Source organism: Myotis yumanensis, unplaced genomic scaffold (assembly GCF_028538775.1).
Source record: "Myotis yumanensis isolate MYYU_CA2020_CCGP unplaced genomic scaffold, mMyoYum1.0.hap1 SCAF_11, whole genome shotgun sequence".
NCBI lineage: Eukaryota > Metazoa > Chordata > Mammalia > Chiroptera > Vespertilionidae > Myotis > Myotis yumanensis.
In genome coordinates, this window is record NW_027223762.1 from 69,402,300 (window position 1) to 69,472,823 (window position 70,524).

The window sequence follows — 70,524 nt, forward strand, 5'->3', positions numbered from 1 at the left end:
TGTGGCTGCTGGAAGCCTGGAGGCAGCGTGGGCTCTGGGGCGGCTAAGGCCATGGTGAGGAGGAGTCCCTGCTGGGACCGCGGAGGTCCAGCCCCCACAGCGCTCATTGAGGGTAGTCTCTTCCCTTCCCCCAGAAGGTGGCCAGGACAGAGCAGGGCAGGGGCAGGCCGGGCTATGGGTCCTCCTGGCGCAGAGGATCCCACTCTGCAGGCACCAGCTGCTTAGAGAGCCTTCTGAAGTGAGGGTTTTCTTTCATCCTCACCACAGCCAGGCCTGCTCCTCCCTGCAGAGTGTGATTGAGCCGGGTGCCTATCTCGTGCCCTGTGCTGCCAGGACTCGGGGCTGTGCCAGGGCTTCCTAGTGCCCCCACCCCCACCTCCCGTGCCTGTGTCAGACTGGGATGCTCCACAACCAAATGGTTCTGGCTGGGACAGAGTTTCAGGGACTTGTAGTTAAAGCCACAGATCCAATGTAGTGACTTTACTTACACTTTGTGTTTGCAAAATCTTTTACAGTTTATAGAGCTTTCCCATCTGCCCTCTTTCCCGGCCTTCACAACAGCCTTGTGATTTCCCCCATTTTGGGAAAAGGAAACAGAAGCCTAAAAAGATGCAGTGGCTTACACAATAACCCAGCACCTCTGGGTTCCATTCAACAAGTATTTGTGAGCAGCTATAATGTCCACAGTACCAGCCTAGACACAGGAGACCGAGAGATAAGAAATGGCTCCCACCCTCAGGGAGCCTTCAGTCCTGTAAGACAGGAAGGCCACATGCACAAAGGACTGCCACTGGGCAGTAGATGGTGGGTGCTTGCTGCACGTCCCACTTCCCTCCCACTCACATTTACTGCTAGCTTGTTCTTGTCACTTTATACTCTCTGTGGGACAGCAGCTCTTCTGTAGTTCCAGCCCCTCTACCCTCTCAGGATGCTCAGATCGCACCACCCTCCCCGGGGGAAGGTTGACATAACCAGCTTCCTGCTACCACATAGGACATGTTCAGTGAGGCCAGCCCCGCTTCCATCTCCACTAGTCTATTGCCTGCCCAGTCACTCACGTCAGGTGCCTGACCTTCCGCTTCTTCCCTCATCTTCAAGACATCTCACCAGAGGTGATGGCAGAGGAATGGCAGCGTGAGAGTGCATCTTTTCCTCTCAGGAACTTCAACAAGTTAATCAGCTATAATTCAACAAAGAAATCCCTGCTCAACACAGATGCATGCCTGAGAGATCCACACAGTAAAACATATAAAGGTGGGCAACGGGAATAAATGGGTAGATGGCCCTTAGATGCAGCCCTGCAGCCAGGAACTTGTGGCTTAGCCCTTTGGCTGGGAAGAACAGAGAGCCACAGGGTGGTAGGAGTGGGGGGGGGGCACCTCAAAGAGAGAGTGTCAAGGAAGCGAACTGATTGTGCCAGCAGACGCCTGACAGAGCACTTTCATGGGGTTCTGCTGTGCAGCTCTCCACTGTTGGGCCGAGGGTGGTGTGTCAGACAAAGAAACAGAACCACAGAGCCCTGCACCCCCTTGGACTCCTGAAACTTGCCTCTTGCCCTTGGAGTCGGATCCAGGAGCATGTTATCTGTAAACCTAGAGCTGTTGCAGTAGAATCGCTGTTTCCTTCTGTGACTGATCTCCAGGAGGGGTGGTTGGGGTGGAACCCCACGGAGGTCAGAGGTCAAGGTAAGAGCAAAACAAACTGCACCCACAAGCAGCCCAGCTGTCTTACAGAAGCAACAGAAGTTCAAGATTGGGAGACCACAGAGGTATAAAGTCTTACGATTCAGGGCCTTCTACTGGAAAATAATAGGAAGACCTCTTCAGAGATAAATGCGTAAGCAAAAAGGACAGCAAATACCATGGAAAGCCACAGCAATGAGGATGACAAGAAAGACAATGAAAAATCCCCAGAAAGCAAGCTGGAACACATGGAAATATCCTATTTAATAAAAGACAAAAAGTGTAATTAACTGTACCTCTGCTATGCTTCCCATGGGCTAATCAGGGTGATATGCAAATTAACTGCCAACAAAGATGGCGGTTAATTTGCATATGCAGCCTCCAAGCAGTGGAGCGAAGCCAAACAGCCCTGAAGCCGCTGAGCAGCGAGGCCTCACCGCCCTGGGATTAACGAGTCACGAGGCCTCAAGGCCCCGGGATCAGCGGAGCCAACAAGGCTTTAGGGTCCTGGGATCAGCGGAGCTGAGAGGCCTCCCTGCCCCTGGAGCAGCATGACAGGGGGCAGCACCACAACCCCCAGATTGGCCCTGCTTTGTGCCTGACAGGGGGCAGCATCCCAACCCCCTGATCGGCCCTGCTCTGTGCCTGACAGGAGGCAGCACCCCAACTCCTGGATCAGCCCTGCCCTGAGTGTGTCAGGGGGCAGTGCCCCAACTCGCGGATCTCCGTGTGACAGCGGGGAGCTCCCCAACCCCCTGATCGGCCCTTCTCTGTGCATGACAGGAGGCAGCACCCCAACTCCGGGATGGGCCCTGCTCTGTGCGTGACAGGGGGTGGCACCACAACCTCCTGCTTGGCCCTGCTCTGAGTGTGACAGGTGGCTGCACCCCAACCCCCCCAATCAGCCCTACCCTTAGTGTGACCGGGGGTGACATCGCGACCTCCCTATCCGCCCTGCTCTGTGCATGACTGTGAGCGGCACCCCAACTCCCCAATTGGCCCTGCTCTGAACCTGACCAGAGGCTGAGGAGCAGGCACCTAGGGATTGGGCTTGCCCTCTGCCATCCAGGAGCGGGCCTAAGCCAGCAGGTCATCATCCCCCCAGGGGTCCCAGACTGTGAGAGGGCACAAGTGGGGGTGAGGGACATCCCCCCCCCGCCCCCCCCCCCCCCCCCCCCCCGCCGGCCAGTGCACAAATTTTTGTGCACCGGGCCTCTAGTGTGATATAAATGGCAGAGATTTCACGATTGCAGTTCTGAAAATACTCCACAAGATATGAGGAAATACTAACAGGAAATGCAGAGCACTCCGAAAACAAATGTCTGAACAAAACAAGAACTTTACTGAAGAGATTGAAACTCTAAAAAAGAACTGATCAGAAATTTTGGAAATGAAGAATGCAGTTAAAGAGATTAAACACGAACTATTGAGCATAGAATACAGAACCAACCAGGAGGAGGAAAGAACTGGTGATATCCAAGATAGGAATCAAGAAATGATGCAGAAGGAAGAAGAGAGAGACCCGAGCAAAAGGAAAATGAAAGCTCTAGAAGACCTATCTGACTCCATCAGAAAAAGCAATATTTGAATTTTAGGCATTCTAGAGGAGGAAGAGAGGAATCAGGGTACAGAGAGTCTATTCAAAAACATAGTGGATGAGAACTTCCCAAATCTAGGGGAAGAACTAGATCAGCCGTGGGCAAACTACGGCCCTCGGGCCGGATCCGGCCCGTTTGAAATGAATAAAACTAAAAAAAAAAAAAGACCGTACCCTTTTGTGTAATGATATTTACTTTGAATTTATATTAGTTCACACAAACACTCCATCCATGCTTTTGTTCCGGCCCTCCAGTCCAGTTTAAGAACCCATTGTGGCCCTCGAGTCAAAAAGGTTGCCCACTCCTGAACTGGATCCTCCCATCCAATATCTAATCTCAGGTATCTTTGTGGGTTATTTTGCTTAAAATCCCATGTATGCCTGGCCATGCATAGATTGTGCAGTGAGTCTCAGCCTCATCTGGATAACCCCAAGGGTTCAGATTCAATTCCAGGTGAGGGCAGTTACAAGAATCAACCAAGGAATGTTTAAAATCAGTGGAAGAACAAATAAATGTTTCTCTCTCCCCATTTTTCTCACTCTCTAAAATCCATATACTTGTTTCATTCACCCTGTCAATCCATGCACATGAGAACACTAGCACAGCTCAGGGATCCCATGGTGACCAGAAGCCAGGGTTTCATGAGGGCAGAGCACGAGCAGGAAATGACTGAGGGAACACGAGCGAGGTGCCTCTGCTTTCAGTGTAGCAGGTAGGGAACTGGGGTGAGCTACACAGTTACCCACAAGAAATGATGACGCCAGTGTGCTCCCTGAAACTAAAACCGAAGCGGCCAGGAGGAGCTCTGGGCCTGGACAAGCCCCTTGTGCTCTCTGTACCCTCCAGCCAGGTGTTGAAGTGGGGCTATGTCAGATTCAGGTGGTTGAGGAACCCAGATTGCTCTCAGGTGTCAAGGCTGGAAGCCACAGTGGCAGCAGGGCAGGAGGATGTGGGCAGGCAAAAGCCCTGAGCAGTTGTCTGGGAGAGTTGGTGCTGGGTCCTCGTGTGTGGTTCTGAGGCCCTCTCTAGTCCAAATCCAGGCTGGTGGCCACTCTGTCCCATGGTTAGTGGGAAATGGACTAAGCTCTGCTGCATGAGTTACTAACGGACCTGACCTAGGAGCCGGCATGAGCTCCAAGAGAATTTGTGATCCAGGAAGGCCCCACCTATTCCACTGTAATAAATCGCTTCCAACATTGACCTGCACAGGCTGATCGTCTGCCCAGCAGGAGGGTTGCTGGCTGCTGAGCCAAGTGAGCCTCTGGTGTAATGGAAGTGTGTTGAAGTTTAGCGACTAAAGGAGGTGATCGATCTTTATCAAACTACTAAGAGAAAATGGCCCTGATCTTTCCTTACGGGGTAAACATCCACCCCAACTCGGCCAGTGTGGTTCAATGGTAAGAGGGTCATCCCGCACACCTGAGGGTGGCGAATTAGATTCCCAGTCTTGGGCATGTACCTGGGTTGCAGGTTGGATCCCCAGCCCCACTTGGGGTGCATGTGCAAGGCATCCAGTCAATGGGTCTCTCTCACATCAATGTTTTTCTCTCTCTCTTTCCCTACCTAACCCCTACCTTCCACTCTCTGTAAAAACCATGAAAAAATATCCTAAGTTGAGGATTAACCAAAGAAACGAGAGAGAGAGAGAGAGAACCATTCACCCACGGCCCTGAGATGGGTCATCTGCCTGCACAGCGCCCCCTCCTCACTCCATCCTGCCTTTGCCGGGATGTTCCTACTGCAGTTGGGGCATTGTCTGTCCCTCCCAGGGGTTGGCAGAATGAAGCCCAAGATATGGCCTGGTAAGAATTTGGGTTCTGTGTCTGCCTAAGAGGAGCTGGCCAGGCATCGTCTGTCTCGGCTCAGTGCTCCCTCCAGCCTGCTCTTCCCCATCCCCAAGTCACCTGACCCACTGCATCTGCACCTCTTTCTGTATGGGGGGCACCTCCTGATTCTTTGGTCTCCTGATGGGTTCATCTTTGGTAAGTCATGTCTACAGCCATCCCACACACAGCCCTGAGCACCACTGGAGTCACTTGAGTCTCTGTTTTTGCATTTTTGGGGTCATTTTCCACTTTGATTTAATTAAAAATGAAGCCCTGTCCTTAAAGGGTCCTGGAGGTACCATGGATTTTCCAGGAAATGGTGCTGTGTTTTTTTAATGGCGGGAACATTCTGCAATACAAGGGTTTCTAGAAGGAGGGGCTTGGCCTTTACATCATAGCACATTGTAGGGATGTGCTGTGGCTAGTGTCCCCCCTCCCTAGGTTGGCCTGTGCAGAGCACACCCCTGATGCTGTGTTGAGGTGATGAGCCCTGAGCTCTAGGGGACAGTGCGCCGCTGGGCTGTGGGTTGAACATGGTTGGTGAGGGCGTTTACTGCCAGTCCATGGGCCTGGGTTCTTAAGTGGGTGCGTGGAAGGAAGGCTCTAGAGACCAGAACTTGAATCAGGATGGATGGAGGGATACCAGCCAAGGGCAGGCACACATGAGATCTGTAGTGTCTGAGGGCATGGATGTTGTTGAGCCCGTCTCTTTCAGACTCTGGAAGTACGTAGTCTCCTTCCTTTGAGAACTGGGGTTCTAGTGGAGGACAGCCCACAAACCATAGGCAGGAGAGCTGGCACAGATGGCGGGAGCTCGGGGGAAGGTGGAGCCAGGGGTAGTCGGTGGGGATCTTCCTGAGCAAGTCTAGGAAGGGGTGGCAGAGTCCAGGTGGAGGGCCTTCAGGGAGCATGCCAGGCCCATTTGGTAGCTGAAGGGTGGCCCTGTGGCTGCTTTGAACAACCAGGATCAGAAAGTGGGGTCCTGGCTGGGCTGTGAGTGCTGGGTGAGCACTTCACTTTTCCCTCGGGAAGACTCACAGTTTATCTCAGCCCCGGGCTGCCTTCAGAAGGGCTGCTGTGGGCACCTCCAGCAAACTCTGTGTCCAGAGGAAACCTTGCAGGACTGAGTGCAAAGGGAAGGTCCGGGGGCTGAAACAACTTGCTTTTTTATTATTAAAGTGTGTCTGTAAGGTACTTCGTATACTCACCGCAAGCACAGTGCTCCAGAGGAAAATGACAACTACAGAACTTTCCAAGGAGGCAGCAATGATGGTAACTTCCCACAGAATTTCAGAAGGTCAGGCCACAGGTCACAAATATAGGGCAGGATGTGCAACCAACCAATGAAACCTTATCTGAGATAATGCGGAGCCTTAGACATTTCAACACGTTTTTTTCAAGAAACCATCTCTAGAAACCCAACATCGGCTTCCAAGTGGTCTCCAGGGGTCGCTCTGCTTTATGAAAGGCTGCAAGCTGGCTGGCTCCTGCTTCCTGTGCTGCTGGCAGTGTTTTCACACATTAGAAACCTGTGTTTCTCTATGTAACGCACACTTTCTAGCTGACCATGGGATCTACCCACCCCACTATCTCCCTAAAGCCATGTTGGAATCTCTCAGAACTGCCTTCTCCCAGGGGTAAGTTCATTTTTATCTCTCAAAGATTAACTTACGTTAAAAAAATTAAGTGATGACTTTATTCAGAAATCATGAGAATTTAATGCTTAAATGTAAGCAGGAAGAGGATTATGACAATGACCCTAATAGTGTGGGATCTTCCTGAGATCCATGGTATTGATGGTCTTAGCCTCTTAGGTCAAAGGAGACAGACTACCCCTGGGTTCAGATGATTCTGATGACAGTTTTAGAGGAATTGCTCTGGATTTAATGGGATGTTCTTGAAAACTCAAGTTAATACATTTTGCATCTTAATCTGAGGATATGGTCATTGATTTCAGAGAGAGAGAAAGGGAGAGAAAAAAATTGAAACATCAAAATGAGAGGAGACATTGATCAGTTGCCTCCCTTATGAGCCCCGAGCAGGTATGGATTCCTCAACCGAGGTATAGCCCCTTACCAAGATTGAACCCTCAATTTTTCTGAGGGTCCGGGAAGTAAATTAAATGATGCTCCAACCAACTGAGCCATCTGGCCAGGGCAGCACCTTAATTCTTAATGTTTCCTTCAAGTCAGTGAATTAGTATGACTCGGGATTTGAGGAGTGTTTATTTGCATGTGGGCGTGTTGGCTGTATGTGTAAATTTGCTACCCCTTTAGGTGTTTCTGATGTGTGTGTGTGTGTGTGTGTGTGTGTGTCCTCTTTGTGTCCTTGTTCTGTTTCCACGTATGTCGGTTCTGGTGTGTGTATTTGTGTCTGTTGTGTTTGTGGGATTGCCCTGTTGCACTGTCTGGGTGGCCGAGTGTGTTCTTATTTGTGTGTTGGTGTGTGTGTTCCCCTCAAGTTGCTGCCTGTGTCTACAGTGTTGGTCTCGGTGAGCCTTGCCATAAGTCCTGCACCTGAGTGCCCATCTTAGGCGGGGGTGTTCTGTGTGTTTCTGTACCTGAGGTGTCTGTGTGTTTCCCTGTGAGTCTGTGCTCCCTGGCCAGAGGCAGCTGCGTAGGCAATCTGCCAAGGGGTGATGGAAAAGACAATGTGTTCTTCCCTGCCCCTGCCCACCCCAGGCTGAGCCACACCTGCCCCTGCTCTTCCAACCCTCCGATGTCCCCTTGGGGGTACCATCTCTCACCCCAGGAATTGGTGTGGGTGCCCGGCAGCATGCCCTCTGGTCAGATCCAGTCACTGGCCACCTGGGAGGCTGCACAGGATGACATTGGCAGCAGAAGGGGCTCTTGGAACATCTGCATAAGGCAGTGACCAGAACAGGGGCCCTGCCAGCCCACTTGGAGGGGAAACAATTTGATAGTCACCAGCAGGCTGGTGTGCCTTAGTCCCTCTCAAATGGATTTTTGTGGGAGGAGCCATCCTGGACCTCTGAGAAGGTCCTAGACACATTTGGGGGCTGGGACTTTAAAAGCAAGTGAGTATTAACAGGACACCTCACGAATCATTATATCTTTTTCTGTCTCCCTCTCTTTTTTTTTTTTCAAATTGAATTAACTGGGGAGACCGTCAGTTAATAAAACCATACAGGTTTTAAAATAAAATAGATAAATCAAATAAATGAATAAGAATCATTGTGTGGAACCCCATTCACACACAGACTAAAGCTACAGGTTTGGCAAGCGTACATGTCAGTGGCAGAAATAGAATGTTTGGGACTACTTATTATGTATGAGAAATAATTATAAGAAACATTACTCATGCTCTGTTATACATAATTGTTTGTTCTGATTTAAGAAAGCACATTCTAACCTGGCTGGGAGTTACATGCGGGACCTGGGAGCTCACCCGGAAATGCTGCCATCCTCCCCATGTGGGAGCTGCCCACTATCATGGAAAGGTTAACAACCTTGTTGAGGAAAGGAAACAATGGAGTCCCGGATGCCCCCTGCCCTTTGTAACCCCCAGCCCACACTGCCCACATTGCCTGTAATCTGTGACCATTATACCCATCCTTACTCCTTTTGCCCACTGCCCCATGGAAACTTTGTCCTTGTTCCCTGTACAGCCCGCTGGCTTATGGGAGAGTGGGGTACAGAGCAGATCTTCCTGTGTGACCTGCTGCTCTCCCATACCGCTGGCATTATTGGAATAAACGCTCATATATGATTCCACCCTGTCTGTGCTTTATTGGCTCAAGTAGGACAGGCAGCCTGGACACCTCCGTTGTCTGGCTTCATATGTACATCTCAAGGAAACATCATGAACACGCAGTGTACCATCATCTCAATGCATACTGCATCGAGATCAAAGGATAAAGTCTCCTTCTGTTCACATTTATTCCTTCCCTCCTCTTTTCTCCCTTTTCTTTTGACTTCACCCCAACACTAACCCCTACCCTGCTCACCAGTTCCACAACTGCACCCAAAATCAACACAGGGATGAGGTCTTTCCAAGGACTGTAAACAAAGCCTGGGAGCGATACAGGCAATGGGTGAGAAACTCAACCTCTAAAATGTAAGAGAAATCTGGTTCTGCACAAAGACACACGCTGCTGGGGTGGGGAAATGCTGGTGCTATGTGAGTAGGTTACAGATCAGCAGGACTCACCTGGGGTGGGGTCACGGTCGGGGAGAAGGGAGGAGCAGAGTATGTGCCTTTGAGAGGAGATAAATAAGGAGGACACTGGGAACTCATTCAAGCCCTGGTCCCGTAGCTCTGTGGCTAGAGGGTCATCCAGATAGGTCCATGTTGTGTGTCCGATCCTCAGTCAGGGCACATCCAAGAAGCAGCTAATGAAGGCACGCAATAAGGGCAAGAGGCTCTAAAAATGGTGAACCTCATAGTGACGGAGGATCAGAGCATCCATGGCACCTCCCTCCATATCTGGTGAAGATCATTCGGACTCGAATCTATGAGTCCCGCACTGGAGAGAGGAGTGCTTTGGACTGACCCCCAGACTTGTGGTCCATAAAGTCATGGCATTAAGGTTTGTGGGTAGTGTCTCCCTTTTTGTGATTGACCTTGAAATGGCTTCAGATTCAGGCGGAGAAGGACATCATTGTTGAGTTTATAAAAAATGAAGACTTCCGTTTGCCTGCATGTTGGGAGCACTTTCCATGAGGCTGAGAGGCAATGCAATTGATTCCTAAAAGTACTTGGAGCCTCTGTAAATGTCAACAGAAAAATTAGGAGCCAGAACTGAAATGCAAAGTTTGAACTGATGCATGTAGATGAGTTCATTGATAAACTTCTTCAAAGTGAGAGAATCTGTGATGTCATTCTGGCCTGGCAACAGAAAGACTATGTGTTCGAGGGAGCTGAGCAATTGCAGCTAGTGCTCTGGACCAGGACATGGATGATGTCAAGTCCACTGAACAGCAGGAAGAAAAGGATGTGAGGTTGGAGAGGATACCATCACTCCATCACCAAGGGAGAAGCTACCGGAACTTGGACTAGCCCCATCGCTCTCCCACCCTGCGGTACAGAAGAAGTGGGAACTGGGATCCCAGTAGGCAGAGACCCAGTCTCAAGACAAGGAGCCCTTCCCCTCGTGTCCCAGAGAGGTATCAGCGTAGGAGTCTAAGAAGTCACCACTGCAGGTCCTGAGACAGACCACACACCTCCTGCTCCAAGTCCCCAGGTCATCACCATAGTCACAGATGCAGGTGCCACTCCAATCGATCTAAGAAGGGCCACAGGAAGAGCCACAGAGGGAAGGAGTAATGGGCCCAGGTGGGGTTTAGTCCAAATGGCCTCCTGCAGATGTGAAGTCATCTCTCTCTGTGGAAGGATTCACATCTTCTCCTGAGGCAGCCTTGAGAATACTTTAGGGATGAGGTCTTTCTGTTGTTGTTGTTGTTATTGTTTTAACCTAAAAGATTCTCCATATGTTTTTCTTTTTAAATAAAAGAGGTTTTGAGTTTTGTGTCTCTTTTTGAGAACCACACAATAGCCCACCCACTGGGCAGCAAATAGCCAGCAGATGTATCCACACGCAGGTCATTAACACTGCAACGTGGCCAACCTGACAACATGCTCAGCGAGAGAAGCCAGGCTCAAACCCACAACACGTGACTCAGGGTCTCCTGGGTGGTGGGCCTGCCCTAGCAGAGTCTCTCCATGGCTCCTAGTCCCCAGAATGGGGCCGTGTTCTTGTCCTGCCAGGTGAACCCCACCCCCATTTCCCATCTTCTCTACGCCTGCGGTTTTCAAGTGACATGACAGAGACCCTATGGAGCAGCCTCAGGTCTTTTAAAGCAATTCAGTCACCTGTTCTCCCTGAGTGCACCTTCCGTCAGAGACCGAGCACCTCCATGTAGGGAAGTGCCAACTTAACAGCACGTGCACCACGTGGAAGGTTCCAGTTCTTCCTCTCACCCCAGGTCTCGGTCCCAACAGTGCTTCTCAATGACTGAGACCCAGGTGTCCCTGTGCTTGTAACTGTCACAGCCTCATTCATAACTTCGCACACTGTTCTGAGGCTAAGGAGCGGGGCTTTATTTTTAATTAAATCAACGTGGAAAATTATCCCAAAACAGAGACTCAAACAATTCTAGTAGGGCTCAGGGGTGTGTGTGGGATGGCTGTAGGCAGGACTTCCCAAAGATGAACCGATCCGGGGAACCAAAGAATCAAGAGGCGCCCCCAGATACAGAAGGAGGTGCAGCTGCAGTGGGTCAGGTGACTTGGGGATAGGGAAGAGCAGCCTGGAGAGACCTCTGGGTGGAGACAGAAGAGCCCTGGCCAGCTCCTCTCAGGCAGACACAGAACCCAAATTCCTACCAGGGCCTTTTCTTGGGTTCTGCTTTGCCAACCCCTGGAAAGGACAGACCATGCCCCAAAGGCAGTGGGAATATCCTAGGCAAAGACAGAGAAGAATGAGTAAGGGTGGGCTGTACAGGCAGATGACCTATCTCAGGGCATTGGGGGGTGGGGGTTCCCTTTTACTGTTAACTAGAGGCCGAGTGCACATGAAATCATGTACAAGTAGCTCGCTTCCTCCAGCCTCTGCTGGCCACCCCGCCCATTGCTGCTCTTAGCTCTCTAAGGCTGGTAGCTCTTGCCCTTCCCCGCCCACCACGAGAGCTGCTGCTTATTTGGTCGTGACGCCATTACAGCATCATGACCACAGGCCTTTTATGATATAGATCCTCATATTTGGATATTTTTCTATGATTTTCACAGAGAAAGTAGGGGATGGGTAGGGAAAGAGAGAGAAACATTGATGTGAGAGAGACACATCAACTGCATGCTTCCACCATGTACCCCAATGGGGGCCAGGGATCCAACCTGCAACCCAGGTACATGCCCAAGACTTGGAATCTAACGCACCCCCTTCAGGTGTGTGGGATGATACTCTTACCATTGTGCACACAGGCCACGTCTGGGTGGATGTTTACCTATTAAGGACAGATCAGGGTCATTTTCTCTTAGCAGTTTTATAAATATCTACCACTTCCTTTAGTCTCTAAACTTGAAGACACCCCAACCCACCAGAGGCTCACTTGGCTCAGCAGCCAGCAACCCTCCTGCTGGGCAGATAATCAGCCTGTGCAGAGGTCGCCCACTCCCTCCCTGGGCAGCTCAATGGTGGAAGCACTTATTACAGGTAATAGTTTGCACCTTCCTTGATCATCAATTTTCTTGGAGGAAATGCCGACTCCTAGTCAGATCCCACAGTCACCCGTGCAGCAGAGCTTAGTCCATTTTGCACTAACCATGGGACAGAGTGGCCACCAGCCTGGGTTTGGACTAGAGAGGGCCTCAGATCCACACAAAAGGACCCAGCACCAGCTCTGCCTGGCAACTGCTCTGGGCTTTTGCCTGCCCACACCCACCTGCCCAGCTGCCACCATGGCCCCCAGTCTTGACACCTGAGAGCAATTTGGGCTCCTCAACCACCTGAATCTAAAAGAGCCCCACCTCAACACCTGGCTGGAGGGTGCAGAGTCCACAGGGGCTTGTCCAGGCCCAGAGCTTCTCCTGGTCACTTCGGTTTTAGTTTCAGGGAGCACACTGACGTCATCATTCCTTGTGGGTGATTGTGTAGCTCACCACAGTTCCGCACCAGTTACACTGACAGCAGCACCTCCCCTGTGTCACCTCAGTCATGTTGTGCTCTGCCCTCATGAGAACCCTGGCTTCTGGTCAGCACGGGGCCCCTGGGCTGTGCTGGTGTTCACATCTGTGTGCACTGATTGGGTGAATAAATCAAACATACTGACTTTAGAGACTGAGAAAAATGGGGAGAGAGGGTGAAAGATCAATTTGTTGTCCCACTAATTTTTTAAAATATATTTTATTGATTTTTTACAGAGAGGAAGGGAGAGAGATAGAGAGTTAGATGCATCGATGAGAGAGAAACATCAATCAGCTGCCTCTTGCACATCTCCCACTGAAAGGTCCCAGGTTCGATTCCGGTCAAGGGCATGTACCTGGGTTGCAGGCAGGACTTCCCAAAGATGAACCGATCCGGGGAACCAAAGAATCAGGAGGCGCCCCCAGATACAGAAGGAGGTGCAGCTGCAGTGGGTCAGGTGACTTGGGGATGGGGAAGAGCAGCCTGGAGAGACCTCTGGGTGGAGACAGAAGAGCCCTGGCCAGCTCCTCTCAGGCAGACACAGAGCCCAAATTCCTACCAGGGCCTTTTCTTGGGTTCTGCTCTATCCACTGAGCCAAACCGGTTTCCGCGAATTTTATACATTCTTTGGTTGAATCTTTTTATTGTCCTGACCTGGGATGGAACATGCAACGTTGGCATTACTAAGATGAGGCTCTGACCCACTGTGCTATCCATGCATGGCCACATATACCTGGGATTTTAAGTAAAATAACCCACTAATGTACCGGGAAATGGAGAGATACAAGAATCTCCATGATTAATTAAGACCATTACAAACTTTTGAACAATAATAAATACAGTGGCAGAGCTGCCTCAAACCGATTGTCGGACTGCAGTGGGAAGGCCAGGGAGGGTTGGGGGACAGGAGGGAGGGGAGTAAGAGATCAACCGAAGGACTTGTATGCATCCATATAACCATAACTAATGGACATAAGACACTGGGGGGTAAGGGAGGGCAGGGGCTTGTCAAGGGTGGGGGGGAAAAAAGGTCACATATGTAATACCCTTTGTAATGCTTTAAGCAATAAAAAAAAAAAAAAGAATCTCCATGATAATAGGTAATGGTGTATGGCAAGAATAGGATTCATGGGGTTTTATATGTGTTTCCTTTATATGGATACTAGTGGCCCAGTGCACAAAATTTGTGCAAATTAAAAGGGAATTAATTGGAGGAAATATTTTAATATTGCTATTTGCCCTTTCTCTATAATAGAAGTGTCAGAGATGACAGAAAATTAGTAAAATGTATATGAAAAATATTCCTCCTGTCAGAGTCTGGGGCGCACTGCAGGACCCAGAGTCAAGTCCCCATCCACCCGTGGCACCTCAAAATTGCTTGAGACCCAGACCCATCTTGTCCCACTCCCATTGGACAAGATCCAGACCTGGCTGGCCCAACCTTCTTCTGTTAAGCCCCTCTGGGCGGGGGGGGGGGGGGTGGGGGGCATAACCTGAGGTCCCGTGTCTAGCCCTTCTGGGCAGGGGGCACAGCCTGAGGTCCCCCAGCCTGGCGCTGGGGCAGGGGGTGCAGCCTGAGGTCCCCTGTGAAGCCCCACTGGGTCGGGGGAACAGTCTCAGGTCCCTGCCCCGGCCAGATGCCATGCAGCCTCAAGTTCCTGCTGATTGCTTGTTAAGGCTCATTACAGAACATGGCCTCCACTGTGGGCACAGCCATCTCTGTGATGGTGTGACAGTCAATTTGTATATTCTCTCTTTATTGGGGAGGATATTTCAAATAACTGATTACAAAGGTGGAATATGTCCTTGCAGCAGTTATTCCATATGCCGAGGAAGAAGCACTGAGGAGGGCAGGAGGAAGTTGGGTTCAGGGATGCAGGCATGTATGGAACCACCAAAAGTGAATGTTTCAAAAAATTTACAGTTAAATCAATTGTACTTAAACAAACTTTTAGTAATGTATAAAACTTGCCACATCCCAATTATTTTTCTCTGTAATTATGAAAGGTCTTGTCTTGAGCATATTTGTTGCTACTGTATCAGTATGTTGGAAATAAAATATATGATGTTCTACTGAAATATCTTATCATGTCCATGTTCAGTGCTATCATTTTAGCAGTTTGACACTGATGATGATGAGAACATTTACACCAGGGAAGATGACAAGTACTACAAACCTAGACTTCACTTAATGTATTATTGAATGCTTAAACTTAAAAAGAGTGATGGGCAATGTAAGCAATGCAGATTAAACCTGTGTTAATATGGTACCAGTTTATTTCAATTGTACAGAAGATAAAAATTGAGAAAAACAATTTTGCTTCCAGTATTCAAAACCAATAGTTCCATATGGCAAAGAAGTCACTTGAGTCATTGAGGAATGAGTGAAATTCAAACATATGTGTTAGATGCAGCTCTGCCCTCCTATTGGTTCAAATAGTAAACCCATTTAAAAATATAAAAACCATTCTGAACAGACAGAATGACCAAAATACAATGTAACTGCAATGCTTTATGTGTTCGTGCAATTATATAGTTTTTCATAGATTGACCTGTACGGTTTCCACCAATGAGATCGCTTCATTCGATGTGGACAAGACAGTGTGTTGACATCTAAGGTCTATAACAGATGGCACGTGAAAAACGAGAAAACTCATGAGCGGTCCTTAACAGATGGCCCGCGAAACACAAGAAAGCTCGTGAGCTGTACAAAAGATGTTAAAAGCAGCAAGAGGAAAACAGTCAGTTACTTACAAGGGAGTAACCATAGGACTGTCAGCTGGTTTCTCAAGAGAAACTATGAAGGCCAGAAGGAAGTGGCCAGAAATATTCAAAGTGATGAATACCAAGAACCTACAACCAAGTTTATTTTACCCAGCAAAGCTATCATTCAGAATTGAAGGTCAGATAAAGAGCTTCACAGATAAGAAAAAGCTAAAGGAGTTCATCACCACCAAACCAGTACTATATGAAATGCTGAAAGGTATCCTTTAAGAAGAGGAAGAAGAAGAAAAAGGTAAAGATACAAATTATGAACAACAAATACAAATCTATCAACAAGTGAATCTAAAAATCAAGTGAATAAATAATCTGATGAACAGAATAAACTGGTGAATATAATAGAATCAGGGGCATAGAAAGGGAGTGGACTGACTATTCTCAGGGGAAAAGCGGTGTGGGGGTGCAGGAAGAGAATGGACAAAAATCATATACCTATGGATGAGGAGAGTGGGAAAGAGAGGTAAGGGCAGAGGGTGGGGTGGGAACTGGGTGGAGGGGAGCTATTTGGGGAAAAAAGAGGAACAACTGTAGTCATCTGAACAATAAAGATTTAATTAAAAACATAAAATAAAATGTACAATTCAGTGGTTTTTTATTATATTCAGAGTTGTACAATCTAACAATTACCACTATCTAATTTTAGGCTCTTTCCTTTTTCTTTCTTTCTTTTTAAAAGGACATGCTCAGCCCTAGCTGATTTGGCTCAGTGGATAGAGCCTGGACCTGTGGATGGGAAGACCTAAGACCATGGGAAAACACATATTGTTTTTGTGATTAATCACTATGCTTTAATTATGTTCAACTGGTAACAATGAAATTGGGGGTCGCCACAACATGAGGAACTGTATTAAAGCGTTCACGGCATTAGGAAGGTTGAGACCACTGGTCTAAGGTTTATTTCTACCTCAGTTGCTGGCTCATACCCAGCCTGGCCCAGGTCCCGGCTTGGGCAGGAGGCAAACAACTGATGTGTTTCTTTCACATGGATTATTTCTGTCTTTCCCTCTCTCCCCCACTCTCTCTAAACATCAATGGGAAAATATCCTCGGGTGAGGATTTAAAAAACAAACAAAGGTGGGTAACCTGGTCAGAAGGCCAAATCTTCAAAGTGCATGGAAGCTGCTCATCACAGGGTGTCTGGACTGAATGTTCGAGAGCAGCTCCAGGAAGGCCTGCGGGGATGGCGCCTCCACATTCTGGAAGGTGTTCTGGACTCTGCCAAGCAGGATGAAGTATTTCTCCTCCAGCGAGATGAACCCGAGGTGGTTCTCATCGAACAGGATGACGACTCCAGGGAGGCGCATGAGGTTGTGGAAGCCACTTAAGATAACATTGTGCACGCCATAGAAACACATCCTGCAGGTTCAGGGGTAGTTCTGGTCTCTTGAGCTCACGCCCACAGGCAGAACAAACGGAGCAGGCTGCTCCTCCGAAGCTGCAGCCCCGGACTCCCTGATGCTGGGCTGGGCAGGGCTCTGCCAGCCATGGCCCTGGCTTTCCTCAGTCCCGTCTTCTTGCTGCTGCTGCTTCCGGATCACCTGCTCTTCAATCTCCCGGACCACGCAGGAGAGCTCATTGAAGTTGCGGAAGATCTGGCCATCTCGCGCCTGAGGTGGATCTCAAACGTCCAGATTAACCCTCCCCTGATCTCCGTGACCCTGGCATACTTCCCATGGAAGCTGAGTATGGCAATCTTCTTTGGTCTGAAGCTCTTGTCTTTGAATTGGAAGAGGCCTGGCCTGATGAGGTCGCCCGGGTGGCTTGGCGGGAGGTAGAGACGGCGGTAGGTCACCCAGTCATACTGCTGTCTGTCCTCCCGCACCAGCTCCAGCCCCCGTTCTCTCCTAATCTGCGGTGGTAAATCCATTCGGTGGTCTCTTTGGATCCACTGGATGCTGAACCTGTCCTTCTGAATCTGCAGGTGGCGGCTGTGGGAAAAGCTGTAGAAGTCATCCAGGTACTCCAGCGTGGCTGATTTTCTCTCTGTCAGGTGAATTCTAAAGGAGGGCTTGAATTGCATTGGGTCATCCACATGGGTGTTATGGGAAGGCCTGCACGTCCCACCAGTAATGCATAAGCCATCTACCACTACATTCAGCAGTGTTCCATAGTCTTTATCTAGCTGCCACAATCCCAAAATGTTTCTGTATGGGTGGAGCAGCTTCGCATAGACTTCTCGATAAGACATACCGATCATCTTCAGGTTCTGCAAGGTTTCACAAACGCCATACTCTTCCCGGCAGCGCCATCTCCAGATGCTGTCGGTGTGCAGGATGTGGTGGAATTTGGTGCAGGCCTGGGCCAGGCTGGGCGGGGGTGCCCGGGAGCAAGGCGAAGATTTTCACTAGCATCTCCACTGGCAGGTCCTGCAGCGAGCAGTACAGGGGCGGCATGGGGCTCGAGATTCCTCCACTCCCCGCACAGCACTGCGCTCCCGTGTCCGCCTCGAGGTGCTTTTTTGCCAGAGCTGGCTTGCCCTAGGCCGCTGCCATCTCAGCTGGGCCCTTGTACTCCTGTTGACACTGCTTGCCCTTGGCCGCTGCCCTCTCAGCTGGGCCCTGACACTCCTGATGACACCGACATCCCAGCAAAGAGCCCACTCCCCAGAGGCAAACGCACTCCTCCATGCCTCCACGCTTAACAGCCACCACAGTGTGGGCAGCTGCCCCTCAGCAGGGTTTTAAGCTGGCTGGGCCCGCCCTAGAGTCCAGCCACGCCCCCTAGGGCCTAGCTACACCCTCTCAGAGAGGAGCCAATTGTAGGACTTTAAACCCATACCATTAACAGTTGCCTCCCTTACCCAGTGCCCCGCCCTGTTCTCCCACCCTAACCCCAGGCAGTCACTAATCTGTTTTCTGTAGGGAGGTGCCTCCAGGGAAATGCCTATGGGGGGGGGACATTTCCCAGAAATGCAGTAAAAAATAAACACAACTGTGGTACATCTACACAATGGAATACTACACTGTGGTAAAAAAGAAAGAATTCTTGCCATTTGCAACAGCATGGATGGAACTGGAGAGCATTATGCTAAGGTGAAATTAGCCAGTCAGAGAAAGATAAATACCACATGATCTCACTCCTTTGTGGAATATAGAGAACAACATAGACTGATGAACAGGGACAGATCCAAAGAGAGAGAAACAGTGATCAGACTATCAATCCCCAGAGGGAAAGTAGGGGAGGGTGGGGGTAAGGGGAAGAGATCAATCAAAGGACTTGTATGCATGCATTATAAGTCAAACCAATGGACATGGACAACAGGGGGATGAGAACATGAGTGGGTGGGGAGGTTGCGGGTTATTGGGGGGATGAGGACACATTTGTAATACCTTAACCAATAAAGAAATTAAAGATTAAAAATAAAATAAAATAAAAAACATTCATGAGAATGTTTAAAAATCGGACCCCTCGTACATTGCTGGTGAAAATGTAAAATAGCGGGGCCACGTTGGAAAACGAGAGTCACCCGATGGCCCAGAAGTTTCACATCTAAGTACATACCCAAAAGAAATGGAAACATGTTCACACAAAAAACTTGTACACAATGTTCACAGCGGCGTTATTCATAAGAGCCTCAAACCGGAAACAACCGAAATACTCATCAACTGATAAATGGGTAAACAACATGTGGTATAACCATACACTAGAATATAGCATACATAAAACTTCAAAATGTTATGCTAAGTGAAAAAAGCCAGTCACAACTAAGATATCTTTAAATAGAGACACATATAAAACAAGATAATGTACTAACTGATGGATGGGCAAGCTATGATCAGAGGCTGAAAGGAGACTAGCTCTGCCTTTTTGCAAACAATAATGTTTTAGTACTTGCTAGTATGTAGAGTGTTTCTGCTATATTATAGAACATGAAGGGAATTTACTATAAGCATGGAATATCTGTCATTTTAGTCAGAAAGTAATTTGTTTTTAGAGTGCAATGAAAAATCTATACTTGCAGAAAATAAAATTAATGGATTATGAAATAGAAACATGAACAATTTTAGGAAGAGCTTATTTATGATGTAAACACCCCAAAAGGTAAGTAAAACACTGCCCACAATCAAAGGAGATGGAGGTAAATAAAAGTGGGAAAGAGGCTTTTAAAAATATAGATTCTTATAGAGGCACTCTTCTTGAAAATCTTGTCCACAGCCTTTATAAAATTATATTAAGTCCTCACTTAACAATGTCATTAGGTTCTTGGAACTGCAGCAAAATGATGCATAATAATTACAGTTTTACCACAGCCTTATTGATATATAAAAAAAAAACGAGTTAAATCCCTGGGGCAATTCATTAGTGTTATAACAAAATGTTTAGTGTTAAACAAAACATTATGCGACGACCTGCTATATGTGTCAAGAACAAACAAAAACCTTAAAAATCTCCTTCACAAATATTAGCAAAAAGCTTCAGCCATCTGTCACTTGACCAAGTAACCTTAACTTACCCATCTGCCAGAAACACAGTTTTGATCCAACTGTTACTTTTTAAACTAGTGAGCTGTGCATTGTTGTACCTGTCTCATAGTTAAGATTTTAAAATGAAAGCTACAAGATCTCTGGTAGCATTGGTCTATATATTTTTGCATGTCTATGCATACTTATATGTTAAACATGGGTCATTTTTTTCTTTCTCTGAATGGTATAGCCAAAATTCATTTTTAAAGAGCTCTATTGAAATCAAGTATATACCCTCAAAAATATAGAGACTACTAAAAACACATAATGAAAGAAAATTAAGTTTTTGTTTTACGTAAGTCTACTGTTTTCATCAGCTAGGAGGACAAAGTGTTCCTGGACTATTGGTCTGCTCTTGATAATAGATTATAAAAGGTTTTATTTATTTTGTTTTAAATGTTTAACCTTTATTCGACCTAAAAAGCAAAGACTTTGAGTCTTACCAAATATTTGTCAAGGTCACTTGATCTAAGATAAACTTCTAGTTTAAGTTTGTTAGTTTAAATAAAGCAGGCATGTCTTTAGAGTTATTAGAATTAAATATAATACTTTATTCCACCTAGGTTCACTAAAAGTCAAATAAGCTCATGTTATCTCTATTACAAAATGCGTGAGCAAGAAAGGTAACCTCATATGTTGGATTGCCACTTCTGAGGAAGTTGAGACTCAGCTACATAAGAAGAAGCCAGTTGGCTTAAGAAAGTCACTCCTTAAAACTGGGTCTTTTTAAAACTTACTTTATCCTAATTGGTTTGGCTCTGAAATGAATTTCAGACGTTGAGAATTATCCAATATAATAAAAGGCTAATATGCAAATTGGCCCCTCTACTGGGAGTTTGACCCAGGGGGCGGAGCCAGCCGGCCAAACTCTCTCATCCCCTCCCCCTGGCCCATTGAGATGGCCCCAATCAGGGTAGGCAGGCTGGACCCTTTATGTGTACAAATTCGTGCACTTGACCTCTAGTCATGCTTATAATCATTAGTCTCCTTGGTACCTCAAAAGCTGTAAACGCGTGTTCACAGCCAGTAACCACCAAGAAGATGATCTCCCTAAGATTAGAACATCAAAAAAAGAGCAAGGAGAATGACTGATTTAAAAATGTGAACCCGACAGCATTACCTGTGAATACCCCACAGACTCAGCAAAAAAAATAATGGAGGACTCCAAATCAGTAGCACGAATCATGCCAATGCCTTAAATATTGACCACATCTCTCTGTGTGGCTGATAATCTGATCAGAAGGAGGGGAATTGTTAAAAACAAGACAACAGGCCAAAAATGGAGTTGCTTTTACTAAGTCCCACATCACCAAAGCCAAGACTTAACCAGAAATGTACTCTTAAACCAGTCAATCAGAAATCACCTGATCAGCACTAGATAGACCCGCACCACCCCCTAGACTAGAGAAATGTAACTTTGCCTCCAGCAGCCTACTTCTCTGCTTACTATAACATTCTTTCCCCATTCTATTCTGGCTATAAAAATGTTTCATTTTGTACAGCTTCACAGAACTCCTTTTTATCTACTAGATTGCATGCTGCCTGATTTAAATTGATCTTTGCTCAAATATGCACTTCACATGCCCTAAGTGCCAGTCACCATAGGAGAAGCCAGATCCGCCTGACTTGAAGTGAGAGCCTAGGTCTGATCTCACCACATCAGTGGACCAGGCTTCTGAGAGGAGACTCACTGTGACCGGGTTTCCAGGACTGCTGCCCTCTGGCCAGAAGGGGGCGTCATCCCGCCCCTCGCTGCTCTCTGCCCTCCACCAGGAAGTCCTGCCACTCCCTGCTCCCTGCTCTCCCCAGGAAGTCCCGCCCCTGCCGGAAGTTAGAGTCCCTGCCTCTGGAAGATGGTGGCTTTCCAGTGCTCATGGCCTCAGGAAGCGCGAGGCAGGCATGGGCCCTTGGGATGGAGCGAAGCAGGCGGCAGGCGGGGCCCTGGAGCAGCTAAGCCCGCGGTGAGGAGTCCCTGCTGGGGCCTCCTAGGCCAGCCCCTTGGCAGAGCAGTGCCCATTGCAGGTGGTCCATTCCCTCCCCCAGAAGGAGGCCAGGCCAGGCCAGGGCAGGGCAGGCCCGGTGAGGTCCTCCCGGCGAAGTCCCCGCTCTGCGGGCACCAGCTGCGTAGGGAGCCGCCTTCTGAGGTCGGGGTTCCCTCCATCCTCACCTTGCCAGGCCCGCTGGTCCCTGCAGAGTGTGACGGAGACCGGGCCTTCCTTGTGCCCGTGTGGATCCAGAGTTTCCCAGCGCCCCCCCCCCCCCCCCCACCTCCTGTGTCAGACTGGGACCCCCCCACAGCCACGTGGTTCTGGCCGGGACAGGATTGCAGGGAGATGCGGGGACAGCTGTGGGCCTGAGGTTATGGCCACTTCTCACTTCACCTTCACTGGTGGCGTGAAGGGCACCAGCAATGACAGTTCCAGGGAAGCCATTGCGGGGACTCAGCCCATGGCAGCCCCTGAAGCCTGTGCCCAGCGAGGAGCTCTCCCGACGCTGTGCCCAGGGAACCCCGGTTCTGTGGGGCCAGGAAGGTCCTCCCGGGATGAGAGGAGCATGAAGCCCTTGGCGTGAGTCACTGAATGGCGCTTGAGTCACTTAAAAATAAAACCAGGTCTCTGCTGACTTGTGTTAAAATCCCATCGAATGAATGTAAGAGCTTAAATAACCTCAGTAACATGAACGGTATTGCTATTTTTAAATGCTATATTAAGTTTTATTTTGAAGACATCAATTAAATTTAAAATTTGAGAAAATTTGATATAATTAAATAATCCCATTCACTTGTTTAAAACATCCAACTTGAGTGGCTGTTATGCATGAGTTTTTCTTGATATCTAAAGAATTCTAATTTCTTTTTTAAGTTATATTTGAACATAATATAGTGCCTCTTCAGGCTTATCTTTAAAAGGGGCTCGAATGGGGAGTTTACAGGTTACATTTATGTGGTAACTAAAGAATATTCCAAGTCTATAGGATCTGGCCTCTGTGAAGTCATTGTCCCATCCTGCCCATCGGTGCCTTTCTCTGGGGTCTTCTAGCATTTAGTGTTTACAGTCTAACCTGTTGAGCTCACCTGCACCTAAAATTTAACTAGCCCCCACTAACCTGCTCTCCCCCCAGTTTCGTTTTCCGGCTTTTGTTCCCCAATGTTTAAATCTTTCCCATCCAGTGTCTGAGTGGCTGGTCATACCTGCTAGTTGTCCGGCACAGCTGTGTTCCTCCAGGCCTAGGTCTCACTTCCTGACTGGACAGTTGACATCCATCCAAGCCGTCCTACTTCTCCCTCCTCCTCCTCCAGTCTCAGCCTGCAGTTCAGAATGAGTGCTGTTAGATATGCACCTTGTGCAGCGTTATGGACAGAGATGCATTTGAACACTTCTAACAGTGCTGTTTTTCCAGGGAACCAGATGGCTGGTGATCAAAGCACACCACCTTGTAGGAGATGAGATGGTGTACTTACAGGGGAGGTTTGAGTGCTGTGGCAGATTGCTCTGTGCTTCATTCACCAGTCCGTGCTGTTGTGCATCAATACTGTATGATTGTGCCCTGTGGTAGTGTACACACTATCATATGTATATCTATGTGTTAATTTTTAATATGTTTTTGTTAACTTCAGAGAGAAAGGGAGAGGGGGAGAGAGAGAGAGACATCAATGATGAGAAAGAATAACTGATGGGTTGCCTCCTGCATGCCCCCTATTGGGAAATGAGCCAGAAACGCTGGGCTTGTGCCCTGACTGGAATTGAACTGTGACCTCCTGGTTCATAGTTCAATGTTCAACCACTGAGCGACACTGGCCCGACTTATGCATTAATTTTTAAAGTACTGACTCTTTCAACATAAACATCTAATTTTGTTGAAAAGAAGGATCCCTGAGAGTACCTTGCCAGCATGATTGTCAAGTGTGTGCTCGCAAGGTTCATTGTTCCTGTGCTGGGACCTCCCCAGTCACAAAGCTGACTGGCAGCCATATCAGACTTTCCGTCAGCGTGGCTCTCCCTGTTTTCTCCACCCTGGTTATTCCCTGAGACAACACTCCATCCAATTGGCAGCCCTACCCAAGCTGTTTGTAGCCAATTTTCCATGTGAGTGGCCTATCTTGGCTCAGGCTTTAGACTTTACTAAAATCTCAAACAAGCAGCAGCTGGCATCGAACCTATCAATAAAAGGCCCAAGACTCTGCACTAGCACCAGCCTGTTTTGCTTCACAGCTGGGTCTTGCCTGGGCACTTCCTAGCCCAAAACAAATAGCAGCCATCTGCAGATCTCTCTCTAGCTCCTGCTAGGTGGCCCCAGGCAGTGGCTGACTTTACACCTCTTGGAGGCCCCAAAGCCAATGAAACTGGTGGACAGCTTCATATCATAACAGATTACAGCTCTGCACATCCACAAGCAGCACACTCAAGGAGCTGACTCAGTGAGCACCAAAGCCCCACTGAAACAAGTCCTGTTCCATAGGGGTGTCTCCTGCACAGCAGCTCTTCCATTTTGGATGCAACTGGTCCTCACAGCCCATCAGCCTGGAAATCAGTTCCTCCCAGTGATGCCAATGGCAGTCAAGTCTCAACTACAACAAGACTGTGCACAGCACACAGCACACACAGGAACTAGAGTGCCCTGCTCAGGTGACTGGGGAGTCTGAGCCACTAGGCCCTACAGGAAACCTAATACACAAGTTCTCTCTACCAATTCCAGGAGACGTAGTAGTTCTACCTAATACATAGAAACAAATATAGATACAGGGAAGCTGCCAAAATGCAGAGACAATGAAACATGTCACAAATGAAAGAAATGGAAGTAAGCAAACTACTGGAGACAGTGTTCAAAACAATGGTTCTAAGGTTACTCAAGGATCTTCACGAGAGTTTCAAGGGACTTAATGAGAGCTTCAAAGGAATTAATGAGAGATTCAAGGGTCTTAGTGAGACTTTCAAGGATCTTGGTGAGAATGCCAAAGACATAAAAATAGGACCAGTCAGAAATTAAGTATATACTAAGTGAAATAAAGAATAATTTATGGGAATTCAACAGTAGAGTAGAGGATTCTGAGAATCAAATAAATGATTTGGAATATGAGGAAGCAAACGACACCTAATAAGAAGAACAAAAGGGAAAAGAATAAAAAGGTATGAAGATAATGCAAGGAGCCTCTGAGACAACTTCCAGTGTACCAACATTCCCATTATGGGGGTGCTAGAAGGAGAAGAAAGAGAGAGAAAGATCTTGAAAACCTATTTGAATTAATAAAGACAGAAAACTTGCCCCACATGGTGAAAGAAAGAGTCTTGCAAGTTCAGGAAACACAGTAAGTCCCAAACAAGATGAATCCAAAGAAGTCCACATCATAACTAAAATGCCAAGCGTTAAAGAAAAACAGAGGCCGAAACCGGTTTGGCTCAGTGGATAGAGCGTCGGCTTGCGGACTGAAAGGTCCCAGGTTCGATTCCGGTCAAGGGCATGTACCTGGGTTGCGGGCACATCCCCAGTAGGGGGTGTGCACGAGGCAGCTGATCGATGTTTCTCTCTCATCGATGTTTCTAACTCTCTATCTCTCTCCCTTCCTCTCTGTAAAAAATTAATAAAATATATTTTAAAAAAAAAGAAAAACAGAGGATTTTAAAAGCAGCAAGAGAAAAGCAATCAGTTACCTACAAGGGAGCACTCGTATGACTGTCAGCTGAATTCTCAACAGAAACTCTGCAGGCCAGAAGGGAGTGGCAAGAAATAGTGAAAGTGATGAATAGCAAGCACCTATAACCAAGATTACTCTACCCAGCAAAGCTATCATTGAGAATTGAACATCATATAAAGAGCTGCACAGACAAGGAAAAGCTAAAGGAGTTTATCTCCACCAAGCCAGCATTACATGAAATGTTGAAGGTATTCTTTAAGAAGAAGAAGAGGCAGAAGAAAAAAAGATAAAAAAATATGAACAACAAAATGGCAATAAATACATATCTATCAGCAACTGAATTTAAAAATTAAAAAAAATGAACAAGAAATCTAATGAACAAAATAAACTGATGAATAAAATAGAATCAGAGGCATGGAAACAGAACAGACAGACAAATCTCAAAGGAAAGGAGAATAGGAAGATATTAAGGAAAATCTTATATGCATATATGCATTACCTATGGACACAGACAATAGGGTGGTGAAGGCCTGGAGTGGGGTGGGATCTGGGTGGATGGGGGCCCTGGAGGGCAAAGGGGGCATCTATAATGCTCTCAGCAATAAAGATTTTCCTAAAAAACAAAACAAAACAGGATATTTAGATGTGCCCTGACTCTAATCAAACTGTGACCTCCTGGTGTCATAGGTCGATGCTAATAAATATATTAAAACTACTTAATTATGATATATACATATATAAATAAAAATAAAATATGGTCTGTGTTTCATTTATTTCTTCTTAGGTGCTACAATAAACAGTAATCACAATAGAATTTAGCTATGTTTTCCTAGCCTTTTTATATCATCCTATCTAATAAAAGGCTAATATGCAAATCAACCTAATGGCAGAAAGACCAAGCAATGACACTGTGACACGCACTGACCACCTGGGGGCAAATGCTCAACACAGGAGCTGCCCTCTGGTGGTCAGTATGCTCCCACAGGGGGAGCAGCTCAGCCAGAAGCTGGGCTCACAGCTGGCGAGTGCAGGGGCAGTGGCAGTGGCAGGAGCCTGCCTTTGCAGCAAAGCTAAGGATGTCCAACTGCCCACAGGGAGCCCCAGATTGTGAGAGGGTGCAAGCCCGGCTCAGGCCTCTAGTAGTTCGTAAAATATGACCTACAACATTCCCTGCCTCCCACCAGAAACTGTCGCCTGTCGTACCTCCTCGATTTGTTGTGTTTGTTCTGTGGCACTATTGAACACATGGCACCAGATACTGTCAGAGGGGGAGATTCAGGACATGACAAGGTATGTTCTATTTTTGACACATCTTTATATATCACTATAAACTGTATAATAAGAATCCTAGCTTAGGTAGAGTTTCCAACAGAGTCCTCTTTCTGGTGTTGCCTTACCTTTACTTTTTCTCTCTTTTGCTTTGTATACATGAACACATTATGGTATCTAGGGTTGTAGAGGGAAAAAATAATAGAAAGGTTGGGACATTCTGGATTTCCCTTTTTTCAAGGTTTACGCCTGAGGATCATCTTTGGTTTTATAGAGTAACACTTTGTTAAAGGAAACTTCAAAAGCAACTGATTCTTCATATAATAATTTTTACGTTATTTGCATGAAAAGGATTTGTATCTTGAGCAAAGCACCAGTGGTAACTCTATATAAAACCAAAATCACTCATTTTCTGTTGCATGGGACCTGCTCTTTTAGGACTCAGCTGAGCCACAGCACAGTGCAGAGGTGTCACTGAATGCGCAGACTGTCCACTGCTCCTGTGTGAGTCGCGCTTGATGATTTTGGACAGCGCTGGCATTATTGATTTTTGTTAGAAAAATACATGGGACATATAGTTGGCTGTGTCACCTTAGGTTGATATTTGCTTTCTAAGAGGGCATTGAAAAGGGAATCTTTCCTATTTTTTATTTCCAATTGTGCTTTTAACTTTGTAGACATACTGGAGACTTTGTTGATTATCTCTCCCACAGGAATAATCATTGTAACACTCCTTGGAGAAAGAAAATCCAAGATAGTCTCTGTTTTCGTAATCCGTCTAAAGCAGCAATCACCAACCGGTGGCCCGCAGACCACTGGTGGTCCGTGAGGTCCGAAAGGTGGGTGACCGCTGCTCTAAAGAGCTCAATTTTTTCCTTCCCACTTTCTTTGTATTTGCAAAATGAAGGCTGGGAAGAGGCTTTCTAAGTCATTATGTTACAAAATCTAGGTCACATATTTTTATTTCATGAATGAAAGGGTACACACCTGTCCAGTTCTTTATCTTTTTTAAAAAATATATATTTTATGGATATTACAAAGAGGAAGGGAAAGGGACAGAGAGTTAGAAACATCGATGAGAGAAAAACATCAACCAGCTGCCTCCTCACGTCCCCTACTGGGGATTGAGCCTGCGTCCAAGGTACATGCCCTTGACTGGAATTGAACCTGGGAGGGATCCTTCAGTCTGCAGGCTGACTTTTTATCCACTAAGCCAAACCGGTTAGGGCTGTCCAGTTGTGAGCACTTTTGCTTTATTAATAACTTTCTCCAAGTAAGGGATTCTGACTATTTTTTGTTTCTCACCTTCCCCTCTTCCTCATTCCCTTGCAAAATCCCACATGTACTTTCCACATATCTTAAGTGTAGAGATGTGTGCTAATGACCCATTATATGTTTAAAGACTATTATTCAACTTTTCACAACTAGGAATCTGATTGTAGAGCTGTATCTATTGATTTCCAATCCAACAGCAGAGCATTCTGAGGGTCTGACTCAGATGGCAGTAAAACTGCTTGTATAAATAAAATAATTGAATTGTTGGTTTAGTTCAAGTCAAGGTATTCTCTGAAACTATTGGGATTTTTGGTAGGAATTTATAACTATTAAAATTTGAAAATTACTTTCTAAGTTTTCTAAGATCTAATAGAACCAATTTTCTTTTCATCCTAACCTGAGGATATGCTTATTGATTTTAGAGAGGGGCGGGGGGAGATAGAGAGACAGAGATTGAGAGAGAGAGAGAGAGAGAAAGAGAGAATGAGAATGAATCATTTAGGTAAGAGAGAAACATTGATTGGTTGCCTCCCATATGCAGCCTGACTGGGGATTGAACCCACAACCTAGGTATATGGCCTGACTGGAATCAAACCCACAACCTTTCAGTGTATGGAATGATGCTCCAGCCAACATTGAGCCACAGCAGCCAGGGCATGGAACCGGATTTCAGGAAAGAAAACCTTATATTCCTCCTAGAATTTCTGCATACCTGAGGTCCAAAGTTCAGCTAAGTCATTGAGAGTAGATGGGACACCTTGAGGCCTTTGAGTTGATTGAATGAGCTATAATGTGTGCAACGTGCTCATCACTGTGCCTGGCTTGCACGCACTCTTGTGGTTTCAGTCTGCCTGACCCTGTTTTCTATGTCACTGTTACGTGTTTTCTTTACAACAATCCTAGTCCCATAAATTTGGCTGCATTTCTCTGAAACCTTGGCCCTGAAATTTGGAAGCAGAGAGTTTAAAATTTTAGCATCCAGTTAATATCTCATTGGCATAAGCTCATATAGGCAACCATTATTCAAATCCTGATTTGCATAATCATAATGGAAGTAATTTTCCATATATCAAGAATCTCTAAGTTATGTGTAATTTGCTGTGTTCTCAGTTCAGGTAACTACATTTATAAATTTGTTTCCCATTTAGATCACATTTTGTTTTGCATTATTTTAAATCTCATCATGCTTCCCACAAATGAAGGCTATTAGATTTTTGGAATGTTCTATAAGAGGAATTGATTTAGGTGCTTATGAAAAAATAACATCTGTAGGTGGGCTTTTTTTTCATTTTTGTTCTTTGACTTTAAGGAATTTGTAATATTTATTGGAGCTGGATAGTTACTAAAAATGCTAATTGGTACTTTGTCCCCCCCCTCTATCATAAGTCCAAAGATTTCATTTACTTAAAAAAATTAAATTTATTTTAAATCAAAATAAATTTTTTAGTTAACCAAAATAAAACCATTACTAGTTTAGAAAATAATTAAAACACTTTTAGTTCATTGATTGACAGCCTAGATGTTTAAATTTGTTCTGACATAACTGCATATCTGTTCTCTAAATGTCTTTCTTGCATGTGCTAGTTTAATGCTCCTTGCACAGAAAGCTATGCACAGGCTCTTTTTGTTCAAATATTTCCCAAATATGCAGCTTTATTTTGTTCATTTTTCTTTCCTCTAAATGACTTACTAGTTACTATTCTATCAAATTGTTTTGTAGGCAGCTGACTGGTGGGTTTAGGTGTTGTAATGTGTCAACTACTAACTGGAGGGTCTCCGTTCACTGTGATGGGAAAGAGAACTCCCAAGCTGAGCTACTAGGTCAGACTTAACAAAATAAAATGAATGGTTACTTCAAAGGAACTGATCAAATTTCTGCAATTTGGCTGATGGAAAAATAATTAAAAATGGAGATTGGCAAAATTATGTTGAAGTGGTTAATTTACATTTATAAGTACATAGGATGTAGACATAGACCTTTTATATTTCCTCCTATTTCATGTGCCCAGAAAGATTTTAAATTTCATAGGGAGTGTGTCATAATTTTTGTGTATTCCAAAGCACTGAGCATTGACAGGGAGCTGCCACAGCCCCTGACAGAGCTGTGTTCCCTGCTAGAGCCCTTTGGAGTACGGGGCCCAGAGCAGTTAGGAATACAGGCTCAAGAGCCGTTTAGAATGTGGGGCAAAGAGCCTTTTTCGAATGTGGAGCAAATAGCAGTTTAGAATGTGGTGCAAATAGCAGTTTAGAATGTGGGGTGAGGAGCCATTTGGAATGTGGGACGAGTAGCCGTTGGCAGTGCTTGCCACAGAGCTGGTGGGCACAGAGACGGTGGGCCCAGAGCCTGTGTGCATAGCAATGGACGGTAGACACAGCCTCAGGATGGACGTTACTGTCCGCGAGTTCATGGAGCTCTTTCTACAGAGCCCGTTGGTAGCAGGGGTGAGTACACCTGCCTCCCTGTCCCATTGCGGGTGCCCTGGCTCCTCTCCCGCCCCCCGAGGTCTCCACAGACCCCACCGGCCTGGGCCCTGGCAGTCCTGGGACTCAGGGGTCTTCACAGGTTTCCAAACTGGGGCAGGGGTCCTGGCTTGGGGGCCTGAGGGGTTTCCTACTCTGGAACCCATGCACCAGGTGCAGAACCCCCTGGCGCTTCCAGCCCTGGACTGAGATGAGTTCACCTGCTCCTGCCAGGGGGCTAGGCTGCGGGTCCAGGCTCTAGATGGTTTGACTCAGTGGTTAGAGTGTTGACTGCCGGCCAAAGGGTCGCAGGTTTGATTCCCCGTCAAGGGCATGTCCCTGGGTTGAAGGAGGTGATGTCGGCAGTTGGAAGAGAGGCTGCCCAGTGAGGATGAGGCTGTGGGCCTGCGCTCACACCCGGCAGAAAGGGGAACCAGGTGGTCTGGTGTGGCCTGTGGGGATGAGATCCAGGCTCACCGGGAAAGGATTTCAGGTTATGAAAGGTTTCCTCAAAAAATAAGATTATCATGGACCCAACCTTCTAACATTAGCGCTCTAATATTTTGCCATCTTCGCATTAGATTTTATTTGAAGAATAAGATGCTATCCCTCCTGACCCTCCCCTCCCAAGGCTTACCCTCTTTGTTTGACACATGGATGGTGTGTGACTGAAATCCCTGGGACAGTTGAGGGAGCTCCCACACTGGGAGAAGTGCTGTCTGGTGGGAAGTCAGTGTCCTCCTTGAGCTAGTGTGACAGCAGCAGTGGTGTGTGAGGACAGGGCTTGGCTGCAGAGTGTGGCTGCACTTGCTGAGGAGCCTGCCCGCCCCCCACAGGAACTTGGTGGCTGAGGGTTAATAATGTCAGTGAGGTGGGTCAGCTGTGGGAGAGTGGGCCTAGGTCCGAGGGGGCGTGGCCTTGGGAGGCGGGTGCTCTCAGGGACCCTCCACTGCTCCCTGCCCTGCCTCCGCAGCACCTTACCCTTGTGTGCCCTCAGGTGACGCGCCACCAGGAGAGCCTGTTGGACCTGCAGTGGTTGGAGGTCCCAGACATGGCCCTGGAGGACGTGGAGTACGTCACCAACAACATGACGTTTCGCCTCAGGAGGCTCTTAATTGAACATGACAGATGCAGGGAGGTGTGTTTGCCGGTGGCCCAACAGCCTGGGGGACGGTGGAGAGGGGCCTGGGTCTGGGGCCCTAGTTATGGCCCCGCTCCTCATCCTGACTTCCTCTCAAGCTGCACACTGTCTGTCCTCCTGGCCCATTTCTGAGGGGGCAGGACGTGGGCACTTTCCCTGCAGGGCGTAGTCCCCTGAGACACCTGTGTGACGACAGAGGTTGAGCTCGGGGAGCCTGCTCCATTCACTCGGCCCTTCTGTCTCACTAAATATATCCTCGCTTCTTAAAAACTCCCCCACTTTCTCCTGCCTCCCTCCTGGCTTTGCAGTCTCAGCTGCCATCTTCTCTTTTACTTTCTTCCGTCTTTTGGTCATTCTTCACCACGTTCTAGTGCGGGCACTGTGCCGGGCACAGGAGCACGCCGGTGAGACCCCTCTGTCTGCCCTGCTGTAGCTGGTCGTGACCATGACCCAGGAGTGGAACACCAGCATCCGCCCCAGCGAGGACACACAGCACCTGGCCATGGAGCTGGCAGACACCAAGGCCACGCTGCGAGGCGTCAGCCAGGAGCTGTGAGTCCCCCAGTGACCCCGGTCTTTCTGCTCTTGTGCCGTGTGTCACCACCCATTGCTCGCACATGTGGTTCACTGCCATGGGGTGCAGCAAACGGGGCAGCTCTCACAGTGCCCTGGAGTGACAGGGCTCTGCTTTGAGCTGGGTCCCTGTTGGGCCCTGGGCTAGCCCGCTCCCTCGTCTCCCCGGGCTTGGGTTCTGCTGGGCCTTTAGGGCTCCTGCCAGTCCAGACATGGCAGACTCAGAGCAGCAGCCTACCGCTCAGCCTCGGGCCCAGTGTGAGTGCTCTTGGCTGGAGGGAGGATGTGTCTCTCATGTCCAGTCCTGTGGGCCTGCTCCCCCTTTCCTGTAGCTGGTGATGGCACCATGCCCGGTATCTGGGAAGCTGCCTGCCTTCACCTCCCTGCCAGGGGCCTCCCTGCCTGCCTGGCTGTGGAGGGAGGAGTGGCTCTGGGGGCTCCTTCCCTGCCTGCACCCTCAGAGGAAAGCTCAGGTCTGTGGTGAAGTCTGAGAGCAGCAGTGACAACTTAAAGCTCACCTTGGACTCCAGAGCATTTTTGCAGCCCCACGTGTAGACGCCCTCCTCACGCCTAGAAGCCAGGACCCTCTCCTTCCCCGCTGTGGTCTCCCAGGTGGTGGGCTTTCTGGGTGCTTCTGAGGAACCCTCACCACATGTTCTCATCGCCCTCAGGGAGGAGAAGACGAAGCAGCTGGCGGACGCCAGGCATCAGTTGTACCAGCTGGTGCGGGAGCTGCAGGAGTTCCGGCACAATGTGAGCAGGAGGCCTATCGTGTGGGCCTGGGGTGGGGGGCTAGGACGCCCCAGTCACCGGGGCCCCAGGTCCAGGAATGTGACCTGGGACACCTCTCCTTCCCACTCAAAGCAGCGCTGCCTGAGAGCCAGTTTTCCTGGGAGCTGCTGGGGGGTGACATGCTGCAGTGACAGCATGTGGGGCCCACACACAGGGGCCTGCACATGGACCAGCTTGGCCGCCTCTGGCTTCTCCTGGGGCTGCAGGGACTTGGGCCTTCCCCAGCCCCGAGGGTGCCCTGAGCCACATCCCCTGCCTTTGCCCACCTCCCAGAACATGGAGCTGGCGGCCAGCGCCCAGGCTGCTCGTGCCCCCCTCCCTGAGCTGGACTCCCTGAGGGAGAAGGTTAACCGCATGGAGAGGCTGGAGATGGAGGCGATGGGCCTCAGGCAGAAGGAGAAAGACATAGACTTCTATGCAGCCACATGGAAGTGAGCCCAGCAGGGGCAGGCGGCCCTCGGACACTTTTGTCCTGGAAGAGGGGAGACGGGCCACAATGCCTCCCCAGCTGGCCCTCTCCCTGCACCACAGACTGACTGCCAGACCCCTGGGCTCCCTCTGGTAGTGGAAGGAACAGGGTTGGGAATGTGGTTGAAGGGCCCTGATTCTTCTAGGACTTTTCCTCCTCCTCCTTCATGCCACAATGATGACCTTCTATTCACTAATCTTTTTCTTTAAGACTCCTTGTAATTTCTATGTCTAAATCTTACCAGGACTGTTTCCTCATCTATAAAACAGAGATAACTGTACTAGTCCGTGAGGTTTATACAAGGAAAGAGGTAAAATACCTGGTATTTGGGCAAGTCCCATATGAAGCTCTCCGTGGTATAGCCTACTTGGATTCCAAGGTTATGGGTCTGTTCAGAGGAGGGTGTCAGGGCTGAGGGGGGATGGAGACCAAGGCCCAGGCAGTGTAACTGACGCTCGGACCATGCTCCCAACTGCCTCACGTGAGCAGTGAGTTCAGGACCCTCTCTTCCAGGCTTGTTTGCTCCTCCCACCTACTCAGGGAGTGGCTGTTCCCGCTGGAATGTTGGTGGCTCACTGCTCTGTCCCCTGGGGAGAAGGCACCCTGGGTGCTGTGCCCTAGCAGCCTGGCCCAGGAGGGGTGGGGTGGGGGCCAGCTCTCGGCTTTGTCCTGGAAATGGCCCCCTGGCCCTGCTGGTGACCAAGGGCATCAATCTGCAGCACAGACAGGTGTGGGGCACGGGCACCCTCACTCACAGGTAGGAGGGTTGCGGAAGGTCATGTGCAACTTCCCCAGGCTGTGGCCTCCACTGCCTCCTGCACACTGGGGACCTAAGGCAGCCCCCACATCTCAGCCGGCACTCTGCCCCGTGGATGGGGGTGGGTTACAGGGCTCAGCCCCTGTCTCCGTGTCTTTTCCGGGCCTGTCCAAGCAGCCTCGCTCAGTCATGCAGACGCAGTGACTGAAGGCCTGTGTGGCACCAAGCCCTGTGCCAGGAGCAGGGGATCTAACACAAAGCAAGACTCGCTCCTGGCACTGGGGAGCTTCTGGGCTTTTGCGGGGTTTCCGGTGGGAACCCTGTTCCATGTTCTCAAGGTGTGTGCCTCTGGATAGCAGCAGCAACATTTTTAATATCCTATTTAATAAGAGCCTAATATGCAAATTGTCCCCTTGGATGGGAGTTCCACAGGGAGGCCAGGGGTTCGATTGCTTGCTATGACATGCGCTGGCCACCAGGGGGCAGCGCAGAACATTGCTGGCATTGGCAATGCACTGTTACCTCTCGCTGGCTAACTGGGAGCTGGGGTGACAGGGATGGAGGTGCTGTAAGAATGCAAGCTCGTTCTCACTCCCCCTGCAACTATCCCCCGGGACGCCAGGGCTCGCCCGCCAGGGAATCCCCTGAGCTCAGGTGCTGGGTGCCCAGGAGGAGCCCACCCTGCACCTGCACAAACTTGTTAAGGTGAGCCAGGCCACAGCAGCCAGGACCACAGGGGCCTGTTGGGCTCCTGGTGGGTTTGAGCAGGAGCTGGTCTGCAAGGCCAGCCAGGAGAGAGCATGCTGCCCTCCCTCCTTCCGGGGGACACCACTGGGTGGCTCAGAGGCCTACACTGCTCTCCGGCCCGCAATGTCTGTCCATGCTCACCGCATCTCCATGTGGAGACTTGGGCACCATGACTCAGGTGCGGGGATGAGGGGGGTGTGCGGGGGCCAGGGGCCCAGATACTGCCCTGGGCCCAGAGGTCAGCTGGCCTCCACGCCAGATGCTCACACTTTGATCTCCGGCCAGGCCTAGGGACCGCACCCAGCAGGAATTTCATGCACCGGGCCTCTAGTTGATTAATAATTTTGCTGTGAAATTAGTAATGCTTTACACTTTGCATTAGTAAATGAAGTACAAGAGAAATAGAGTGGTCCATGGAGGCCAGGCCACAAAGAGGATGAGTCACACTGTTCTCCAAGGCCCGTGTGCCGGGGTCCAGGGAGCTGCGAGGACAGAGCTTGTGCCCGCACGCTTACATCACAGTGGTGCCAACAGCCCTGCAGGCTGTGCGCAGCCTCCCGTCAGCCCTGCTGGGCCAGGTTTACTGTGTGCAGCTCGAGCCCCTGAGGGCAGGGGCAAGGGCCTGTCTGACTGCATGCCTGGGGCTGGCACACAGAAGGCACTTGGTAGTGACCACACACGTCAAGTAAAAACCCATCTCAGCATGAAAAGACTTGCTACCGGGGGAGAAGGACGGGGGAATCAGAGGTGTTGTCTCCTTCGGACAGTGACAGTGTCGGGTGTGATGGGCAGCGGAGCAGAGAGCCGAGCATGACTGTCACGTGGACAACCACCATGTGGGGCCCTCCTATGGGTACAGGGGGAGCCACAGATGGCCCGGGTGCCCCTCCCCAATAGCCCGTCCAGTGTCGCCACTGAGAAACATATAAAAGGGGAGGGTGGCAGTGCCACAACCCGAGGAGACAGGCCTGGGCGCCCTAGGCACACCTGGGAAGTGGGGGTGCACTGGGTGATCCTTGACTCTCTCTGCAAACACTCATCCCACCTCTGCTGCCAGGGCCCGGGGTGGAGGACAGAGGCAGAGAGAGAGTGCCTGGGAGGTCCCTCTAGTCCCATGCTTTGTCCTTGGCTGAAATTCCCGCCACCAGGGGCAGACATGTGGGTGCCTTGAGGGTCCTGAGCTGCTGAGGGCAAGCTGGGCCTGTCTCTGCCCCTCAGAGAGGGATGGACACTTAGCTTCCTGGGCAGGGCTTGCTCCCAGAGGCGGCGGCGGAGGCTCCGCAGGCGAGTCCCAGCTCTCACTCCACTTGCTGGGTGTGGAGTAAGCCTTGTCCAGTCCCTCACAGGAGAGGTGGTCCAGGTGCCTCTCATCCCCTCGTGCCCTGGCACCGGGTGGCGTCGATAGGAACACATTTCTAGTGAGCTTATTATGAGAAGTTCTGTCCACAGATGGGGCCCCTGGTTGCGATCATGCAGGGAGGGGCAGGGTGGGTGGTGGCAAGGCAGGTAGGAGCTGGGTTTAAGATCAGACCGTGGGTCTGGTGGCCTCACACTCTCTGCCTCCTCCAGGCCCAGCCTTTGCCACTTTAGGACTCGGGCACAGCTTCTCGGGGTCTTGTCTCTCACTTCTGCGGTGGTGGGTGTGCAAAGCAGGTTTAGATGTTTCTGCTGCCTGATACATGGGAAGGTTGACACCCCCAGAAAACTGAGGCCCATTGGAAGAGTAGCTATAAATCATTTAGTTCCACACTGTACTCTGCTTCTGGACACTTGTCCATCCCTGCCTTTCCCCAGGTCCTTCAGGGCCCAACTCACATGGTGCCTCTGACTCCCCCTCATGGTGTGATTCAGCTGACAAGTGCCTTTGAACATTTCTGAGGGCCCCACGAGAAGAGCAGTGGCATAGTCCTGCACTGCAGGAGGAGCCTTCGGCGGGTGGGGGGCGGGGGAGGGCGGCCCAGACAGGCCAGTTCAGTGTTGCCTCATAGTGGGCACTCTGGTGCCCCAGCATCTGACTCAGTGGGTGGGATAGAGTGGAGTTGAAGTCCTTTTCAGAGCAGGCAATTCTGGCTGGGTTTTGAAGGCTGAGTAGGAGTTGGTTATAAGGATGTCCAGGCAGGCTTTGCTATGGGATCTCAGGGCCTGGGATTATGGTGATACTGGTGAGTACTGGTGGGTAGACACAAGATGAGAATGCTGGGGGCAGTGGCCAAGGGGGGAGAGCTGGGCCTCCTTCCTGTTGAAGCCCCTCCATGTGCTCCGGCTCACATCGCTGATAGTATTCAGGGCTTCTTACCGAGGCGGGCTCCTTAAGGATAAGGTGCAGGCTGCTGAGGGCAGTGAAGAGACAGGTCTGGAGCTCTGCAGCTTGAGTTCAAGCCCAGCTTCACCCCTGGCTGACTTTGTGACTTGGGGCTCATTCCTTAATTGACTCAAGTCAGCCTCTTCGTGTGTAGGAAGGGACTGTCCCTGCCTCCTTCTGGGGGCTGTTGTGAAAGTGAATGTGGCAGAGACTGCGAGAACCTAGTGCAGGGCTGGGAACCGGCAGGGAGAGGGCCGTCTGGTGAAGCCAGAGTCAGTGACCAAACCCTTCCGGATGCCAGGCTTTGACCAGAACCATGTCCACTGGCGATAGGTGCACGGTTTCCCCTCTACCGAGAATCCGGGGTTCTGGCCCGTGCGAGGAAATGAACAAGTGATGGATAAGCAGGAGCTACCGGCCCGCTCCCAGGTGTTAGAACCCGTGAGTGGGGCAAGCCTTGGAAAACAGCCCGCCAGGAGAAATGGGCATGTCCCCGTGTATGCGTGCTCACAGACTGAGGGCATTCAGGGGAGACTCAGTCCTCCTGAGACTGAGTGGCGCTGGGAGTTCTCCGGGGGGTGGGAGCAGGGATGAGGGAATGAGCTGAACAGCTCCCCGGTGTGTGCTGAGCGCTGGGACGGGAGTAAGTGCAGTGGACGCCTCCCAGGAGGGGGCCTGTGAGGGCCCAACCATTGTGTCCACCCCCAGCATGTGCCTGGCACACAGAGGCCATAGAACTTGTTTGCTTGTTGTGTCTTACAGACCCCTCATTTCCGGGAAACTGCCCAGAGCTGTTGTTTTTCTAAGAGTAGGTGTGTGACATGTTCAAATAGGAACTGCGTATTGAACAAAAGCTCGTCTGAATTTTGTTCCTGGACCCAGACCAGTGGAGTGACTGTGAGAGGCCTGGACCCGGCCCTCAAAGCCAGGACAGACTCTCAGCCTCACCCCTTCCTTGTTTAAGAAAGTGGCTCAGCCAAGTCCCACACCTGTCAGCAGGTGCACTCGTCCAACCACCGAGGCTGTACATGTAAGACACTCTGACAGTGTTCCCTTCTGAATTTTTTATTGATTTTTTACAGAGAGGAAGGGAGAGAGATAGAGAGTTAGAAACATCGATGAAAGAGAAACATCGGTCAGCTGCCCCCTGCACATCTCCCACTGGGGATATGCCCGCAACCCAGGTACATGCCCTTGACCAGAATCGAACCTTGGACCCTTCAGTCCACAGGCCGACGCTCTATCCACTGAGCCTAACCGGTTTCAGCTTCCCTTCCGAATTTAAATAGTGTCTTGCTCCTGGGATTTTTCCATCTGGACTGGCCTAATGGAGAAGCGCAGGGGCTCAAAAGTGGAGAGAGCCCCAACCGGTTTGGCTCAGTGGATAGAGCGTCGGCCTGCGGACTGAAGGGCCCCAGGTTCAATTCCGGTCAAGGGCATGTACCTGGGTTGCGGGCACATCCCCAGTGGGGGGTGTGCAGGAGGCACCTGGTCGATGTTTCTCTCCCATCGATGTTTCTAACTCTCTATCCCTCTCCCTTCCTCTCTGTAAAAAATCAATAAAATATATTTTTTTAAAAAAAGAGGAGACAGAACTTTCCACATCAGCAGAGACATCCCTAGGTTGTTGGTTTGGGTCCAGTGACTGGAAGAGCTGTTGTCATGACCAGGGGCCTTAACCTGATGGCTCTCATGTGTGTTCTTGCTGACCAGATGCGGACTGGAGACGATTATTCAATGGACACCAAGGGCCACCTCCAGGAGCATTGGATTTGGTATTGGATTGATAAGCTATTCGAGCGGGAGGAGGAGAATGTGCAGCTGAAATCGAAGCTGCACCACCTACAATTGGTAGGACAAGCTGTGGTCACCACGTGTAACACAGATGGGGGCAGTTTTAGGTTCATATTGTGCCCTTCTCTGATGTTCACCTACTGGATCGGTGCTGCTGCCACCACAGTGACCCTCTGAGGGCAGAGAGTCACTTGCTAAGCCCAGTGGCTTGAGTGGGCACCACTGAAGCCTCCAACTCAGAGAGGGCCTGATGCTGTGTTGCTTTCCTGTGAGGATGGAGGGATTGGGCCTCTGTTGCAAAAAGGGTCTCCTCGGGTGTTTATGATGTGGGTTGAGCTGTGATGTGTGAGTCCCTACAGCCTTTCCACGGCATTAGGCCTGCTAAGGGGCCACAGAGCTGCAGTCACCATAGCACTTGCTCTAAAGCCCTGAGCTGTAGGTCACTTTGTTCAGACACCGCTCAGAGACCTCGGGTATCTCCATCCCCTAGGGGCATGGAGGCCCTTCATCCTGCGGGAATGAGGACAGATGCACTGGGCCGGGGCTTGTCCAGAGTGTGCCCCAGTCCACATCCTCACTGCCCCCCCCCCCACTTCCTGCACTAGGTCCGGGACACAGACCAGAAATGCCTTGAGGAGCTGCGGGAAGAGAACATGGCCCTCAAGACTGCACAGGGGCAGAGTGTGGAGGAGTCAGCCCACCTGCGCTGGGAGCTGGAGCAGCTGTCAGAGGGTAAAGCAGGTGCCTGGGGGCCAGCCTGGCTGTGGATTCTCTCTTACCCGGGGAGCTGAGCCCTTGGCTCTGAAACTCATGTGTCAGCCCTTCCTCTACCCAAGTAAATAGGGTTTTATTCACGGGCCATTTGGAACTGTTTCATTGCAATTCTCCCCAAGAACATGAAGGGCCTGGCCACCTTGAGTCAGGAAGCCAAATGCGAAGGAAGTGTTGCCAGATTTCTCAGCTTCCATTCAGCCAGTGCCAGGAGCTTCCAGTTGACAGCACACTCATGCCCAGAGGGTGTCTTAGATCTATCGGTGGAGGATTGGAAGCTCTGGATGCAGGAGATATCCCCAGTGGTCACTCACCTCCATTATAGTTGTACCCGGGGTATGGTTTCCTCCGTTGATTTCATAATCGGACAGATGGGTATAGTCTGCTCTCCGTCTTCCTGGGCTGGGGCTGCTCAGTGGCTGCTGTTCAGGGGACCCAGGCCTCTTCCTCTCCCTCTGGTGTTGCCCCCTCCCAGCCCCCAGAGGAGGTGAGGGCTTGGCCAGGGAAGGTGGGTGTGGTGGCCGGTCGTACAGGAGGAGCCTCAGCACCCAGCAAACAACAAGCCAGTTCCTGTGTCCAATAATAGCACACGTGCACCTGAGAGTGCAGGTTAGGGTTTGCTTAGAGCTCTGCTGAGGCAGGAGGGCCTTAGGCTGGTTTGGGGAGGGGCTGCTTTTTTAATTCTGAGCAACATTCCTCAGCGTCATGGAAAGGCTGTTGGAAGCAGCTGGGTATTCATTCTCTTCAAGGCGGCCCATCCGCTCAAACCTAAAATCAGTTCATTGAACTACGAGCCTGTGTGAGAAGTTAGTTCTTTCTGTGGTTTGGTGTCTCCCCACTCCTGGGAACCCAGGGTCTGGGAGTTGAGGTTCCTGGGGAGCACACTGCCCCCTGGTGGGACACAGAAGTGGTGCCGCTGGCAGGGACTGGCTCAGACCAAATGTGCTTCTGTTAGCATCCAGGGTGGCTGATGGGGTTGGAAAGCCTCCGTGATTCAGATGCTCAGTGTAGCTTGTGAGCCTTTCCAGGTCGGTGACTGTCTTCTTCCTCATGTTCCCAACTCCTACTGCTCAGCTGGCAGCTCACGAACAAAGCATGAACGTACTTCAGTGTGGTTGGGGTGGTGGCTTCTTGAGTCAGAAAGGGCTGGTTTAAAGTCCTGGCTCCTCTACTTGTTAGCCAAGTGACCTCTTCTGCACCTCAGTTTACTTATCTGAAAAATGGGGGTGATGAAGCTGCCTCACAGGATTGCTATGGGTATCTTGTGAGAGGAGACAGTGAAGCGTTAGGCTGTGCCTGGCCCACGGGGCGCCAACAAAGGATGGCTGTTCTTATCGCCCTTGTCTTATCCAAAGATACCCATTGCTCTGCTTCTTGGGGTGCTCGTGAGCAGCCCTACTAGCAGTACAGTGCGATAAGGCTCTCAGAGCTGAGTGTGTAGCCTGGAGGGACAGGTGAGGGAACAACCCTGACCCCTCAGACACTCATGTTTTCCTCCTGAACAAGCCCCAGGACTTTCCCAAAGTCACACACCTGCTGGCGGCAGGGAGGGGCCGGGAACTCCCATTCTTCTCAGGTCTGTGCTCCCTTTCTGTTCCGCATTGAAGCTGTTTAAAAGCAAAGGAGGATATTGCCTTTTTCTGGCTTTACCTTATGTTTTCATCTCGCTTAGAATTTTTAAAGCAGTTTGGATAAACTGTCTCATTCTGTTTCAATGCATTTGTGAAAGTATAAAATGAAATCTCTGACTGAAGGAACTTACCCAGAGATGGCGAGTACTGGGCATTTGTGCCCCATAGCCTCTTCCACCCACAGACATGCGGTCAGTGATCGTGTCCCCCTACACCCTCGGCTCAGCCACCTGCATTCACACCACTCTGAGGCTGGCACAGAGCGCACTCTGCCATCTCCGTTAGTCTCTGAAATCCTTGGCTTGACGGTCAGGTTAAAACTTGGCAGAAAGTGGTGCCAGCAATTCCACTGTCTTGAACGTTTGCATTGGCTTCTCTCTACCATCACCTGCTTTCTTCTTAAGCTCTGCTTGCTCCCCTGACAAACCCAGCTGAGCCAGCAGAGGGGCCATAACCGCCCGAGGAACCCTCAGGTGCAGACAGCAACAGCACCCTGGGAAAAAGGGAGGGCACCCAGCTGACCATCCCAGACCCTCAAGTCTAGGGCTCAGGGTGATGGCCGTCTCAGGGCCAGGGGCAGAGAGCAGAAGCTGAGGCCCCTGGAATATGGGCACTGACTCCACTTTGCTCTTCAGCCTCCAGCTGCTTCCTGAAGCTGGACCAGGAGAAGCAGAGCCTCCAGGGCACCATCCAGGGGCTGTGGGATGCCTCCCTGGCCCTGCAGGAGAGCAGGCTCCAGCGCCGGGAGCTGGAGGAGGAGAACCAGCAGCTCAGAAAGCAGGTACCCGTGGGTGGTGTCCGGAACACACGGGCATGTAAGTAGCCAGGGGGAGCACCCAGGTGTCGGTGATCATGCACAGCTGGGGAAAGGCCGAGTCCCATGCAGCCACTGTTTTGGTAGGGGGACAGGAGGCCTCCTGGAGAGGCATCACGAGGCAGCAGGAGGCGTCCCTGCAGCAGTGAGACCGCACACGATGGACCTCTGTGGGACTTGCTGCCTTCATCTGTGAAATGGTGTTAACGATGCACCCACCAGTAGGTGTGGTGAGGATGGTGTGAGTTAGTTCAGGCAAAGGGTCCAGCCCGTAGTAAGTGCCTCATGGAAGGAGAGCAGCGCCCTGTTAGAAACCACCGGGCGGGCCCGGGAGAGAAGCAGCGATGGAAGACTCGCTCCCGTGTGGAGACCATGGATGGGCCGTTTCAGGGCATGGCTGCTGGTGACAGGAGCGCAGTGCTCACTCTCTCCTTTCGGTCGAGGGCATGAGGAAGAAGAGATGGCTGGACGGCATTGCCTTTCTGGACAAACCAGGTCTTCCCAGTAGTGCAGTAGAAGTGACACCTGGGAGGACAGACAGGCTCACCAGCCTGGTTCATCCTACAGTTACCAGGACCCCATTCACATGGCAAGAAGGGCCCTGAAAGGCTAACGACGGCCGCCCTGAGCAGGTCATTCTGGGTCAGAGGGCCTCAGTCCATGTAGCCACCGCGGGTGACACAGCTGCGTCGTGTGCTCTGAGCACACCGTGACGGGTGCCCGGATTCCGGATGAGGGAGGCACAAGGGCACTCCTGCTTGCTGACCACCTGGCAGGACTGGTGCTTTCAGGTGTCTGGGTGTCTATCCCATCCGGCCCAGGGGTCCTGCCAGCGTCATTTGCTGAGGCTGCCCCGGCAATGGCAGGGACGTGGGCTGCAGACCAGAGACCTGGGTCCCGCTGGTCATGGCTCTGCTGGAACTTCATCTCTGGGTGAGGCTTGGGACCGCCCCTCCTCCTGTGCAGTGGTTTCTCCTGGCCTCTCATGGGACGTCCAAGGTTCAGTGACTCACGCTTCTCGTCCTTTGAGGCTCCGTGCGCCTCACAGCAGAGCAGCTGCCAAGCAGTGTGTCCTCTCCCTGGGGGCCGGGAGGAAGGCCCTCCTCATGCCCCGTCTCTCTGTGCAGCGCTGCTCAGGGAAAGCCACCAGACAGTCTGGGTTTTAGATTCACGTGGTCTGGGCACAGTGAATGTCTCTGTATATGGCAGCCCGACCTCGGCTGAGATAGAAAGGCTTGACCTTTAGAAAGATGAGAACCTCCAATGGGGCGGGTCCCCAGGGGTGAGCTGCAGAGGCCTGCGCTGTAGCCTCTGGCCCAGCTCCCGGCAGGGATGAGAGATGACCCCTGACGCTTCTTCTGTCCTTGGGGTCCACTCCAGTCCCTCCTCCACACACACAGGACAGGTGGTGGCTGCCGCCTCCCCACATGACTCCTTAGCCCTGTCTCTCGGGTCCCATCCCCTGCTTCCTCTCCTGATCAGTTCCCTGTAGGACCCCCGGGCAGTCCTGCCACAGCCCTCAGAGACCTGTCTTGGCTCTGAGCCCCTAGTGGGGGAAGGGGCTGCAATTTGTAGTCCAGCACTCTCCCTTGTCTGCTGCCAGGAGCCCTGCGAAGGCGGCCCTTCTGCTCTACTCCCTGTCCTGCTCAACCCACTCGGGGCCTGGCTGCATTGTGGGTCCTCCCTAATGTTGGATCGATGGTGCATCTGGGCCATCAGCTAAAAACCACAGGGGACATGGCCTGACATTGACCTCCCTGGAGCCAGGACAGGCCCAGCCTTGGACACGTCCGGACAACATGGCCCTCTGGGAGGTGTCTGAGAATGAGAGACAAGGGTCAGCCAGGACAGGTGGCCCAGTGTCCCAGGCCCCCCGGTGCCAGCTCGGCTCTCCCACCACCCAGTGTCTCCCAGGCTGTAGGCTCCCTTCGGTCTGTGTAAACCTTAGTTCCCGAAGTTCACGTCCTTCCCTGTAACTCACGACCCTTCTGTGGACCTTAGAGAGGGTGTGCCCCCCACCCTCACTTTGCACTGACATCCTCAGAGTTCATTCCTCTTAGGAAGAGGGGCAGCCCTTTGGGGCCTATCGTGGGCACAAAAGCGCAGCATAGGGGCTGATGGGCAGGCCCCTGGCACCCGCGTGCTCTGGGGACCTGGAGCCACCCCACAGGAGTCCAAGGCCCAAGCCTGGTGCTTTGAGGAAGACAGGAAACCCATCTCAGCCCAGCGATCTCTCAGAGTGGTTCTCAACCTTCCTAATGCCGCGACCCTTTAATACAGTACCTTGTGTTTTGGTGACCCCCGATCATAAAATTATTTTCGTTGCTACTTCATAACTGTAATTTTGCTACTGTTATGAATCATAATGTAAATATCTGATATGCAGGATGTATTTTCATTGTTCGTGACCCACAGGTTGAGAACTGCTGCCCTAGGGGAAGGGAGGGCCTTCAGGGAAGGACAGAAGTGAGAGTTCCAGTTCCACAGCAAAAAGGAGCAGAGAAAGATAGGGTGGCCAGCCGGGGGGTGGGGGGGACATGAGGCAGTCACATCTTCAGACCAGAAGCAGCCACGCCAGATATGCAAAGGTTGGACATAACATTCCTTTCACTGGGACAGACGGGGCGGCAGGGGAGAAGGATTAACAGTAAGACGGGGAGGGGTAAACAAGGCTGGAGGTTGGCGGGGGGGGACACACCCCAGACCTTGTCTGAGAGAGCAGGCCTGGGGTCAGCCCACTGCCATGCGTTCGGCTCTGCCGCATCCTCACTGTGGGACTCTGGGCAGATCACTGGACTCCCTGGGCCGGTGCCCTTCTCTGAATGAGGGTGAGTGACAGCTGTGCAGGGCCTTCCTCCTCAGGGCCAGCTCCAGAGAAGGCACGGCTATCAGGGCAGATGCCTGCTTCCTGCTGAGCCCAGACCTGGTGCTAGGAAGTGGGGCAGCGATAAGGAAGGAGAAGAAAGATGTTCTCATTTGTGAGAAAGACTCAGACAGGTGGCACCTTGCAGCGCCTTTTGCTGTTGGCCCTGGCTGGTGGGGCTGCCCTGTCCCCATGTTGGGGCAGGGGGCTGGGTGTGCCCACAGGGTGTTGTGAGGGCACGGATATGAGCCCCACTGTGCCTGACCCTGCCCCTCATGGGGAAGAAGCTGCCTGCCTGCTGCTTCTGAGGAGACTGGAGGCTGTGCCCAGACCTGTGAGATAAAGGCAGGGTGGCCTCGGCCCAGGAGAAATAGGCAGAGCTAGCGATCCTTCCTGGAGTTTGTAAACCTGCCTGTGCCAGGCTGCTCCCAGCCAGGTGAATGGAGCCGGCTCTTGGTCCTGCTGCTCACTGGGTCGCTGGTGTCTGAAGGTCCTGCCCCTAGAGGTTCTAGTCGGTAGCCTGTGGTTTGGGATGTTTAACGCTCTGAGAGCCACCTGATCTGGATTGTGGGGCTCCTCTGTTTTAGCTTTAGAGCCATCAACCCAAACCAGCATCAGGGTCACAAGTCCAAATGCAGGCTCTTGGGCCCCAGCCCAGACTGACCGTGTCAGAAGCTCTGAGGATGGGAGGGGCCTGGCGCTCTCAGGAGGGGTCAGCTCTTGTTGTACCTGCCACCTGCCAGGTGTGAGCTGAGCACGTCACCCTGACAGAAACTGGCTCCCATGCCTGCTGCTTGCTGGCCCTGTCAGTTACGGAAATGCACTCGTGGTCACATTGTTAGCAGGGAGCCACCCTCTCCCCCTCCCAGGTGGTCATGAGTTTGCTGTCAGTGGGAAGGGACAGCACCATGGGCCTTGCCTGGGAGTCGCACCTCAGGGCCCACCCTGAGTCTGAATCTGCGTCCATCACGGTGTTCAGGTGTCAGGCACAGAGTGTGAGATGTGTGGGTCCAGGCAGTTCATGTTCAGGGAGTGGGCACTGGTGGGTCCCGCAGAAGAGCTCTGTGACGGGCCACTGATTGGGCAGTCGTCCAGGCAGGACGGAACTGGTCTGGCCTGGGCAGCAGTGGGGTGTGGAGGGGGAGCCGCATGGGGAACGAGCACAGGCCTTGGTGGTCCATTTACTTGGAGGGGAGAGGACGGAGAGAGATGGCAGAGGACCCCTCAGAGCAGCTGGTTGAATAGGAATGTCACCAACTGGGTGAAGTCCCGGTAGGACATCCAGTGGTGGCTGCTGGCCCCAGGAATGTGGCCTCACCCTCAGGACAGTAGTGGACACGGCCTAAGATGGAAGCATTGAGAGTAGCAGTGGAAAACTGGGAGGAAAGCTGACCTATTGGTGTCCATGGCCTTTTTCTCTATCATGAGCTGGAAGTGTACGCTGTGTGCTGAGAGGTGATGGTCAAGGGTGTGGGGAGCTCACTGCACAACTAGGCCTGACCTGGGCAGCAGCTCAGGGATGCCACCCAGGAGCCAGGCTTCTCCCCTCCTGCTCTGCAGTCTTGGCAGTGGCTGATGTACCTCCCCAAGAAGTGGGACGGAAGGTTTTCCCTTGAGAAAAGGCTGATAAAGTGTTCCCTGGGGCTGACAGGTTTCGGGTTTGCTTTAAAACACAGTTCACTCCCTGAAACGGACTTTTGCATGGGCTGCATCTTTGGTTCCACAGATTGAAGACTTTCGAGTTCAGATGGAAAGAGAAAAGCAGACCAGCCAGGTTCTGGAGACTCTCTGTGAGGAGCTGGTGGAGGAGAGAGAACAGCTGCTCCGTGACAAGAAGACCCTGAATGCTGAGAGAGCCCAGCAGGTAGGCCCTCCAGCGCCATGCCTCCCCTGGCGCCCCGGCCTGCAAGAATGTGAGTCCAGGATCATAGGATGTCCTGGGAATCCAGCAGTGATTCCCGGGTTACCAGTTTCTTCCCTCAGAAGCAGCTCACACCAGCTCTTGCAGCCACAGCAAGGGCATGGGGACAGACATTGCTTCCTAGGGACACTGGCAATCTTTTTGTTTTTTCAATCTATTTATTTATTTATTTCAGAGGGGAAGGGAGAAGGAGAGAGGGATAAAAACATCAATGATGAGAGAGACTCATTGATCAGCTGCTTCCTGCATGCCACCTACTGGGATCGAACCAGCAATCTAAACATGTGCCCTTATCAGTAATCAAACCGTGACCTCCTGGTTCATAGTTTGAGGCTCAACCATTGACCCACGCTGGCTGGGCAGCACTGACCATCTTGTTTATGATCGTCATGACTTGGGGGAGGAGAGGGGAGGTGCTCCTGGCTGTGGTGGGAGAGGCCAGGATGCTAAATGTCCTGCAGCTCATGGGATAGCCTGCAGGACAAAGATCCCCCTTCAGATGTCCAGCTTCATGCTCAGAGCTCTGGAGAACCTCCAGGGTTAATCCACCCCCACATTACAGGAAGTCCTAGGGTAGGCAGCCCAGTTCTGGGGCAGCGGCTCAGGGACACCACCCAGAAACCAGGCTTCTCCCTCCCTGCTCTGCCAGTCTTGGCCGTGGCTGTTGTACCTCGCCAAGAAGTGGGCAGGAAGAATGTGGAGGGTGAAGAGACAGAGGGAAGGCCTCCCGGGATCCTCTGTGGACATCTCATTGGCCACACCTGACACATGACTAACCCAAGCTGCAAGGGAGGCTGGGTATCAGGTACTTGAGTTCTTCAGCCTCTCTAGTATTGCAGAAAAGGGGCTTGGGGTGGTGCTGTGTAGACTTAAGAGGCATGCATCCACCCTCCCCAAATATGGCTTCCAGTCTAGGAGGTGGAATGACAGGTGACAAGCCAGGTGACTTGAGACGTGTGCTATTGAGGGAATATACGTGGGTCCAGGGAGAGTCTTATTAGGTGCAGGACATTTAGAATCGTGGTGCAGGGCTTCCCTGAGGAGCTGTCAATCACACTGAGCCCTGGATGATGAGAAGGAGCCAGAGAAGCTGGAGGCTGGGGGTAGAGGCAGGTGAGCATGCACAGCAGAGGGAAGATCATGTGCAATGCCTGCAGGGGACAGTGGTGTGAGAAACGGCCACAGGGGTGGGCGGTCAGCTCTCGCACCACTGTGGACCAGGGTAAAAAGCACCAAGGAAATCACTTCCATTGTTTTAGGAGAAGATGCAGTTTCTGTTTCTAAGTCATCTGGCTTCTGTGAAAGTGTTTAGACTTGAACTGTCTGGGTGGGGATCTCCATGCCCTTCACCTTGTGTCCATATCAGGCCTTTGGGAAACGTTAGGACGTCCTTTGGGTCCACGATGAGATGGACATTCCAGGCCTACACTTTGGGCCTCCAGTTTGGACCGAAATCATGCCTGTGTTGTTTCCATTGTGTTTTCCTGCAGTTCAGGGATATGAAAAAACTGGTGCATTCACTGGGGGATAGTTCACAGACCAGCAGCAAAGCCCGCATGAAGGGCAGGAAGACTGAGCAAAAAGTCCTCCTCCAGACGGTGACGGACACCAAAAGGAAAGTGACCATGATGGAGTGGGAGCGGCGGCAGCTGTGCCGGGACCTGGAGCAGGTGAAGGCGCAGGCGGCGCAGGCACAGGAGCTGGAGCACATGAAGGTGCGGGTGAAGGAGCACGTGGTGTGGGCACAGAAGCTGGAGCAGGAGCTGCATCGGCTGCAGGAGGAGATCGAGAAGCTGGCCATGGAGGTCAGCACCCTGACGACGGCCCCTGAGAGGGTCCACGCTCTCGAGTGGGAAAGCCAGGACCTGTTGCTGGAGAACCAGAGGCTGCAGACGTCTCTGGACACCCTGCAGCCTGAGGGTCTGGAGCGGGACAAGCAGCTGGACACCAGGGTAATTCTGGCCTCAGAATGACTTAGGACGGTTCCTCCCCGGTCAGCTCTCCGGTGCTTTGAATGCGGTTGGATGAGTGTTGTGTAAATATCGGTGAAATAGGTTGGTAGTGCTGTTCAGGTTCTCTATGTCCTTACTGAATTTCCATGCACTTTTCAAAGTATTCAGAGAGGGTACCCAAGGAGGTTATCCAGAGAAAGGGCATAAATTGCCAAGAAAGGTCACATATGCAGGGAGGGGCCCAGGACTAAGCTTAGGCCCATGGGACAGTCTGTTTCTGCCGTGGGCCTTCCCAGAGCAGTTCCTTGAGTGCAGGTAGAACTGTCCTCAGCTCGGCTGGGTGTTGCCTCTCCTGAGGGTCCTGCTATTTTGGTGTCAGCACTTGACCCGCTGTTGGTCCCTCACTGCTTGTGGGGACCTGGGGATCCGGAGTCTGTGGTCCCCCTGGGCCTGCACCTGTTGAGGCGTCCTTTCCTTCTCCCTCCAGCAGGTGGAAAATTCCACTCTGAGGTCCCAGAGCGCCTCGCACACTGCGCTCACAGAGCAGGACACTCAGCTCCAGCACCAGCAGGTGGTGGCAGCCCACCAGGCCCTGCAGCAGGAACACGCAAGCCTGGGCGCACTCCACGAGCACCTGACTAAGGAGCACAAGGCCCTTCTGGACAAGTACCGCCGCCATAAGAAACTGCTGCATCAGATCCTGGAGCTGGAGAGCAAGGCTCTCAGTGACAGGTGGGTGCCTGCGGCTGGGGGTAACTGACGGGCTCCCCAGGCTCCTGTCCCCCCTTCACTCTGGTCCCTCACCTTTCCTCTGGTCCCGCTGCTTCACAGTGAAGAGAAGTAAATCCACCATCACCCTCAATGATGTAGATTTGGTGCGGCTGGAGACTGAGGGGGAGGAGGGTCCCCCAGGATAGAAGGGTGTGCCCACTAATTTCGGCTCAGGGAAACCAGGTGTCAGCATTGGGGTCCCAGCTCCCCTGGGCATTCCTACCCCCTCTTCCTTTTCTCTCCAAACCAAGGACAAGGAGGGGAAGTCACCACAGCTGCCGATTTTCAGGGGCGTGCCTTACTCAGCTCCCCTGGCCTTTTCCCTGTCCAAGTCTCCAAATCTGGGCTTCTCATTTTCTTTTCTTTTTTTTTAATATATTTTATTGATTTTTCACAGAGAGGAAGGGAGAGAGATAGAGAGTGAGAAGCATCGATGAGAGAGAAACATCGATCAGCTGCCTCTTGCACATCTCCCACTGGGGATGTGCCCGCAGCCCAGGTACATGCCCTTGACCGGAATCGAACCTGGGACCCTTCAGTCCGCAGGCTGACGCTCTATCCACTGAGCCAAACCGGTATCGGCTGATTTTCTTTCTTTTTTTTTTTTTTTTACTTTTAATTTTGGAAAGTATTGAATATATGGATGTGTGCAGAATAGTATAGTGAAAACCCTGTGTTCCCATCACCTGCAGCAGCATTACCAATACTCTGCCATTCTCATGTCCCCTTTACCTCTGACTCTCCATATACCTTTTTAAAGGTAAAATTGATGTACCTTAAATGCATAAATCTTAACTTTGCATGTTTTCAAAATCAGGGCTTTGTGTGCATGTAGTCAGCCAACTTCAGCTGAGCTCCAACCAGGCAGATCCCTGATTGCAGTGGCCCCGGCAGGTGCAGTGGGACCCAGAGCCTGGGAGAAGTGAGATGTACAGAGGACTCCAAGGTGGGGGTGAGGGGGAGGGGGGGAGAGATGTGCTAAAAAGAGGCTCTCCCACACTTGGAGCAGCGCAGGAGGGAGCTGTCCACTTTCTGTGCTTGTGAGTTGTCCCTGCTGAGGTCTTCCCTTGCCTCTGCCTCAGCAAATGCCAGGCAAAGGCTGGGGCTTCCCTAGGAGCAGGTGAGGTGCAGGGATTTGGCATCACAGGGACCAGGGAGGGCGCTGAGCCTGCAGAGCCTGTGGAGGGCGCCTGCTGCTGCATCAACTTGGGGGTGATGACGTTCATTTAAACACTCACCCAGTGCTTCCTGTGGACGCTCTCCAGAGCCTTCCACCCCTTTCTCCACCCAGATTCCCTTCCTTTGGGGGTGCCGGAACGTCTGCTCCTATCAGACTCTCGTTTCTTCTCGCCAGAATGAGTATCTTCTGCCTCTTGGCATCTCCCTCGCTGCCTCCTCCGCACCCATCCTGTGTTCACGAGATGCTTAGTGAGCACCCACTGGGCGCTTGGTGCTGTCTAACGTGGTGGGAATGCACCCAGCTGACTACTGATGGGAGCCTCCTGTGGTGCCCACCCCGCAAAAGGTGCTGCGGGCCCTACCCTCAATGCCCTATGATAACCGTGTGGATATATTCTTATGTCTGTTCACATGGGAAGGTTTGTGCAGGTGGCATTTGACTGGTCTGAGGGAGGAGTTCATTGTTCTGCCTGTGACTCCTTGCTTGATGGACCGACTGTGTGACTCAATGGTTTTTGCTGGTTGGACAGATAGCTGGAGGCCCTTGGTGTGTCTGCAGCAAGGATGCAGGTTGGAGGTGGAGGTGCCTGGAGCACAGGCCAGGGGCTCTGTATTCATTTCACCTGACACTTGACTGGGACACTCGCTCCTTCGTTCCCCTGGCGCACATGTACTGGGTGTCAAGCCTCCTACCCGGGATTCAGTGGGGAGTAGGACTCTCAGTTTCTGCCCTGCAGGAGGGTGGTTACTAATGGTTGCGATATGCTTGATCCTGTGCTTTTCCAAGACACAACAGGGAAGCAGGAGGTGGGGACCCTAATGGTCCATAGCCCTGTTTGTCAAACCTGGATGAGAAAGATCACTGCCCTGAAAGCCCAGCAGAGCCATCATCCCCACCTTCCATTTCCCATGTCTGGGCAGCCTCCACTTGTGGCTAAAGGCCACAGGAAGGAAAGTTTGTCTTCCAACAGCTGCCCAGAAGGTATCTGAGTCTGAGTGTGAGTCCGCACAAGTCTTGGCTCCAGGCAGATGGTATAAATACAGCTGATATGGGATGAGGGCGGGGCGGGATGGAGGGCTGAGGGCAGGGGCTGAAACCATGGAACCTGGTTGGTCTCTGTCAGCCTGTCTCTGGGTGTGGACAACTCAGGAAGGGGGTCTGGAAAGGCATTTGCCTGCCTGGGGAAGATTGAAAGGTGATGACTCAGTCTCCACCTTGGACCTGGGAAGGCCCCTGAGTCACCTGAACAGGGAAGGTTCCTGCAGGAGGAGGAACAGTCTAGAGCTGGTCAGGGGCTCCCTCTTGTGCTCTGCTGCCCTCCAGAGTGGCTGTGCGGGACCCTCTGCAGACTGAGACAGGAAGGAAATAAAATCCCGAGCTGAGGGGGAGGCTGAGGGAGAGCGAGGGCAAGGGCTGGACTGGGGGTGCCTTGAGGAGCAGGGTGTGCAGCTGCCCATGATGGCTGCTTGGGCCTCACCAGGCAAGCCTCTGGCCCCCAAGCTGCCTGGCTCAGAGCAGAGAGACTGCTGTTCCTGAGCAGGGGCGGAGGGCTCACCCAGGGCCCGGTGAGGGGGATCAGCTGTTATTGGCTGTGCAATTACGCTGTATGTGCAGTGGTTTCTTTGAGAAGGGTGTGGAGTCCAGAGGACAGTGGTTTTGTTCCCAGTGGGATGTAGGAGGGAGGCTGCTTTGACAGGGATGGAAGGGACCATGGAGACATGTTGAGTGGGAGCAGAGGGCTTGGCTTCTGGGCTGCAGGAGACCCCCTGAGCTGGCCCAGTGCCTATTCCTCTCTCTGTCCAGCCCCATCCCCTGTCCATCTCATTCTCCCTCAGCTTGCAGAGAGAAGCTGCTCACCAAGGCTTTGAGGTCTCCCTGGGTGCCCATTCCTAGTGGGTATGTTTCCCTTCAACAGCTACAAGGACCAGATCCAACATAAGGTGGCACTGGATCAGCTGGGGATGCTCTTGACCACAGAGCAGGAGGCTCTGCAGCAGGAGCAGAGGACGAGTGCCATGGCTGCAGAGGAGAACCAGAGGCTGCAGCGAGAGCTGGACAGGTAACCGCCAGGCCCCCTGCAGGGCCTCTGCAGGGATGTCAGTCTGACCCACTCACTCAGCACCCGCTGAGCTGAGCTCAAGTGAGACCCCTGGTGATGGTGCATTTTTACCAACCCTGCCCTGGACGCAGCTGGTGGTAACAAGGTTAAGGGGACTCCAGCTGGTGGCTGGAACGAATAACTCGGCAGCTGGGATGGGGCATTGTCTAGGTTTGGACAACCTCCCCTCCCACAGTTATGATGCTGATGACTGTCGGGCAGGGGCACCTGCATCCTCTAACACCAGTGATCCCGTGAGGGAGAGAGGCTTGGTCCTCAGCATCCACGCATTCCCATTTGTGAATTCACCTCCTGGCTGAAATGTACCGGTGACCCCCAAATCAGTGCCCGTGGCCTGTCATGGACGTGCCCAGAGTGGGAGATACTGGAGTCGCCTGATGTGCACATTTGCAGCTGAGGTTGAACAAGGCCTTTGACCCCAGCTGTGTTTCAGTTCTCACCAACCAGCATCATCTTCATGGGCCACTGAGTGTCATGGTGTTCTGTTTTCTGCGCTTCGGTGGCAATTTCGCCTTTTGAAATGGCCCCAAAATGGAGTGCTGAAGTGCTGTCTAGTGTTCCCAAGTGCAATGCTGCACTTGGGCCTCATGGGGAATATTCGAGTGGCACACAAGGGTCATTCGGGCCCAGGTATGGTGCTGTTGGCTCTGAGTGTATTACACGAGGCATCTTTACGTCTTGATGAGCTGACAAAATGTGACCAGAGACTCCCAGGAACCGGTGGGAACAGGTTCAGTACTCACTAATTCAGGGTTCGCGTGGTTGGGTAGAACATTATACTGTGAATCACGAGAATTGACTGAGCTATTGTTATCCTTTAAAAAATCCACAGCAACAGAGGAGGAAACGGGCTCAGGGAGATTAAACAACTTGTTCAAGGTCAATGCTCCTAGTTAGTGACACAGGCAGGATTCGAATCCAAGTCTTGCCTCAACCCAGAGGCGTGACCACATGAAGCCTTCCTTCCCACAGCCCTGATTTAACATGTGCTGTGGGGCTGTAAACTCAGCTGCCTGCAGTGGCCGGGCAGGTCCAGCAGGTGGGGAAGGAGAGTCAGCGATAGACCAGGCCCTGGTGGAGAATACACCCAGCTAGAGGCTGTCAGCTGGGAGGCAGGATGGACTGCCAGGTCTTCCTTCTTTATGCTTGCTTTTTTTTTTTTTTTTCCTGAGAAGAAGATATCTGAATGTTGATGGGTACCTTAAAATTTTGGAATGCTGATACACTAATTATTTTTTTGTTTTGTTTGTGTTTTTTATTAATCTGCTTTTTTGGGCGGGACAGAGGACTGGGAGGACCTGGAAATATATTTGAGGCCGGGGACCCTTAAATCTAACCTGCGAGTATTCATAGGACTACAATGAAGAATCTTTTTATCTTGTTCTGTTTCTTCTTGATGTTATTTTATTTTTTTAGTTGACTTTATTGGAGAGACGTTAATTAATAAAACCATACACACTTTACAATGAAAAAGAATAGAACAAAATAAGTAAATGTCAAAAAGTTTTTAAAAGCTGTGTGGGCCAAACTTCACACACCTGTGTTCACATTGAGTCCATGAGCCTCTGGTCATATGAGCTTTGTCGGTATGAATCTTCCCCAAGGAATCCCAGTTGGGTGATGATGATGATGATGATGACAATAATTTAAGTGGATTTAGGTAACACTCCAGAATCTTCTATTTTGTGTATCTCAGTAGTTGCAATTAGAAAGGGGCTTGGAATTGGGGAGAAGAGCTGGATATAGACATAGAGTCTTAGAGCAGAAATGTTCTGATTCAGTGTTTAAATGTTTGAATCAAAGAACCTTTTTTCCAAGTAGGCAGATGTGCCAAAGCCTCACGTAGAAATGACTTTTATAGGGATGCTCTGTTGTAGTGGTGTCGGAGCCTGCCTGTCCTTCTCCCCCAGTACGCAGTGGGGCACCTGGGGTAGCCTCCTAGAACCCCAATGAACACATTTTGAAAACCGCTGATTTTGTTCAACCATTCATTAACACATGAAAAAAATTGAGGCCCAGAGAGGTTGCAGTTTTGATTAAGGTTGCCCAACTGGGACAGAGCCTGTGAGTGCGCCTCAGCCCTTGGCCTTGTGTTTCTCCAACCCCAGGGCCAATTTCCTGCACCAGCAGCTGAAGGGGGAGCAGGAGGAGCTGCAGTCCCACACTAAAAAGCTTCAAACCTCCCTGAAGGACACCCAGCTGGAGGTTTATCGCTGGCAGGCCCAGTATGAGGGGCTGAAGGGCCAGCAGGAGGAGCTGCAGACCCACAGCAAGAAGCTTCAGAGCTCCCTGAATGATATGCAGCTGGAGGTGCACCACTGGAAGGCCCGGTACGAGGAGCTGAAAGGGGAGCAAGAGGAGATGTACACAGTCACCAAGAAACTGCAGACCCAAGTCAATGAGCTGCTCACAGACAACGAGGAGCTGCTCACAGACAATGAGGAGCTGCGCACAGACAACAAGGAGCTGCTCACAGACAACGAGGAGCTGCTCACCTACAACGAGGAGCTGCTCACAGACAACAAGGAGCTGCGCACAGACAACGAGGAGCTGCGCACAGACAACGAGGAGCTGCTCACAGACAACGAGGAGCTGCGCACAGACAACGAGGAGCTGCGCACAGACAACGAGGAGCTGCTCACAGACAACGAGGAGCTGCTCACAGACAACGAGGAGCTGCGCACAGACAACGAGGAGCTGCGCACAGACAACGGGGAGCTGCTCACAGACAACGGGGAGCTGCGCACAGACAACGGGGAGCTGCGCACAGACAACGAGGAGCTGCTCACAGACAACGAGGAGCTGCGCACAGACAACGGGGAGCTGCGCACAGACAACGGGGAGCTGCGCACAGACAACGAGGAGCTGCGCACAGACAACGGGGAGCTGCGCACAGACAACGAGGAGCTGCTCACAGACAACGAGGAACTGCGCACAGACAACGAGGAGCTGCTCACAGACAACGAGGAGCTGCTCACAGACAACGAGGAGCTGCTCACAGACTGCAAGGAGCTGCGTACAGAGAACAAGGAGCTGCGCACAGACAACAAGGAGCTGCTCACCTACAACGAGGAGCTGCTCGCAGAAAACAAGGAGCTGCTCACAGACTGCAAGGAGCTGCGTACAGACAACGAGGAGCTGCGCACAGACAACAAGGAGCTGCTCACAGACTACAAGGAGCTGCGCACAGACTACAAGGAGCTACAAATGTCCCTGAAGGACATGCAGCAGGAAGTGAACTACTGGCAGGGCCAGTACGAGGAGCTGAAAGGGGAGCAAGAGGAGATGTACACAGTCACCAAGAAACTGCAGGCCCACGTCAAGGAGCTGCTCACAGACAAAAAGGAGCTGCTCACAGACAACAAGGAGCTAAAAATGTCCCTGAAGGACACCCAGCGTGAAGTGAACCACTGGCAGGGCCAGTACGAGGGGCTGAAGGCTGAGCAAGAGGCGCTGTACGCCCACACCAAAGAGCTGCAGACCCACACCAAGGAGCTGCTCACAGAAAACCAGGAGCTGCAAACCACCCTGAAGGAGATGCAGCAGGAGGTGAACCGCTGGCAGGGCCAGTACGAGGAGCTGAAGGGGGAGCAGGAGGAGCTGCAGACGCACAACAAGAAGCTGCAAACCTCCCTCAACGACACCCAGCTGGAGGTGAACTGCTGGCGGAACCAGTGCAACTGGCTGAGGGAGGAGCTCCAGAGCAGGGACATCTCGCTGACCGAGCTGGACAACCACTGCCAGGTGAGGCCTGGGCTGCAGGGCTCCAGGACCCTGGGTGGGCCTGCTCTCTGGGCTGACGCCTTGAGCTTAACCAGGAGGGAATGGGTCCTCATTGGCATCTCTGCTCAAAGGGTGTGTGTGAATGTCACACAGAGGCAGAGAGGAAGCCAGAGGCAGTTGACTGGGACGAACACGAGGGCTGGCAGGGGTGTGCTACAGAACACCTTTCACCTGATCTTTGCTTTTTGCAGGGTCGGGGCGGTGCATGGAAACAGCCAAGTACCGTTGTATCTCCGTCCTCTTGGCTGAGCACTCTGCTCTCTGTGTCATCTCATTTAATTCTCGCAATGATCTTGTGAGCTGGGGTTCCCATCCTTGTCCCTCTGAAGTAGCGGGTTGGAACCCGGTTTGTCTGAAGCCAAAGCTTGGGACTTCCTGCTACACCAACCGCGATGATATTCTAGAGCAGGAGCTGGCCAGCCTCAGCCCAAAATTCAGGTCCAGCTTCACGCCTGTTTGTGTACGGCTGTGAACCAAGAATAGCTTTCACAGTTTTGAATGGTTGGGGAAAATCAAAAGTAGGATAATATTTGGGGGCAAGTGAAAGTGACATGAAATGTAAATGTTGGTGTCATGAGTAAAGATTTTTGGTTTGTTTTTTTTAAACAGCCACACCCATGCATGTGCATTGTTTCTCTGGCTCCTTTCCTGCTGTAATAAGTGTTGAACAGTTGCAACAGAAACCACTGTCGGCCTGGAAAGCCTAACATATTTAGTACCTCGCTCTTTACAGAAAGAGCACGCCAACCCTGCCTACAGCAGAGATGTGCAATAGGAATATAATGCAGGCCACCACATGTATCACTCAACTTTCTAGTAGCCATATTCAAAAAGTAAAAGGAATCAGGTGGGATTAATGTAGGGGTCTGTTTTATTTAACCCTTATATCTAAAGTATCACATGTAACCCCAAAAGCTTATTAATAAGATTTTTAAAAATAATATGATTTTTTATTGATTTTTTGAGAGAAACATCCATCAGCTGTCTCCTGCATGCCCTGTACTGGGGAATGGAGCCAGCAACCCAGGCATGTGCCTTGATCAGTGTGGGGTGCGGCTACAGTGTTTGGACATGTTCAAGCCTTGGACTGATAAAAGGGCACAGTCCTCTCATTGCCACATGCAAGGCCCAGCTTGGAGGGCAGAGCCTTCCCAGCACAATTATAGCCAACAGCTATAGCGGGAAGCTTGAACCTATGGTCCAAACACGTGGCCCCACATGCCTGAGTGATAGAGTTCAGGTGCATGTAGTTGAGTAGGACTGAAACCCACAAGAATGTTGTAAACATCGTGATCACGCCCTTACTTTGCCTCGTGGCATCTGCTATAAAATAAAGACACGGTTTGTGGGCACTGGCGCTGTCTCTTTGTCAGAGAAGCAGCATCCCACTGAGACCCAGCTTTCATTCTCTTGCTGTCTTAATCTTTCACCGCCCCCTCTCAGGGTCACTGAACCAGGCTGAGCTGGCATGGCACATAAGGAACCCGGGGGCTGAGTATGCCATGGCCGTGCCGGCTCACCACAGATCAGGAATTACACCGGTGATTTCTTGGTGAATGGGACACTCAACCTACTGAGCCACACACACCGAGCAGCTTATTAATGAGATACTTTACATTATTTTTAATTGTTATTAAGTCCTCAGAACCTATTATATATTTTGCACTTATACCTCAGCTCAGACTGGCTGTATTTTCAGTGCTCAGCAGCCACACGTGGCCAGTGGCTGCCTGATTGAATGGTGCAGTGGCAGAAGGCTTGGCCATCCCCATAGCACTGGCCATATTGGTCATGCCAGCTGATGTAGATAATACGAAAATGACCATCTTTGTGCATGTGACCTTTTTCTCCTTTTGGAAGTAGATTCCCAGCAGTGGAATCACGGGAGCATGGTGTGTTTGAGACATTGTGCATCTGTGTTTTAGCTGCTCTCCCACCTCAAGGGCAACTTGGAGGGAGAAAACCGTCACCTGCAGAGCCAAATCCAAAGCTTGACAGAGAAGAACCAGAGGCTTCACCAGGAGGACGTGGAGAACAACTACCAGCACCAGGAGGAGCAGCGGCAGTACGTGTGAGGGGTGTGGGCTGACGGATGCCCATCAACAGAGGGGTCGTGGCTTCCAGCTCCATGACTAGACCGCGCCATTCTGGGCAGCAGAGAACCCCCTGGGCGCATTGGTGTCCCAGGCAAGGGGACAGACCATCTTACCAGCACATACTTCTCTCGTTATCCCGGGAATGGTTCCAGATTTCTGCAAATAAGAGTGGTTGGCTTTGTTGGTTTTTCAGAGACACTTCCCCCTGCCAGACGCTTCTTAATCTGCTTTTGGAATCCAGTTCACTTTGAAAAGTACAATAGTGATAAAGAGAGGTTCCTAGGGAAGGACTTCAGATCACAGGCTGAGCCCCTTTCTGTGTCGGTTTTTCCCTTAATGGGCTGCAGAGTGGGTTGTTGGTGCACAGTGGCTGTCCTCCCTCTGCCCATATTGCCTTTGCCGACAGGCCTGGCCCTGCAAAGTGCACAGAACCAGTTACCTGGTCTCCAGGAACCAGTAGGGGTGATGGGATGTGAGCAGAGCTGTGTGCACACAGATGTGAGGAGCTCCATGGAGGTAGGAGGAAGCGTGGTGATGGGAGTTGGAGTTCTGCTGCTGACACGGATGAGGAGAAGGCTAGCCAGTCTGTGTGTGTGGGGCGGGGGGTAGGGGCTGAACATAAAGGTGGGGCTTGGCATGGTCTGGGTGCAGGGAAGGTGCAGGGAGTGGCAGGAGGGGAGCTGGAGGAGGCAGCGCTCAGCCATGGAAGGCTGCCATGCCCGGCTAATGAGTCGGATTCACTGGGAAGTGGGTGATTAAGGGATGCTGGTGTACAGGGCCTAGGAAGCTGCCAGAAATGAGGGCAGGAGGAAGAGCCTTGGTGCTGGAAACCTTGTGGTTTGGAAGTCAAGTCATCTGAGATGCATCTTGTGGGTCCAGGGTGGTCTGCACCCCTCGGTTCTGTGCTGCTGGGACTGTCCTTCCTTGCGATCAAGAATGGCTGGCCTGTGTGGGACAGAGGGACATGGCCACAGTGACCACGGGGCACTGTCCCAGCTCCCTGGGGTGATGATGCTGCTTACTGTTCTCCCGGATTCGTATGCTCATCTACAGGCAGCTCAACATCTACCAAGGATGGTTGACATGGGAAACTGCACTGTACTTTTGGGGTGGAAGTGAGAGTTTGTAGCCTGAAGTGGGCTCTCTATAACGCAGCTGCTAAAAATTACCAGCAGAGGTTGGGCAGTTGCAAACTACAAGAGTGGGGACCTGGTACCCTGGGGATGATCTGATGACCGTTTTGCATTAGAAAGTGTCTGCAGGAGGCCAGGGAGTGGGCAGGCTTCCTGAGCCTGCTCCAAGCAGAGTCATCCCCAGCCCTGGGATAGCTGGGCCATGAGTTTGCGGGGCTGGGGGACGGCTGTGGGAACAGAATAACACAGACTAGAAGAACAGAGGCCGAGCCGAGGGTGCTGGGAGCAGAGCAGGTCCGTGGCCAGGGACCCAGTGGTTTGCAAGCAATCACTTCTCACGGGCGCTCACTTTGCCATGATCTCACAGAAAAGCCCTTGTATTGGGGCGTGGGGAGCTGGGCTCCTTCTTGAATGAAGGAGCATGAGCAGCTCTCTGGATGCCGAGGACTCATTTTCCAGCAGGGAAAGCAAGGGTTTGAGTGATCAAGGCCACATGGGTGAGGAGAGGCAGGAACTGGACAGGCGCAGGCGACCCAGTGGGGGCGCTTTATAGCGAGCACTGCCTGCATGGCTCCTGGACCAGTGATGGTGAACCTTTAGAGCTCGGCGTGTCAGCATTTTGAAAAACCCTAACTTAACTTTGGTGCTGTGTCACATATAGAAATTTTTTGATATTTGCAAACATAGAAAAACAAAGACTTATATTTTTTATATTTATTTCATATATTTAAATGCCATTTAACAATGTAAAATCAACCAAAAAAATGAGTTTGCGTGTCACCTCTGACATGCGTGTCATAGGTTCGCCATCACTGTCCTAGACAGACAACAGGAAAGCATGCCATGCCATCAGTTTCAGGAAGGCCAGGCTCCCTCTCCCAGGAGCAGGGGTGCCCTCTGGCAGCCCAAGGTTTAAGAGGTGTCTCTCTGGTCCTCTCTGTGTTTTTAAAAATGTGAACTGACTTCCCACATTTAGGAATTAAGAGAATTTGCTTCAGAGCCGGGGAGTCTGGATCCTTCGGAAAAGCAGTCAGAAGCTCCGCCACATGGAGAGCGGCACTTCGTTTGCAGGCCACGCATTAGGTCCCACGTGTACCGAGCGCTCAGCCTCGCTGCAGCCTCCACTCCTCTCTCAAGTCCTCCCAGGCTGCTTTGCTCCTTATCTTCTCTGCCTGGCCCCCAAAAGGCTTTGAGTTTGCTTCACTAGAAGTGTTAGCAGAAGCCCAACATTGGAGTGGGTCCAGGTCGGAGCTCTGACTTTGCTAAACTGACCTTTTTAACCTGATGCCCATCTAAGTCACCAAGGGCAGATCCCTCCCGACCACTAAAGGTATTGTTGGTCGGCACCCACAGGAGCTAGTCTAGCCCTGGGTCTGACCTGAGTGCCCAACGTCCTGAGCTGACCTGGCCAGAACCCTCCGGGTTCCCAGCTTGAGTTTCAGATGGTTCAGGGTCTCTCTCCTGAGGTGACATACAGCCTGACCCTAGGTGTTCAGCCCTCTCCTCGACGTGTTAGGCTCCTGGACCCACGTAACATGCTTCCAACCCCATATTCCCAACTCAGGGGTCATGGTGGTCATGAGCACCGTGATGTCTGAGTCCCAGAAACACACTGGCTCCTTCTGGGCCAGGTCCCAGGTGGGGTGATGAGTCAATTTATGTGTTTTATTTTAAAAACAGACTGTTTTTCTCTCTCCTCTGTTAGAGACAAATTAAACGCCTTACAGAGACAAAATGAAAAACTGGAAGAAAAAAGCATGGCTCAGCACAAGTTCCATGATCCAGCGCCAAAGAAGTGAGTTGATTTAAGCGTCAGTAGCTTACACACAGGACAGAAAGCTTGCTTTTTCACGAGTAGGGGAAGCTGTAGCATCTAGAGCAGTGGCCAGTTTGTTGGGCCTGCACCTTCTGCTGTATGACAGGTCCCTGTGTGCAGGTCCCTCCCAGCATGGAAAGAATTTAGTTTCTTTCAGTCCCACCCTCGGTACTCAGGGTTATCCTATAAGGGATGGTGAATGCCAGCTGGCCAGGAGCCTGTTTAAGGGCAGAGTCTGTGCTTTTAGAGCCACTAAAGCAGGCATATCAGCCTTTGTCTCAAGTTTGCGGGACCTAGAAAATCATGTTTCTGTTTTGGGAAGGAAGCTTGGGGCAGACGCCTGGACAAGCACCCCTGTCTTCAAGCACAGGAAACTTTTGTTCTGCCCTCCATTCCTCTGGGTTCACTGGACCCCCCAGAGCAGGTTTAGAAACACATTCCCTTCCCCAGAGAGCAGCAGCCCTGGTGGTGGGTCAGCTCGGTCCCCGAGACTGCTGGCCTCCATCCAGCAGGGCTCCCCCTGGGCCCGGGCCTGAGCCCAGGAGCAGGGCCTTCCCATTGTCCTGTCCCAACCTTGAGGTCAAATCACCATGAATCCCACATGGCCTCTCTGTAGAAACCACAGAATTTCAGAACCTCCACCTGACCCTTCTGTTGACAGGGAAATTGAGGCACCGATGAGGAAATTGAGTGGCTTGTGTAAGCACAGTGCTGTTTTGTGGCAGAGCCAGGACCAGAACCCAGCTGTGGTCCTTGTTACATTAGAATGCTTCATTTCCTGTTAGTTGCAATGAATTACCTTTTACATTCACAATTTTCATTTATTTACTTATTTTTCCAATCCTCACCCGAGGATATTTTTCCCATTGACACTTAGAGTAGTAGGGAGGGAGGAAGGGAAAGGGGAAATGAGAGCGGGGAAGAGGGAGGGAGGGAGGGAGGGAGGGAAGGAGGGAGGGAGGGAGGGAAGGAGGGAGAGAGAGAGAGAGAGAGAGAGAGAGAGACATCTATGTGAGAGAGACACATCAGTTGGTTTCCATCTGCATACACCTTGACCAGGGCCAGGGATCCAACCTGCAACCCAGGTATGTGCCCTTATTGGGAGATCAAACCCACCACCCATCAGTGCTCAGGCCAAAGCTTCAACCACCAGGCAAGACCACCCAGGGCTCACTGCTTTTCATTCAAACTGCCCACTCTCCTGCCCTCTTCCCCTCACCCCGATTCCTCAATGACGAGAATGGGCAGAGTATGCCAGCCAATTTCATGTATTGTTACACCTAGCAGAAAATGAGGAGGTCCCTGACTTTCTGAAAATGGCGTTTTGGTGGAATTTTGCCAACCAGCATGATTAGGTCAGCACAGCACCACTTCCGACACTTGGCACAGTGATCAAGAGCTGAGAGCTGCGTTTGAAGTTCTGTTTTCCCGAGGGGCTAGTGTGGGTTCCTGCCATTATGAAGGCTTCTACCACCCCTGGGTCTGTGCAAATTAACTGCACATTGTGTGCCACCTCCTGAGCCCCAGGTGGGATGATCATGGTGATGGCAAAGAGCACCCTCATTCTGAACCAGATTAAGCGCCACCTTCTCAGGCTGGTGATTGAAATCCCAGCTCGAGTAGGGCACCCAGACACCTGCTGGAGGGGCAGTGAGGGTTGGCTGTGTCCTAAAAACCTACTTCTTACAGGAAAAAGCACTGGATTGGAGCCAAAGCCTTAGTCAAACTCATCAAACTAAAGAAAGGGGGTTCCAGAGAACGACGGAAGTCAACCCCAGAGAGGCCTCCCTGGCCGCTGGGGTCCTCAGACCAGGCCTCGCCCAGTACTTCTCAGCCTCTTCAATCACAGCTGGAGCTCCTCGAGGCCACCCCATGCTGCTCAAAGGGGACAGAAGAGCAAGACACCTGCAGGGGGCTCTGGGGAAAAGGTAGGAAGGGCTTACCTGGCTGCAGGCGGGAGGTGAAGGGGAGGATCTCAGGTGTCCCTCAGGGATGGGAGAACCAAGGAGACTGCGTGCTAGGTGTGTACACGTGTGTGTATGTGTTTGTGCGCGCGTGCGCGTGCACGTGTGTGTGTGTGTGTGTGTGTGTATAGGAGCCTGAAGGGGGCATACTCCATACACCACATCTGTCTCCTTTGGTATGTGAACACCCAAGTAGGAAATATAAACCCCCGTCAGTGTGGCTGCACTTTCTCCCAGAACAATTCAGGTCCTTTAGCATGAGGAGCCTCACAAATCATGGACACTGTGATAGGGACTCGAATATCCAGAGCTGATCTCCACACAGTTACCGCAGATACAAGCTCCACAGCGGATGTTCCCTCCAGGCCTACAGTAGGCCACTTCTGTAGGGATATCCGCAGTGCATTTAACACGTGAGGGACAGCTGCCAGGTCTTCAGCGAGGCCTCCTGTGGCTCTGATCTTCCTGTCACTTTGACAAGCGGGTCCAGTTTTCTTCTCTGACCTGATCTGGCCTTGAGCCCTGCCACCATGGGGAGCACTGCACCTCATCATTCAGGGTTGTCATGTGGAATTGCCAGAGCTTTTGAAGTGCATTTCTAGTTGCATGTGCTGTACGTATTTCATCGAATCTAAGAGGCTGTCAGACAAGGGTGCTCACATAAGAAGAAGATAAATGGGTTGTGGCAGTGACGATTTTGTCACAGTTGCCACCTAGCCCACAGTGACTGTGAGGCAGGCTCAAAGCTGCATCCTATTTCAGAGATGATAAGGTTTGGGAAAGGGGGAAAGTGCATCTTATTTGCCTTAAACATGACTAAGTTTTCAATTTAATTTTAAATATCATGTTCTACATGACTTACCTATAAACCTGCCAAACGTGCACCCTGAGAATTTAAAATTTATGAAGGACACCAGGACTTCCTAAAGACCAACCCAGGCCTAAGACTCATGCCCTCTCAGGGGCAGCTGTGGCAGCACCAGGGCCCATGATAAGCCGCCTCTTGAGTGTGACCCGTGCACATGCCTTTCTGGGTGACATTCACCACTTCAGGACCTGGTGTGTCCCTCAAAACTCAAAAAACACAATGTGTACATGCACCCATACTAGTGTTTGGGGACTAATGCTTGCATTCCAAGTCTTTACAGGAGGTGAATTAGGTAAAACCCTCACATGCAGGGAAATGATAATAAACTTATTAATATTTATCTAGAGGTCTCTGTTGCCTCTGGTTTTCATACAGGATACAGAATTTTTTTTACACTCACACCTCCCCTTGTGTTATTGTCTCAGTTGACTTAGTTAACTGATAATCAGCCTAATTGACTTAGCAAAACTTTCAGAGAAAAGCTGCTTGACTGCCCAGGCTGGTTATTCTCAGTGGTTAGAGCATCATCTCTCATATCAGAGAGTCCAGGGTTCGATTCTGGTCAAGGGCAAATACCTGGGCTGCACACTCAATGCCTGGCCCAGTTGAAGTTGGTGCGTGGCACCCAATCAATGTGTCTCTCTCACATAGATATTTTTCTCTCTGACTCTGCGCCTCCCTTCCACTCTCTCTGAAAAAAATAACCTCAGGTGAGGATTAAAAAAAAAAATAGGAGAAGTAAGATGGCTGCAGACGGGACTGCAGGCTTCGAGATAGTGTGAGAGTGAGAGAACAAAAGGAGAGTGCATGGATGTGTAGGGAGTGTCAGTATTTGTGAGTGAGGGACAGCTATAATCCAAGGGACTGTTGGGGACTGGCCACCCATGATTGGGCAGACTCTACTGCAGCTGAAATCACTTCTGGAGTAGCTGGCTCTGCTGCAGAGGTCATGCCATCTTTAAGGGGAGATGGCTGTGATCAGAGACTGACTGTGATCGGAACTCCAGCCTTACCTTCAACTGGGGAGATCTCAGATGCCTCCCAGGACCTTAAAACCAAGACGTCCAGAGACCAGTTATCTCAGCTGCAAATCTAGGAATGGAAGAACTCCAACCTCCCTGACCACGGGCACCTGGCAGGTCTTCTCAGGGGGAGACAAATGCGCGAACTCAAGGACAAGCAATGTGCCTCCTCACAGAGCAGAAGGAACAGCTGAATCAAAGAGCACTCACCCAGAACTGGCAAAGTAAATACAGCTGGCATTGCCTAAAGAAAGTCAGCACAGGAGACAGAGAGCTACATAACCAGAAACCCTGAGAGGAGAGATCAGGGGGAGACAAAGAAACAGCCCGCATACAAAAGAAAGGAGGAATCACCAGAAAAGGAAGGAAAGGAAATGTAGGCAAGCAATATGACAGAGAAAGAATTCAGAGAAGTGGTCATGAGGTCACTGAAAAGGATGGAAGACACATTCAACAATATGCGTAGAAACCAAGAAGAAATGAAGAAGAGGCAAGAAGAAATGAAAAAATGACATCACTGCAATAAAGAACTCAATAGAAAGCATCAACAGTAGACTAGAAGAAGCAGAGGACCACATCAGTGAGCTAGAAGACAAGGTAGAAAAAATACACAAGCAGAGCAGCATCTATAAAAGAAAGTTAAAAAACAGGACGAGAGCCTAAGGGAATTTTGGGACAACACGAAATGAAACAACATCTGCATGCATAATAGGGGTGCCAAAAGAAGAGGAATATGAACAAGGAATAGAAAATCTGTTTGAAGAAATAATGACAGAAAACTTCCCTGATATCGGGAAGAAAAAGCTCACACGGTCCAAAAAGCTCACAGAGTCCCAAACAAGATGAACCCCAAAATATTGATAACAAGACACATTATAATTAAATTGGCAAACACCAACTACAAAGTAAGAATCTTAAAGGCTGCCAGAGAGAGACCGAAAGTTACCTACAAAGGATCTGCCATCAGACTATTGACTGATTTCTCAACAGAAACACATCAGGCCAGAAGGGAATGGAATGAAATATACAAATTCATGCAAAGAAAGGGTCTGAATCCAAGAATACTGTATCCAGCAAGGCCATCAATTAAAATTGAGGGTGAAATCAAGATCTTCCCAGACAAAAAAGGACTAAGGGAGTTTATTACCCCCAAACCAACAATGCAAGAAATGCGAAAGGGTCTGCTATCAAAAGAAGAAATAGGAAGGGAAGAAGGAACACAGGCATAAAGAATAAAAACGGTGACAAACAGGTACCTATCAATAATCACTTTAAATGTAAATGGATCAAATGCCCCAAAAAAGACATAGGGGAGCTAAGTGGATGAGAAAACATGACCCATGTATCTCCTGTCTACAGGAAACTCATCTTAGAACAAAGAACTCACACAGACTGATGGTGAAAGGTTGGAAAAAGCTTTTTCAGGCGAATGGAAATGAAAAAAAATCTGGGGTAGCAATACTTATATCTGACAAATTAGATCTCAAAGTGAAGGCCATAACAAGAGATAAGGAAGGCCACCTCATAATACTAAAGGGAGCAATTCAACAAGAAGATATAATTCTGGTAAACAAATAGGCTCCCAATACAGGAGCACCCAAGTACATAACAAAAATTCTGGAGGCTCTCAAGGGAGAGATTAACAGCAATACAGTCATAGTAGGGGACTTTAGTACCCCACTAACACCACTGGACAAATCCCCTAAACAAAAAGTCAGCAAAGAAACAGCAATCCTAAATGACTCACTAGATCAGATGGAATTGACATCTTCAGAACATTCCACCCCAAAGCCACAGAATATGCATTCTTCCCAAGTGCACATGGGTCATTTTCAAAGATAGACCATGTATTGGGGGACAGGTAAAGTTTTTTTCAAATTCAAGAAGAAATCATATTAAGCATCTTCTCAGATCACAATGGCAAAAAACTGGAAATCAATTACAATAAAAACAATAAAAAAATAAAACACCTGGAGGCTAAATAGCATACTTATAAATAATGATTGGGTTATCAAAGAGATCAAAGAAGAAGTAAAAAGCATCATGGCAACAAATGACAATGAAAACACAACATCCAAAATCTATAGGACACAGCGAAAGCAGTCTTGAGAGGGAAGTTCATAGCTTTGCAGGCCTATCTCAAAAAAACAAAAAAAATGGTAATAAATTGTCTAACCCTACAACTCAAAGATTTAGAAAGAGAGCAACAAAAAAATCACAGTGTAAGCAGAAGGAAGGAAATAATAAAGATCAGCATGGAGATAAATGACATAAAGACCAAAAACACAATAATAAAGGTCAGCAAAACCAAAAGCTGGTTCTTTGAAAGGAGAAACAAGATTGATGAACCTCTAGCCAGGCTCACCAAGAAGCAAAGAGAGAGGGCCCAAATAAAATTAGAAATGAAAGAGGCGATGTAACAACCAATGCCACAGAATTACAAAGGATTATGAAAAAGTACTATGAACAACTCTATTCCAATAAAGTGGACTACCTAGATGAAATAGACATATTCGAAAAATACAAACTTCCAAAACTCAATCAAGAAGAATAAAAAAAAACCTGAATAGGCCGATGACTACTGAAGAAATTGAAGCAGTGAGCAAAAATCTTCCAGCAAACAAAAGCCCTGGTCAAGATGGCTTTACAAGGGACTTCTACCAAGCATTCAAAGAAGAACTTAAACCTATCTTCCACAGACTATTTCAAAAATTCAAGAGGAAGGCACACTTCCAAGCTCTTCCTATAAAGCCAGCATTACCCTAATTCCAAAACCTGATAAAGACACCACAAAAAAAGAGAGAACTACAGGCCAATATCCTTGATCAACATAGATGCTAAAATCCTCAACAAAATTCTAGCAAATCGAATTGAGCATTACAATATAAAGATCATACGCCATGACGAAGTTGGATTTATTCCGAGGATGCAAGGATGGTACAATATCCGCAAATCTATAAATGTGATACATCACATAAACAAACCGAGAGACAAAAATCACATAATCTTATCAATCGATGCAGAAAACGCATTTGACAAAATCCAACACCCTTTCTTGATAAAGACTTTCAGCAAAGTGGGAATAGAGGGACCATGCCTCCACATAATAAAAGCCTTAAATGACACACCTGCAGCCAACATCAAAATCAATGGGCAAAACTAAACTCGTTTCCCCTATAAACGGGAAGAAGACAGGGATGCCCACTCTCACCACTCCTGTTTGAAATAGTACTGGAAGTGCTAGCCATAGTGATCAGACAAGAAGAGGAAATAAAAGGCATCCAATTGGAAAAGAAGTAGTAAAACTGTCCTTATTAGCAGATGACATGTTACTATACATAAAAAATCCCAAAGACTCCATTAAAAAACTACTGACGTAATAAGTGAATTTGGCAAAGTAGCAGGATATAAAGTTAACACCCAGGAACCTATTGCCTTTTTATACACTAATAATGAACTCACAGAAAGAGAAGTGAAAAAAAAACAATCCCATTTACCAGTGCACCAAAAAAATTAAGATACTTAGGAATAAACTTAACTGAGGACATAAAAGACCTGTACTTAGAAAACTACACAACATTGAAAAAAAAGAGATAGAGGAAGACATGAACAAATGGAAGAATATACCATGTTCATGGATTGGTAGAATCAACATCATTAAAATGCCCATACTACCCAAAGCAATTTATAAATTCAATGCAATCCCCATTCAAATACCAATGGCATACTTCAATGATCTAGAACAAACTCTCCAAAAATTCATCTGGAATTAAAAAAGACCCCAAATAGCTGCAGCGACCTTGAGAGAGAACAATGTAGGAGGGATCCCAATACAAGATAGCAAGCTATACTACAAAACCACTATTCTCAAAACTGCCTGGTACTGGCACGAGAACAAACATATAGACTAGTGGAACAGAACAGAGAACCCAGAAATCAACACAAGCCAGTATGCTCAATTAATGTTTGACAAAGGAGTCAAGAGCATACAATGGAGATAAGAGAGTCTCTTCAATAAATGGTTTTGGGGAAACTGGACAGATACTTGCAAAAAACAAGAAACTAGGCCACCAACTTAAACCATACACAAAAATAAACTCAAAATGGATAAAGGAATTTAAGATAGGAAACCATAAAAATCTTAGAAGAAGAAATAGGCAGCGAAATAGCAGACATTTGTGGTAGCAATATCTTTACCGATACAGCTCCTAGGGCAATGAAAACTAAAGAGAAATGAACAAATGGGACTACATCAAAATAAAAAGCTTCTGCACAGCAAATAAACACAGAAAACTATCAATAGAACAACAAGAAAACCCACTGCATGGGAGAACACATTTGCCAATGTTTTCACCGATAATGGTTTAATCTCCAACATCCACAGGGAACTCATACAACTTAACAAAAGGATGATAAACAATCCAATCAAAAGTGGACAAAGGACCTGAATAGACACTTTTCAGAAGGGGACATTCAGAAAGCCAAGAGACATGTGAAAACATGCTCCAAGTCACTCATCATCAGAGAGATGCAAATCGAAAGACAATGAGGTACCATCTCACACCTGTCAGAATGGCTATCGTCAACAATTCAACAAACGACAAATGCTGGCAAGGA

General features: G+C 50.2%; 2 protein-coding genes and 1 pseudogene across 2 annotated transcripts; 2 read left to right on the forward strand and 1 right to left on the reverse strand.

Moving 5' to 3' along the window:
* Window positions 1-9,496: 9,496 nt before the first annotated feature.
* Window positions 9,497-10,392, forward strand: LOC139019328 (pre-mRNA-splicing factor 38A pseudogene; annotated as a pseudogene).
* Window positions 10,393-16,632: 6,240 nt separating this feature from the next.
* On the reverse strand, window positions 16,633-22,424 carry LOC139019329 (F-box only protein 31-like). The gene is made up of 4 exons (XM_070428359.1): window positions 22,369-22,424; window positions 17,187-17,835; window positions 17,009-17,136; window positions 16,633-16,885 (listed from the first exon to the last, which is right to left on the reverse strand). The coding sequence occupies exons 1-4, from the start codon at window positions 22,422-22,424 to the stop codon at window positions 16,633-16,635; spliced, it is 1,086 nt and encodes a 361-aa protein (XP_070284460.1).
* Window positions 22,425-35,276: 12,852 nt separating this feature from the next.
* On the forward strand, window positions 35,277-59,083 carry LOC139019330 (protein Daple-like). Its single transcript, XM_070428360.1, has 13 exons — window positions 35,277-35,285; window positions 39,123-39,260; window positions 39,809-39,935; window positions 41,790-41,885; window positions 42,241-42,386; window positions 47,009-47,146; window positions 48,694-49,155; window positions 49,643-49,887; window positions 53,022-53,165; window positions 55,334-55,674; window positions 56,164-56,872; window positions 57,200-57,209; window positions 58,934-59,083. The coding sequence occupies exons 1-13, from the start codon at window positions 35,277-35,279 to the stop codon at window positions 59,081-59,083; spliced, it is 2,715 nt and encodes a 904-aa protein (XP_070284461.1).
* The last annotated feature ends 11,441 nt before the right edge of the window (window positions 59,084-70,524 follow it).

What these genes read in the sequence shown, in the direction of transcription:
- LOC139019330 (XM_070428360.1), top strand. An exon ending in GAGCGCACTCTGCCATCTCC is followed by an intron (nt 41,886 to 42,240) that starts GTTAGTCTCTGA and finishes TTTGCTCTTCAG; the next exon opens with CCTCCAGCTGCTTCCTGAAG. An exon ending in ATGCTGAGAGAGCCCAGCAG is followed by an intron (nt 47,147 to 48,693) that starts GTAGGCCCTCCA and finishes GTTTTCCTGCAG; the next exon opens with TTCAGGGATATGAAAAAACT.
- LOC139019329 (XM_070428359.1), bottom strand. Translation starts at nt 22,424, where the DNA reads ATGGCTTCCCTGGAACTGTCATTGCTGGTGCCCTTCACGCCACCAGTG. An exon ending in ACGCCACCAGTGAAGGTGAA is followed by an intron (nt 17,836 to 22,368) that starts GTGAGAAGTGGC and finishes ACCCCCGCCCAG; the next exon opens with CCTGGCCCAGGCCTGCACCA. An exon ending in GAAAGCCAGGGCCATGGCTG is followed by an intron (nt 16,886 to 17,008) that starts GCAGAGCCCTGC and finishes CTGAACCTGCAG; the next exon opens with GATGTGTTTCTATGGCGTGC.